Here is a 72,089-nt window from a genome sequence, read left to right on the forward strand (position 1 = left end):
AATGGCTATATTAAATGTAAATGCTATTAATTGATAGCTGGGGCTGTTAAGAAGGGAGGGATATAGGTTTATTTATTAAATGGGAATACTAGTATTTTAATGTTGGGGCTGGAGGGAAGCCTATTTATTAAATGTGGGTGCTATTGATTTAACACTGGAACTCGTTGGAGTTTTCTAAATTTCATGTACTCATTTTTTTCCAAACAGGGCTCCCAGCATTCCAGGATCCAGACAAGCGGCAACTGATCAAGAGACACCAGCAGCCACAGGTGGGGAAAACAACAAGAACAGGTAGGAGAGAGCAGGACAGTCTGCCAACTGTATTTTTCTATGTTGGGAGTTCCTCTGCACCTTGTTATTAAATAAACACGAATATGTATATTGTGATGACATTTTCTGTTACTGGGTTGCTACTGCTAAATTTAGTTGCTCATTTTATCCTACGTTCTGTGCATTAGTGTACCCATCACTTGTACACAGACAGTGGCGCACCCTGGGGGGGGGGTTGTGGGTCTCCAGAAACCCCCCCTCCACTAAAAAGTGCCCTAGATATTGGCACTGTAGTATACAGCAGCCGCGGCGCTGTCTAAGAAGCGTCCGCGGCGGTGCTGTATTCTATACAGCACCGCCACGGACGCTTCTTTGACAGCGCCGCGGCTGCTGTATACTACAGCGAAGCCGAAACGGAGCTGCCGTGCATGCGCGGCAGGTCTCTAGGATTTTTTTTTTCGGGGGTGGAGGAAACCCCCCCTGAAAAATCCTCTGTGCGCCCCTGACAGAGGAGGCAGTCATTATGTGGGTGAACCAATTATCATACCTCCCAAATGTCCGAATTTCAGCGGGACAGTTCCGATTTAGAGCTCTGACCCATGAGTGGGAATGTTGGTGATATGTAATAGGCAGTCTAACCCTTTACAGCCCTCTGGTGGCATAGTCAACTTTGTATTAATCCCGCCTCCTTTTGTGTTTGCCCTTCCTACAGTTGATTTGGTCCTGCCCACATGAGGCCATTTCCAGAATTTTATCCAGGGCCACTTTGTTCCCAAGCCGCCCCTCTCTGGAGCTGTGTTTGGTGTGATAGTGGGTGGCTGTGGCGTCCCCTCAGACTTGCACCCTAGGCAGCCACACTGTCTTCATTACGGCCCTCCATCTAGGTCATTTGTTGCTCATATTCGGAATTCATACATCTTATTTATAATACTTATAGCATTTTCAAGGAAAGTGTTTAGGTTTTAGTTAATCATTACATTGGAGCTGGGGTGCGTTGCATTTTTAACTGCAAGCAGTTTATTGTGCTGAAAAGAAATGATGAAGTGACCAAGGGCATTTTAGAACTTTACTTTTATCCCTTTATTGTTTTGGAACTCTCTGTCTAATATGTTTCCAGATAACATATCCCATACCTGTAAAAGCTTTGTCTCCTCTGAAATCCAGGGTTAGTTATTTTTGTCCAGCCCTATTCCAGCCTCTCCCAGTTACATATTGCTCAGGCAGAGGAGGGCAGAGCCTGGGAGGCGCAGACAGGGGGACAACCAGGTAACACCAAGCTATGTACATAGTGCAGCTCGCCTCCTGCGCCTGATTCACCACTCAGCCCTATACATTATATTCACCACTCAGCCCTATAAAATCGGGATTCTTGTGCCCATTGCATCTGCAGCTCTCAGCACTCATCCACCGCTTTATATTATTCCGGGATACCAACAGTTTCCCAATAGTCTTGTTTTATTTATCAACCAAGACACGTGTTCAGGAGCTCAGCCGCGTATGACACCTATCAGTAAAACTGTTATACACCCATAAATAATTCGCTCACATCGCAGTGTTCCTCCTAAAGGCAAGGACACCCCCTATGCCCCAGTACAAGTGTGTGTGTGTGTACACTGCGGGGAGTCTGCTGTGTGGACATTGAAGCATCTCATCCTCCCCCATCATATGTACATAGCTGGAGAATCCATATATATAATCAGCCATAACATAAACAATCTGCAGAGAGAATAAAAGGCAAACGAGCAGGCGGGATATAAACAAAGACAAAGAGCTGTTGTATTGTTATCTGTAACCAACTTGTTTAATCTGAGAGAGAATGGAAGTGTTACAATTACAAGTAACACAATAACACAGTGAGATTGCTCCAGTTGTAACTTTCTAGACACGATACTTGGCTCCCTGCCACATCCTACAGAGACATCACATGGACACATGTGTCTAGTATACCTCAATTATTCAATGTCATCACCAGACACATAAACACATCTGTTCTTACATATGGCTCCCCCCATCACCCAGCCACACGGAACAATACATTGGGGTGCGCTCACCAGCTCACTTTAGGACATGTTTTGTAATTAGTACTTTAAACTATTATAATTCTAAATGGATTTATACATCACTTATTTTCTAAACTGTGCTTGTCGGTTAATATCGTTTTTCCTATGTGCTAGGGATGTTTACAGTAAAGATAGATATGTTAGATGCTCGAGCCACAACTCTGTTAGATGCCCACAAGGTAGATAGCAATAAGTATACAGCTATCACAGCTTTGTTGCAGCCTGTGTGTTTGTGGTGGTGTGAACACTCTCATACGTTGGTGTAAAGACAAAACTATATTATATCATTTATGCAATGAAATAAATGCTGCACTATTAAAAAAAATAGTGGATCCATGCGGGATTTCCGGGGTTTGCATATCTAATGCACTATACTATAATAATAATAATAATAATAATAATAATAAAAAATGTATATGATATATTATGAATGAACAGGCAGGAGTCCACTGACAGCAACCAATTGAAAGTTAGATTACAATGTCCAATCAGTGTCTAATGAGAATAAACCAATAGGAGCGCCGTTTGTATAAACCATATGGAAAGTGGCAGAATAAGATGTAAAAGAACCTTTTTAATAGGTGTGTGATGTCCTTTCTTCCTGCTGTGTGTGGCTGTCAGCCCTCCCTCCCTTGTGCTGGAGGCAGCAGGAGGAGGGCACAGCAGTAGTAGTACAGTAACAATAGCAGCAGCGTCTAGTGAGTCTCTTCCCGTCTTCCAGGGCTGCACAGAGACAAAGACAGCGCCAAATACCCCTGTTTCCTAATAAACCCTGCTGCAGAGCGGAAGACTGCTGTTAAATCACTATATGATACTGTGTCACTATAGATGGTCAATGTCAGTGTTTGTAAATGGAGCAGTAGCTGCGTCATTCTCCCAGTTCTATAGAGATATGTAATATGAGGCAGATGATCTCTACAGATGAGAGCTCAGGTACTATTGTATCTCAGTATGCTGATAACGGCAGGTCCACAGCAGGTATGATACTGCATGGTAATCCTACTCCATCATGTCTATATATAAAGTAATTAGGGTGCATGGAAAAGTAACTCACTTACATATGTTTGTTGACGTATGGCTTCACTAGCAATGGATTTTCACACTGTTTTAGGCTTATCTGGAGAATACTTTACTTTTGCTAAATGTTTAAATCTATGTATTATAATAGCTGTAATTCAGATATTCATTGTAAAGTACTACTAATCCTGCAATACAAGTTGGTGTGTGTAGATGTGTGTGTGTGTATATATATATATATATATATATATATATACACACTAATAACATTGACATTATAAATGTAAGTTTTGGGGAGTTTGTCAGAGCTGAATATATTTTAACTCATCTTGTGATGGAGAGATAACTTCCTTTTAACATCAGAGCTCCTTTCAGTAATCCCATTCCAGGGCACCATGGTCAGCCTCCCCTCAGTATGAAATGGCTGTCAAGATATTGTGACTTTGACATAGGTCTATGAATACATAAACAGTAAGTTATGACAGTGGCATAAATCTTGACTTGTGCCACTATTGTAGCTCACTGTTTGACTAGCACTTATCCGTATTTGAGAGTTGTACTACTGACGTTTGGACTATCTTTAGATTTTCAGCTGCTTGTTCATTGATCTAGCTCCAAATAGATTTTAGTAGGTCACCTATGCGCAATTTGAGTTATAGGACTAGAGCTTTTTGTAAAGAAACAAAGAATACATTTAAAGTGAAAAGGTGTCTAATGGAAAGATAGAATGGTTTTGAAGGATATTTCTGAGCACACAGTAAAGTTTGTTACATATCCCTTCCTTCAACTAACAGAACTCATGTTCTTATGCCAGGGAGGTCCACATTTCTCGGGTACTCCTATCTACTGGCATTTGCCATTGACAATGGGGAAGATTTTGGAAACAAAACACGCAATGCTAGTTTCACTAGAAATTACCATATTGCTGTTTGCACATCTCTTTCCCTTTGTCAACTCAAATAGAAGATAAGTTGCAGTGTTGGCATGTATTTGTGGCCACCAAGTCTGCCAGTCAGAGAACAGGGCCTGGTGACTAAAAGCTAAATGTGTGGGTGTAAATATCCTTTATCCTATGCATGTATGTAAATTGTAATAGAGCAAACTTCACTTTCTTACCGTTCATTGGTTGTTGGTAGTCTATTTGTTAGTTGCTCACTAGATGCTGCCATGTTTTTGAAAGCATTGAACACACCCAAAATAATGCACTGGGTCTAGCAGCAATCTGCTCAACTCCGCATGGAAAATGTAAGCAATACAAGCCATCCATAGTTATTCATCAGAAATGTATGGATCAATTGAGTTCTCTAGTGCTGTGTGCTTGCACTCTGCTTCAGATAATAGGTTTTATACAGTGGGGCTTGTTATATTAAATTGGACACAAAAATTGCAATATTGTGGGCTATTTGTGGCAATTGACCTATTATCGCTGCTGGTGTCGGCCCAAAACCACTACACTGACAGATAATGATACTATTATACTAATATTACCGGGCATATTAAAAAATAAGGTCAGAAGTTAACCATTGTGAGGCTACAATAAGAGGCCCTAATGCTTTTTGGAAAAGAGTTAAATTGGCAGATCTCATGAGATTTAGCTACCCACACATGTAGCCAAATTTGACAGGGACCTTGGTTAAAAGCACTGCCATTGAGCGTCAGGATCAGTCAGTGTGCTGCCAGCTTTACATATTGACCATCATCATCATTAACATTTATTTATATAGCGCCAGCAGATTCCGTAGCTCGTTACAATTGGGAACAAACAGTAATAAGACAATACTGGGTAATACATACAGACAGAGAGGTAAGAGAACCCTGCTCACTAGCTTACAATCTATGGGACAATGATTTGATACATAAGGGTAAGTGCTACATCATATTGAATATTTGTCCAGCTAGAATGCAAAGGTTACAAAGTATTTAGTGGGCTGTGTGCTCAGTCACACAACTATGTTGGTCAGAGGGTTGTTGTCTTGTGTTAGCTGTGTAGAGGGTGGTAATAGGGTAACCTAGGGAGATTAAGAGGGTGGTAGAGGAATATCATAAGCTTGTCTGAAGAGGTGGGTTTTCAGAGAACGCTTGAAGTTTTGAAGACTAGAGTAAAGTCTTGTGGTGCGAGAGAGTGAATGCCATAAAGGGGGTGCAGCCCGAAAAAAGTCCTGTAACTGAGAATGGGAGGAAGTGATGAGTAGAAGGCGCAGAACAGAGGTGTCGAGTTGGGAGATATTTTGAGAAAAGTGAGGAGATGTATGTCGGTGCAATTTTGTTGATGGCCTTGTATGTTCATAGAAGAATTTTATATTGGATTTGTTGAAAAACAGGCAACCAATGTAGAGATTGAGAGGAGTGACTCAGCAGACTAAAAACAATTTGCAAGGAAAATTAATCTAGCTGCTGCGTGCAAAATAGATTGTAGAGGCTCGAGGCTGATTTTGGGAAGACCAGTAAGGAGGGAATTGCAATAGTCGATGCGGGAGATGATGAGTGCATGAATTAAAGTTTTTGCAGTGTCTTGTGTGAGATATGTGCGTATTCTGGAAATGTTTTTTAGATATATGCAGCATGATGTATATACAGTGTTGATGTGGGGAACAAAGGATAGTTGCGAGTCAAGGATTACACCAAGGCAGCGAGATTGCTCGGTGGGATTTATGGTCATGTTGTCAATAGAAATGTCAGGCAGGAAGCTTCTATTGTTGGTTGGGAATATTATTCTGTTTTTGAAAGATTAAGTTTGAGTTGGCGAGAAGACATCCAATACGTATATTCAAAGTAGATCTTAGTAAGGCGCTTCACTCAGGTGTGCAGCCGTATAAATACCCCAGAGTCTCCACCAAAAACTCCACAATTATACACAATAATACACAAAATGGTACATACAATGGCGCTTCCGTCTTTGAATCACAGAGAATCTCTGAATAAGAGAAATGTGTCCCTCAATCTTCTCATCATATGCAGTACATGATATAAACAGAAGAAAAGAGAAGAACAAACATGGCATAATAACATTAAACACCAAATAAAGTCCACCACCACTATGGGGCATGTGTTGATCCTCAAAAATTAGTGATGGTGAAAACTTCCAATAAAGCACCCGTGATCCTTCCTTCAATCTTTCTCCCCCTTAGGGTATATGCTTACATTCAGGAAATTCAATATACGCCTGTAGGGTATTTCTCTGTTCCCTTAACAGTACTCCAGTATATCAGATTCCTCACTCCACTTCCAATGCATGGACATACAAAGAAAAAAAGGCAAGGCAACCGCAATGGTGCATTATCCCACAATATATTTATTTCTGATAAAAACAAACTAAAAACAGAGTCAAATATGTGTGGTCCCGTACGAGAATGTCTTTCATAAAAGCGCATGTGTACAGTCACATTGCTGCAGCTCAGATATAATGTAAACAGCACTGTCACCTGGGCACTCGGTAAACGGGACACCCGCCAACGCGTTTCAACCCACGATCCTGGGTCTTTCTCAAGGCATGACTCTTCTGCTCCAAATCCAAGTTTAAATGGTCAGAGATTCTCTGTGATTCAAAGACGGAAGCGCCATTGTATGTACCATTTTGTGTATTATTGAGAAGACATCCAAGATGAAATGGCAGAAAGACAGTCAGTAACGCGAGACAACACAGATGGTGAGAGATCAGGAGAGGATAGATAGATTTGTGTATCATCCGCATGGAGATGATACTGAAATCCAAAGGAGCTTATTAGTTTTCCAAGAGAAGTGGTGTAGATAGAGAATAGCAGGGGGCCTAGGACTGGGCCTTGTGGTACGTCAACTGATAAACGAAGCGGAGTGGAGTTTGTTCCATAGAAATTAACACTGAAAGAGTGATTAAATAAGAGATGCTCAGGCTCGTTTCCCCGAGAACCGAACACACCCGAACTTAGCAGATCCCAGTACCGTGCCAAGCCGGCTTGGTACTTTCAAGCGGCCTCTGAATTGAAAATGAGGCAAAACATCATCGTTACATCATCGGATCTTGCGAGTTTTGGATTCTATAAGTACCGCCCTCCACGGCGATCCAGCTCCATTTCACAGAGGGACACAGAAGGGGTAGCACAGTTCTTGGCAGTCTGTAGAGCAGTTGGGCAGTGTCATATGTAGAAAAGAAAGAGGAGGGGTTGCAGTGTTCTTCAAACTCTACAGTGACATTCAGGAGAGCTCCATTGCTAATTGTCATTGCTGAAATAAAATTAATAGGTCTGGCAGGCTTGGTCTTCTAAATCTGCAGTCTTGGTTTGAAAGTGTATGAAAATAATATTGTGACATGTGAGGTGGTCAAAATTAACTGCAAATGACTTTAAATTAGTGTTATTGAGATTAATAATAATGTAGGGGAAAAGAAAATCAAAGATATGTGATTTTATAAAAAAAAATAGGGATTTTAGAAAAAAATCGAGAACCAAAACATGCAAGGGTGGTTTTGCCAAAACCAAAACACGAAGTTAATCCAGATCCAAAACCAAAACGAGAACACGGGAGTCGGTGAACATCTCTAGATTAAATAGGTAGGATGAGAGGAGATTGTAGGCAATTCTCTCAAGAAGTTTGGAGGGACATGAGAGCTGAGAGATGGGGCGGTAATTTGAGAGAGAGTGTGGGTCAGAATTTTGTTTTTTTAGAATAGGAGTAATCACTGCATGCTTGAATAGTGATGGAAAGATACCAGTAGAGAGAGATTACATATTTTAGTTAGAGGTGGAATGAGCACACGAGACAAGAACCTACCAATTTGTGACATATGGGATCAAGAGGACAGGAGGTAGAGTACGAAGATAAAGAGAGAGTAGAAACTTCCTCTTCCTTTGTGGGATCAAATGAAGAAAGGGTGTCAGAGGATGCGAGAAGGAATTGAGCTGATTTCTAGTCGAGGGAGATGTTACCATCTCAAGTCTGATCTTATCAATCTTGTCCTTGATAAATAGGAAGCAAGATCCTGGGCACTGATGATAGTTGGAGGGCTTGGGGTAGGAGGATTGAGAAGAGTTTCAAACGTGTTAAAAAGGTGTTTTGGGTTAGAAGCCTGAGCATAGATGAGAGATTGGAAGTATGCTTGTTTAGCAGTGTCCAGAGCACTTATGTTAAATTGCTGTACAGAGCCGTTTTGCTTCCATGATAGACTTCAGTCAACAGAGTGTAATTCATTAGTTGTAGTGTGAATGGAGACATAGTTGACAGACAGACACACTATTAAAACCTATTACAGTTATACAGTATCACTTTTTGCTGATGGAGAGCTGCCATATTGACCCTGCACAAAATGTGCAATTATATGCTGTAAATACCAATAGAAAAGAAATGTCTTTTATGATATACATGTCCTATTTTTTAATGTGTTTTCAGACCAGATCCTTGTTACTTGAGACATGGGATTGACTTTCACTTCTGAAATGATTTTCTGAGAACTCGACAAAGGCAGCACAGTTCACCCTCCATACAAAACAGAACTTTTGTTTGTTTGTTTTGTTTAGTTTAGAGCTTATTCCATCTTTGTGCCTTACCTGAAGTATGACTTCATGCATTGCATTAACAATGCAAATAAAGTGTAAGTGACCATTAAGGCCTCAATGTCAACACTACACAGGCTGTTCCCCTTAAAAGTAGGTTAAATAGAAATGCATCCAAATAGGACATTTATATTACCATGCAGATGTCACCTTATAGAGTATTGGATTAACTAAGAGCGACCTTATTTATTTTTCATTTGGTTTCTAAATAGACACATGTATATTAGTTGAGAGATGGCATCATGTCTGCTTCCAGCCACTAAAGGTGGAGATTGCATAAAAGTGTGAGTATTTGTTATCAATGTCTCGCTTCAAATATTTGAGAAAACACCAGTTTGCAGGAATCTATAACCTGCAAACTGGATTTGTTCTAGGGAAAAGGATTGTCACCTAGCAACAGCAGGTGGGCAGACTAGCACATACCTGGTGATTGCTCTGAGAAACTGGATCTTTTGTAGATCAGTTGGTCTCCAATAATGCTTAGCAAAGGTACGAGCTGACGACCATCTTAGCTGCTAGCATAATTTTCTGCAATGATATGCCTTTAGCTGCCGCTTTTGTAGCTACTGCCCCCTGTAGTGAGTGGTTTCTGAATTAGTTTGTATCCATCCTGCCACTTTCATGGTCGCCACAATTCGTCCTCTGATAGTAGAGTATCTTGCCGGGCGAAAAAAGTTTTCTATAAGTAAGGAAAAGCTGGGAGATATTGTCTCTCATGGGAGCTGTCATAGCTAATTAGGAGGATAGGCACACAAAGATTAGGCTCTGAAGAGTCATATATAACCTCAATTTCAACTATGGGATTCATGAAATAGGAAGTCTTAGTGTGACCTTTTAGAATGAAGTGATACCCCATAAGAGTTTGTGATAACCATAGGTCTGAGGTGTGTGTGAGGGTCAGTTCAGCTCCTCTAGCTACTATGGCTAGAGCCAACAAAGATGCCAACTTACGGGATAAATAGCCAATGTTGGCGTCTGCCGCCCATAAAGCTAGGAAGGAGAGAAAACCCTTGATATCCCAAGTCAGAGTATTTTGGTAAGATTGGTCTTGAAAAGTATATATAGTGCATCCGAAAAGTATTCACAGCGCTTCACTTTTTCCACATTTTGTTATGTTACAGCCTTATTCCAAAAAGGAATAAATTCCTTTTTCCCTCAAAATTCCACACACAATAAATACCCCATAATGACCATGTGAAAAAAGTTTCTTTTTGAGATTTTTGCAAATTTATTAAAAAAAACAAACTAAGAAATCACATGTACATACGTATTCACAGCCTTTGCTCAATACTTTGTTAATGCACCTTTGGCAGCAATTACAGCCTCAAGCCCTTTTGAATATGATGCCACAAGCTTGGCACACCTATCTTTGGGCAGTTTCGCCCATTCCTCTTTGCAGCAACCTCTCAAGCTCCATCAGGTTGGATGGGAAGTGTCGGAGCACAGCCATTTTCAAATCTCTCTAGAGATGTTCAGTCGGATTCAAGTCTGGGCTCTGGGACATTCACAGAGTTGTCCTGAAGCCACTCCTTTCATATCTTGGCTGTGTGCTTAGGGTCGTTGTCCTGCTGAAAGATGAACCGTCGCCCCATTCTGAGGTCAAGAGCGCTCTGGAGCAGGTTTTCATCCAGGATGTCCCTTTACATTGCTGCATTCATCTTTCCCTCTATCCTGACTAGTCTCCCAGTTCCTGCCGCTGATAAATATCCCCACAGCATGATGCTGCCACCACCATGCCTCACTGTAGGGATGGTATTGGCCCGGTGATGAGCGGTGCTTGGTTCCCTCCAAACATGAAACCTGGCAGTTCAATCTTTGTCTCATCAGACCAGAGAATTTTGTTTCTCATGATCTGAGAGTTCTCAGACCATGAGACCTTCTCCCTGGGCATAAGTTTTGTACTGAAATGCAAATGCATTCCAGCTTAGAAGCTTTCCTTATTGTGGCAGCTTTATATGTCTCCTCCACAGAGTGATTTTACAAAGGGAGGACTGAGTTATAGGAGGAGGACATCCTAGAAACTGCAGCTAGCACTGGACATATGAAGGGCACAAATCAAACAAATATGCATCTAACGGTAACTGAAATCTTATTGGAACCCCAACTGAGCTGCCACTTCTTGTGTAATATTATTATACACACTTCTTAAAAATGGAATGAAGGGATATTTTGAGTTTGCTCTATTTAAAAAACAAATAATTTCTTGTGATTTTTTTTTTTCAATGTAAAGTGACAGGCAACACACTTTATGATGTAATTAAATATGTCTTATTTCCTAGGTTTGTGACCGTACAGAATGCTGAAGTGCAGAGTTTGGCATGAATGCATACCATGGCACCAGCAGAAGCTCTGGGTCAAGATATTCCATTGTTTAACCTTTCTACATTCTGGGCTAAATTCCTAATTGGATTGCTATCACTTGTGTGCTTTGCGAATAGCTATAATGGCAACTTTGTGTTTGATGACTCTGAAGCGATCATTAATAATAAGGTGTGTTAATACGTTTCCCATGAATGCAGCATGTGATTAGGTTGTCTGCCATAGGTTACTTGCATACATTATACACTGCTTATATAAGGTCTTATTTATTACATATTATGTTAACCCTTTGTGTTATTGTATATGCCAATAGCTATTCTCCCTCAGTAACACCTTTGATCACTCTGCTGAGACCAAGCATTTCAAGGGTCTCCACATTCTTCCTCCAGGCTGCTTGTATATACTGGCAGTGGCACCATGTTAATGGGTTATGTAACCTCCTGACAAATTTGATAAAAATTATACTGTACCAATGATTAAAAATGGAGGGTCAATCTCATAAGGGGACAGAGGAAAGCTAGCTGACACCGTAATCTCAAATATTATTTGTACCACATAAGCAGAGCCCATGCTCTGCTTATGGACCTCAATCAACAATGTAACCAGGTGCCTCTCTAGCCTCCAGCTCTCAGCAGTAAGGCCACCACCTGCTCCTTTACACACTCTTCAGTTTATTACAATAATATTTAAAGGAAATGCTCTGAACATTACAGGGAGGTATTCACCCACCTGGAAAATCATATCAGTCACCTGCAGTAAAATGAGTGGTTTTGCACAAGCTAATAACGAGAGGATGGTTGTCAGTTTTAATTTGGAAGATATTGTTTTTCTGCAATCTTTCCAGATACACATGCAACTATGGGGTAAATGTATCAAGCTGAGAGTTTTCCGGCGGGTTTGAAAAGTGGAGATGTTTCCTATAGCAACCAATCAGATTCTAGCTGTCATTTTGTATAATGTACTAAATAAATGATAGCTAGAATCTGATTGGCTTTTCAAACCCGCCGGAAAACTCTCAGCTTGATACATTTACCCCTATGTCTGCTTTTGCACTGCTAAAAACATAGCAATTCCAAATCAATTAATTCAGAGAAAAACAATATTATAGATACAAGTGTGTTTCACCACAGATAAACAATGTCAGGTAGCACAGGAAGAATTGAGAAAGGGTCTTGAAATCCTCAAGGTGTGATGTCAGAGAAAACGCAGGCCACATAATAGGAGCGCCAACACATTCGCCATCTAGCAGTGGTCACCACCTTCATGGAGAACATGTAACTATTGTTACAAACATTAAATGCAAATACCGCTGAACTATGAAGTATAGTAACACGCTTAATACTTGTCACTCTGAAACTTGGAAGCTTCAGAATCTTCAACACTTACTCTGTTAAACTATGAGGGCTTTTGATGCTGCAGTATGTAACCTATTAGTATTGTTGGAATCTTAAAGACTTGTACTTATCTGTGATGATTCAGATTTCTCATGTTTTGATAGTATATATAATTGTATATAATCCCCTATTTGTCATCTGGATAGTGTTGTTTCCATATTGTAATGGTTATTTAGTAATTGAATCCAATACTTTTGAATCTTCATGAATTACTGATGTTTATCCAAGTTACGCAAACCAGCTGGAACATGTTTGACACATCCCTTGGATTGTAGTTTAAACCTACCAAAAAGTCCCCTTTGTTATCCAAGCACTATTATTAAAATATAGAAATCTTCATATGTTTTTTACATGTATTTCTTTCAGAAAAATAACCAGCAATATATTTATTTATTTATTTTTAAAGTTTAAAAAAAATGTCATTTGACTGTTTTGTAGGTTGAAATGTTACTGCTAACTTTATAACATTTTACACAATAAATCACTGCACTTAATAGATTTAATATCCAATGTTTACCTCATTGGTTTAAATATTTTACAATTCAAATGAGTGCTCATATAAACTCCAGAGATTATTGTAGATTAAGTTCAGTAATTATGTATAATATGTAGAGTGTATATTTATGTAGAGTATCGTCAGTTATTGATTAGACATTTTATTAGTTATTACCTACCCCGATTTCCATAATGTATCATCACAAGCCACACTGTGCTCCGTTTGTTCAGTTATTTCTGAATGATTGATTGCTTTGTATACCAGGATTATTTTTTGTACACGCAGTAGTAACCCTTTTATATAAATCTGTCCTGCTTGTTATCTGTTCTGTCCTTTTTAGAGAAAGCCATCAGTGTACAGGATGTGGTACTTCTCTATCTTGTATTATTCTTGCGCAGTAGAAAGGCAGCACTTGTCTGACTGATTTGGCTTCCAATTTACTAGGTAACGACAGATCTCTGTACAAATTGTAGATTGATAGATTTTTATAGAGGGGCATTGTCAGCGATTTTGCTTCAAGCATATCTGACATGCTGTGCTATGCCATTTGAGCTTTTTTTTTTTTCTTATACCAGCAACACTTTATACTCAGAGCTGTGTAGTGGCTAAAGCTGTTTTTGTCATAAGACAATTAACCATTAATATTTAAGAAAACTGCAGTAGAAAGTCATGATAACACGGAATAATGTATTTTACCTTTGTTTTATCTAGTTGTTCTCCAAGGACAGTGGGGATGAATGAGTGCACTTGAAAACGTTTAAGCTATAAACTATATATGTTTTTTATAAATATGACTTTAAGCCCTTCCTGTTCTTATTTTTAGGACCTCAGAGAAGAGACTTCAATTGGTGATCTGTGGATGCATGATTTCTGGGGTACTAAACTCAGCACTAATGCTAGTCACAAATCCTACAGACCTCTCACAGTCTTAACATTCAGGTGAGATAATGAGTTGTTTACTTGGCTTTGACAGTGCATAAGTAAATTGCATGATGTATGCCTGTGTTACTATCCTCTCAACTACAGTGTAGCCATGTATATTACAGTTGTCTCCGATTTAAAACAGTGGATCTAGCAACCTTAGTGTAGTGGCAGTAAGGCACTTGGTAGACCTGTATGTGTCTGTCTCATGGAAGCCTGACTTTTACCTGCTTCATTAGCCTGGTTGTATAAACATTGAGCTCCTGTCACAATCAATGTTGATATCCCATAGATTATAAGGTTGCGAGCAGGACCACCTTACCTCTTTGTCTGTAGTACCCAGTATTGTTTATTACTGTGTTAGTCAACAATTGTAAAGCGCTATGGAATTTACTTGCACTATATATATAAATAAATGATGATGATGATATCCGTGTATACTGCCTGCAGCATTCATACAGGTTATTAAAGTAATTCTATCGTTTTAAAATAAGCATTGCCCAATCAATTGTATGTGTTTCCAAAGCACATGGTGGTTTATTTTAGCAGATGTAAATAATCAACAATTCAATACATTATTATATTGTGATAAAGTACAGTACAGCACAGCCAATACCAAAAGTTACATACATACATACCGCTGCAATCGCTGCGCTTCCATGGGTCCCAATGGAACAGTGTATCTGTTAGATAACTGTGGTCAGAGTTGACTGATCCTGATGGGGGATGCAGCTAATATATACAGTCAGTGTTTCATTGTGAACAATAGAGATGACGTAGCTTGCTTCCATAGGTCCAGGCACAGGGTGGCTTCAGGGTAAACAGTTCATAGGCTGATTCAATCTAAGGAATCCAAAGGAGGGGGTCGTCTCTCCAGGGGGTCTGCTCCTTTCATAGCCAGCATCATACAAAGGTTTATTCCCTAATATCAATAACTAAAGTACGCAATGTGCGATCTCTTCGCCGACTGCACCGGACAGCTGCTGATGATTAGGGCTTCAATATGATATAACATATATGACACCTTTCTTATAACCTAAACCTTTAATAACAGTAAAATGTACATATAATCATATTATATAAACTAATAATAAACCAAATGCTATCTGCTCATAAATTATAGTGTAACGAAACCATTATGAATTGTATAAATAACTAAAGGTTGTAATGCGAGTGTGTGCGTGCGTATTTTACCGTGCAATTGCATCACGCCACGTGTTACGTGGCGTACGCTTCGCAACACGCACGGCAAACCAATATTAAACCAATATACTTTCGTTCATCCAATTATACGACTTCAACAAGGTTATTAGCTCCTATGCAGGAATAATACCCACAGCATTAGTAGCATGTTTGTCACTTGTGTAACAGGAACTTACGCTGCCTCCTAGGGGTGGGAAAATACACTGTACTCAAAGCACCTATCTATAAATAGCCCCAACTAATTCCTTTCACATGGTATGCTTGTTTGTGCAAGCCTTTTATTGCATGTTGTTTCTGAATTTCTCTGCTTAAATTCCAGTTATGTTTAGCACTTTTAAATTATAATACCTAAATAGAAAAGATACAGATCACTTAAAGGGCATCTCTGCATGAATCACAGATTGTCTGATTCCTGTTTAATCAGCAGCTTGACTCAAAAAAAATTTCAAAAGGATGTGTGGACTTTCATCAGAGTTTGGAATATGTCATGTCATTAGTTGGCCACAGCTCACTGGCTAGCCAAAGCCACAGTTCAATGATGTACTGCATTCCACAGTATTAAAACCCCCAAACTCTACCCACTAGCAATTTTAAAACCTCATTTAGAAAAAACAATCTTGATTAGAAACGTTTTGCTAAATCATGCACCAGCTTGATGGAATGAAAATCGAACTGTGCAGCCACTTCCACAAACTATTCTCTTCTAGAAGAAAAAGGCTAGGACTCTGGAGATAATGGGATCCATTTAGCTTTAGCATGTGTCTCAGCATTGGCAACCTTGAGATCTGTGCCTCACTTGCCATCTGCTGCAGTTCTATTGTTAGTCAAAATGAAGGTAGTTCTGGAGCTGTGTTGTCAATTACAAGATCAGTATACTCCCCAGAAAGTTTTGCCAGCCAGGTGGCATTAAGAAGCAGCCGGGTGGGGGCTGTGTAATACTTTGCAATAATATTGAAAAATGTTGGAGGTTATTTTCCACACCTGCCAGGACTGGTCAGACTGGTGGTCATTGGTCTAACACACACTGCTGGCAGTTGTGCTTACATAGTGTCTGTTCTAAGAGGAGAAACAATGGTTTATTATTTTATAATAGGACCCTGTTGGGCACCAAGAGCCGAGTGGCAGCCAGGTGGAGCACACGGAAGATAGGTGCTGGGGACAACACTGAAGATGCTGATACTTATTTTCCACTCCTAAGTGAACGGGCTCATGTTTTTCATGAGAAATCGAGAACCAAATTGAATGTTGCCGTATCCAATGGTTAGATGTCCCCAATTGTAAAGCAATATGGAATTTGCTGGAGCTATATAAATAAATTATGATAATGTCTTCTGAGATTAGTAAGTCCTCTACTGGTTTATTTCCCTGTTGGCCCTATCATTTACATGCCAAAAATTCATAAGAGGATGGACAATCCACTTGGACTTCCAATTGTTTCTGTAAGAACATTATTGTGTAACCAGTAGCTACATTTTTGGATTTGCATTTACATCCATATGTACAATAAATTAAATCTTGTACCAGCAAACATAATTTTGTCTGGTTTCACAGATAAATAATTAGCCTACCAAAAACTTGTCCTGATACATTATTTTTGAACATGGGTCATATGATACCCTTTTTGAAGTAAAATATAGTTGACCATATGACACAGCTGATATGTGTTGGGGATCAGCAGGGCTGGCGCTACCACTAGTCGAACCTAAGCCACTGAATGAGTGACATAATGTCACTCTTTCAATGTCTTTATTGTCACATGCAGCTCTGCTCGCACTCTACACAATGTGAAAAGTGGGAGTAGGGCAGTGCCTGATGGTCTGTGAGCAGGTCACTAACTTCTTTAGCTTGACTCCAGCAGCCTGAATTCTTTGTGGCATGGATTCAACAAGGTGCTGGAAACATTCCTTAGAGATTCTGGTCCATATTGGCATGATAGCATCACACAGTTGCTGCTGATCTATCAGCTGCACATTCCTGCTATGAATCTCCTGTTCCACCATGTCCCAAACATGCTCTATTGGATAGAGATCTAGTTATTGTGGAGGTACAGTAAAGTACATTAAAGTACAATGAACTCTTGACATATGGTGCATTATCCTGCTGGATGTAACCATTAGAAGATGGGTAGCTTGTGACCATAAAGGGATGCACATGATCAGCAACAACACTCTGGTAGACTGTGGCATTTAAACAATGCTTAGTTGGTATTAACGGACCCAATGTGTGCCAAGAAAACATTCCCCATACCATTTCTCCACCAGCTTGCACTGTTTACTAAAGGCAGGATGGATCCATGCATTCATGGTTATGCCAAATTCTCACTGCGTTCGGAGATGCTCTTCTGCATACCACTGCTGTAATGCATAGTTATTTGAGTTACTGACACCTTTCTGCCAACTTGAACCAGTCTGACCATTCTCCTCTGACCAGTTAATCAAAGTTGGTTTTCTGCATGTAGCATACCCACTGAAATGAATGGGCTATTGATAAGTGGAGCAGAACATTTATCAATGTAGTTTGTATGTTCTCCCCGTGTTTACGTGGGTTTCTTCCGGGTGCTCCGGTTTCCCCCAACACTCCAAAAAAACATACTAGTAGGTTAATTAACTGCTATCAAATTGAACCTAGTCTGTGTTTCTGTCTAAGTGTGTTAGGGAATTTAGACTGTAAGCTCCAATAGGGCAGGGACTGATGTGAGTGACAAATATTCTCTGTACAGCGCTGTGGAATTAGTGGCGCTATATAAATAAATGATGATGATGTGCTAGATGTGTGTGTATGCATATGGGAATGTGTCTAGATCCCATCAACTGCTGTTCTGCAACGCTAGTGAGTATGGGTACGTAAATGGGCTATTAATGGAGGTTAATGTTTATACACTTTTATGTACCATGATAATAGTTACCTTCCGTTACTGAAATATATAAGGATTAAAGTTTTACATTTGAAGTCCAGAGAGTGCTTGGCCCCACCATCCTGATCGGTGGGAAAGCTGAGGGAGATTCTGTCCACTGCTGCTCTGCATGGGAGAGCATTGTTGATCGGATGTGGTGTAAGGCAATGGAAGGGTTTTGGAGGGGAGGAGAGAATGGGGCAGCCTAACAATGCACACCCTCCCAGGCTGTGGTCATTCCCCTGTTGACGGAGAGACCGACGAGGGAGGTATGAAGTATAGAGCAAACAAATACAACACGCATAGAGGTGGCTTTCTGTACCATGATTTTTGTCTTCATCTTCTGGGAGTAACATCAGACGACAGCCAAAGACACAACTCCCAGACCTAGTGAGCAGTTCTCGCATCAACCAAACCAAGTCTCTGTACCTGAATGATTTTACTGCTGAGATTACAGCCTCCCAAACGAAGATTTGTTTCTTAAAATGTCATTTTCCACTTTGGATACATGCCTATATGTCTCTGAAGTACCAAGTGATTGTTTTCCACCCAGAGAACATTCTCCAGATAATCTATGTACTGATCTATGCACTGATTATACAAAATGTTATATCATATCGTATATATATATATAGTATTCCTCAGCTGCACACTGTTGTAATTAAAAAAGGTATAATTTTTTTACTTTATTGCAGAATCAATTACAGTCTTGCTGGAGGTTTGCACCCAATCGGATTTCATGTAGGCAATATAATCTTGCATTGTGTAGTGTCTGTTCTGATGTTTGATGTCTTTTCATTATTGTTCGGTGGAACAAGCGACAAAGGAAAGAAAATAATCTATGCTCCCAAAGCAGCATTGCTAAGTGCCTTGTTGTTTGCGGTGCATCCAGTACATACAGAATGTGTAAGTATGTTCTCTATTTCCTCTCAAGAGCCATTGATATGATTGCGTCAGTGTAAAATAAGACACACAGCAGTTTGAACACATTTGTTCCATATCAATAAAACAGATCGAAAAACATTAACTGAAAATTCATTATTTTTATTACTATTAAATATTAACAAACCGTGCCCTATATCTAAAAGCATAGAAAGTAGGTTTGGGATTTTTTCACTTCCACAGATTATGGAGCACCAGCAGTGGCCAAACAGTCTCTAAGCATCTGTTGTGCATTATACTTTCATAAAGAAAGAGAACTACATAGACACTCAAATTATATTATCATTCTGTGTAATGTGTGGATCCCTGATATCTGTCTGCCACTTCTTCTAATCTACAAACAGGAAGAGGGACGGTATTTAACAGTGGACTTTCCGATACCTTGGGAAGCCATTTCTCTGGCAGGGCTTCTCTATAAAGCCCTGCACTAAGGAGGGGCCAAGGACAGGAGTAAATAGTTTGTAGTAGGGGATTTAATGCCTCAATTCCACATAGTTTTTTGTTTTTTTTGTTGCTAAACAAGTTTTGAACCAATTTAGCATGAAGCTGATAGTCTAGGATGTTTTATAACTTAATCTTCCATGTGCAAAATCGATTTGTGGGGAAGCTGTTATGAACTACAGCAAGACACAATATCCCACTGGGGGTTAAAGGCGCACACTGGAGAGAGATGAGGAAAAAATGATAAAAAATAGTCATAAAAAAATATAAATATACAGAGACACACTCAATAAACAAGGTTCTCAGCTGCTGCAAACCCATGGTTAATTGCATGAAAACCACCTTCAACACTAGGTTGAAAAAGAGAAAAAAGAGGGGGGAGGGTTGCGCTGCAGAGAAACCTATTCTGATAATAGAAGTAATAAAAAATGTGTATAAAATAAAAAATATCTCACTGGAGTATTACCCAAAAGAACAAGAAGAGATATATGATAAGAAAAGGCAAATTAACATTTATTATAAAACAATATAATCAATAAAAAAACGTATAAACAAAATACATAAATCTCCTATTCAATATCCAATCAACATGTGTATCATGTGTAATATATCGGATAAACCTTCAATACTGAGGTAGTTCAACCACACTCGCGTGATTGCTTAATTAATCACTACTCATGTGAAAAAATATTTTGTGGCCACTTACAAGGAAATTCCGTTCAAGGTATACACTATTCAGTCCACATAGCGTCTCGTAAAATAGTTTTCGACTTGTTAAAAGTCAAGCATGCACTCCACATTGTCTGAAGGTGGGAGCTTACCGATTGGAAGGTCTGAATCCATCCAGTGCTGATTAGCATATTGCTCCTGGCGTCAGGTTATGGAGTGGGTACCCCCTATTTGCTAAATGATTGGGGGCAGGTCAAGGTGGGTGGGTTGCCCAAATGTGGGGGTCATTTAAGAAATCTCAACACTTGTAAATTACAAGACAAAATACACATTATACACTTATTTAAAAATTGCACCAGCTTACAGAACATACAACACTCAGAACAAGAAAAGGGGCACTGTGCAATGTGAAAAAGTAATGACATTGTCAAGGGCAAATGTTCAATACCTGTATCTGTCCTTGGAAGTTATGAACTGTTGGCAGCTACTGTAAATTTATGAGCACACTTACAGTGAGTACATTTTCAGAATTAAGCAATTTTCTATTTTTCATGGACCTTCTTATCTTGTTTTCTTTATAGGTCGCAGGAATTGTTGGCAGGGCAGATCTGCTTTGTGCATTTTTTGTTGTTTTATCCTTTCTTGGATACTGTAAAGCCCTACCAGGAAGTAAGTATTCCTATTTTATTCTAAATTAGAGTTACAGTATTAATAATAGTAATATACTATATGTGTTTGTTTGTGTATGTATATATAATATATTAAAAATAGATTTCCATTTATTGTATGTTAATATAGTGCACAGCTGGGAAAAGGACATTTCCTTCTGGATCCTTTCTTTCATCTTGTAAAATTGTAATAGTCCCATTAAAGAGCTTTTGAGTTTTGAAGCCTCATTGACGGAATTCACCATAATGCAGCACTTTAACAATTGTACATTTTTGGGTTTATGCTACTTGTCAGGACACACTTGATTGAATTGGCCACAGCATTCCCCAATTCTTTTTATTCTTTTTATTATTCTTTTTTTATCTGCACAAACTCTGTTCAGTTTCACCATTCTCCAAGCCCTGTTGCCTGTGAGACTTTGGAGATTTGTAATTGAGCAATAGCGTGGGTCCTAAGAAAGGTTTGTAATTGAGCAATAGCGTGGGTCCAAAGAAAGGTTTGTAATTGAGCAATAGCGTGGGTCCTAAGAAAGGTTTGTAATTGAGCAATAGCGTGGGTCCTAAGCAGGGCTGGATTAAGGGAATGGAGGCCCCTGGGCTAAGGGCGCCTCCATTCCCCCGTGAGGGCCCCAATGTGAGCCACCCGCCGTACCCCGTGAGGGCCCCCCCCCCAAGTGCTTACCTGTCACTGTAGTCCTCCGTCCCTGGCGCGCTGTAAGCTCCTTACTGAGGAGATCTCGCGAGAGTTCACTAGCGAGATCTCCTCAGTAAGCAGATTACTGAGTGCCGGGGACGGAGGACTACACTGACAGTGCTCAGCAGCATTGATCGGGCTGGGGGCGCCCCCGCCCCCGGACCGATCAATAATGCTGCCGAGGACTTTGAAGGGCCCCCTGGATGCCCGAGGCCCCTGGGCTATAGCCCAGTTAGACCTCGGGTTAATCCGGCCCTGGTCCTAAGAAAGGTTTTCATTTGGCAAAGAGAGAGATTTCCCAGTTATCATTTTAAATGATTATTTTATTATAATTATTAGTATTATTATTATTATACTTTATTTGTATAGCACCACCATATTACTCGGCGCACAGATAATATTTAATCATTTATATCAGTCCCTATCCCATTTGAGTTTACAGCTTAAATTATTTACCACATAAACACACACGCACACACTAGGGTACATTCTGTCAGAAATCAGTTAATTTGGGAGGAAACCCATGCAAAGATAGGAAGAACATCCAAACACCACTTAGATAGTGCCTTGGTTAGAATCAAGCCCATAGCCCCAGCATTGTGCGACAGCATTGCTAAATACTGTGCACAGTGGCTCCTGGTAATTATTAGTTACCAGAAATGAGCATCACTCCCGACTTCAGCTGTTTCTTTTTTTCATCTGTGTAGTATGTAGATTGACATTCTACATTTAGAAATCACACAGTGCCATTTAAAAGTTTTTTAGCAAAAGACTTATGTACCTACCTCATACAATAATACTTCAAACTTGATCTGCCGCCCTTCACTTTCATTACCAGACCAAAAACAGAGTTCTACACAAGATGGTTTAAGTGCACAATAGCTACATTTTATGCAGAGAAATAGCATCATCCTGACCTTTTTAAATTTCATAAAGAAATTCCTGCTGTTAGAGGAGAACAAAAGATTAATGACCACCTCTGATAAAAGCACTAATACATCCATAAATATATGCTGTTAAATTCTGTAGAGGAAGCCTGATGTGACAATTCATCTGTTTTTTGATGAGCAACTGTGTTCCAGCTTAATATTCTAAACTGAGTATTTTGTTATTTCCCTGCTGGAAAAGTAATATGTAAACTTTTGGCAAGTTATTAAGTACCATAAATTACATTTTTAGAGACCAGATTTGATCACTGATTTATGATTAGTATTTAAAGTGCATGTCACGTCTTTCTTAGTAATGAGATTATATATCCGGAGAATATGGGCTAAGAAGCTGCAAATTCATACTTTCCAAACTGAATTTAAATTGAACTAATCTGTACTGATTATTATTATTATTGTTGTTGTAGATTTGTAAGGTGCCACAGCGCTCCGCAGTGCCGTACAATAGGGAAAACAGGACATACATAAAACAGGGACATCAGTGGCGCACGCAGGGGGGGTTTCTGGTTCTCCAGAAACCCCTCCTCTCCGGGAACCAACGATACTGTACAGCAGCCGCGGCGCTGTCAAAGAAGTGCCCGCGGCAGTGCTGTATTTTAGTATAATACAGCACTGCCGCGGATGCTTCTTGACAGCGCCGCGGCTGCTGTAGAATTCAGCCTCGCTGAAATGGAGCTGCTGCGCATGCGCAGCAGCGGAAACCCCCCCTTCTAAACCCTGCGTTCGCCCCTGAACATACAAGGTAGACAAAATAAATGCAGACATGAAAACAAAGGTTATGAAGGACCCTGCTCATTAGAGAGCTTACATTCTATGTGGAAGAGGGCGCAGCTGAAACAAGGGGAACAAGTGTGGCTTAGAGTGGAGATTGGGACAGTTGTGAGGATGTATTAGTGTGAATTGTATATTCAGGCATAAAATAAGCTTTAAAACAAAGAGATGGGTTTTTACAGAACATTTAAAGATTTGAAGGCTGTGGGAAATCCTGATTGGGGCGTGGTAGGGAATTCCATTAGTGGGGAGCAGCACGGGAGAAGTATTGTAGGCGGGAGTGGGAGGTGGTTACCAGAGACGAGACAAGGCGCGGGTCAGAGGTAGACCTAAGAGGGCGAGAGCAGGAGGTGGCAACCTCTTACATGTAGGGGCTATTGACTGCATACCCAGGTGTTGAGCAGTTGTGCCGAACGATGGGATCACAACTTGTGGCCAGTTTGTTTTTTTAAAAAACTTTTTATTAGAAGCATCTTTTTCCAGTAGAAAAGGCATTACAGAATCTCGAGAGGTTAATCAGTGACAGATAACACGTGTTTACATACAACATAACACTTAAACACTCTCATGGTACCCTCGTATTCAGGAGATAATTGCGTATTTATCTAGTACTGTAAAGATGTTGTTTTAGCATTTCAGGGTTATAGGATATAGAGGGGGAAGGGGGTAATGAATTAAGGGTGGACATGTAGGGACCAGAGGAAGGGATGGGGGGTTAAGGGTTCACGTATCAAGTAAGCGAAAAAATAAACTTGTTTAGAAATATCATTCCATGCTCAGATTACACTAAAACTGGAGTGGAGGTTGGTTATGATATAAGGCCCATGAGGACCAGACTTTGTAGAAGGAGACGGAGGAGCCCCTCAGCACACTGGTAATGTGCTCCATTTGGTAAGTATGCCAGATCCGACTGCAGACCATCTGAAGTGTTGGTGGTGTGGAGCTTTTCCAAGAGGCCTCTATTTGACATGTGGCAGCACTGATGATGTGTCTGAAGAATTTATGCTCTGTGGCCAGTTTTAAGACAGTGGTTAATACCCACATATGAGAGTTTAAAGTGATGCTAATGACCAGGGCATGTGAGCTAAAGGAACATATACATCCTGCCATTTTTTGCTACCCTGAGCGAACGTGACTTTTATGGACATTCAGACCAGAGGATAGTACCAATAGATATGTTTGGTAATATGTGGAATTATTGAAACCTAAACTTTCAGGAGCTTGGTGCAGTTTCCTCAGTATGCAATCCTGTCATTCCACTGCTTTTTTTTTTTTTATTTATAATGGATGTCATTTAACTTGTATGAATACCATTATATGGATTTACTAAAGGGTAACGAAATTGTGTTAGAGGTTTTTCTGGCATCTAAAAGACTGTATCTGGTTTGCTGACAGTCCCATACTTTTGAAAGAGCATTAAAACTAAAAGTACTATTGATATTCTGGGATTGTTAAAGATGATGCATCTGAATTTGGCCAATGTTGTGTTGTACTCACTGAAAACCGGAAACATTCATGGTGACAAATATTCTGGAATTAATTGTTTAATAATAAAAAGTGGGGTGTAAAAGTATACACACTTTGATGCTAGTAGAGCAGCCTATTTAGTTCTCGGAGTCCGTGACGAGGGATAAACTTTCTCCACAATATGTCAGGATCCAGTGAGGAACTTATATTAATTATAAATATATAAATTAGTTTTAACGATATTTGGACACCTAAGGAATGGTAATACTATATAGTTTATCCTCCAATGCAACATTCCAAAACTACTTAGGTGTATTACAGTTGTTGTTTTTTTAACTAACTGCACGCAGCCGCTCTATAATTTGTTATTGATTATTTGAAATAAAATACAGATATACTGGAATTAACACTTTATTAATCCACTTGTAAAGTATTTTGCAGTGGGGACCATTTCCAGCACCCATTGTTGAGGACTGGATGCATAGTTGTCCCTTACTTTTTGTGCCATCTCCTTTGAGTCAATTTATTGATTTGTTATTGTATGAAGCAATCTAATTATCTGCATTTGTGTTTAGGATATATGCCAAATTATCTCGCTTAATAACAATGTCTTCCCCAATTTTTAAGTGATTTATTCTTGATGCAGAAACATATGAAATATATATGTAGTCAAATGCAGTGGTGGAACTTCCATTGGTGCACCTGGGCCCATGGAGTTTATGGGGCCCGCTGCAGGGGAGCTAGGGAGCTGTGGGCTCTGGTTCCTTCCTCCCCACTTCTCTGCACCTGGGCCCACAGCTCGCTAGTTCTGCCTCTGGTCATACGTACTCTACATCATCTTTCTGCGCACACATAAGTGTGGCTCTGGTTCCTTCCTCCCCGCTTCTCTGCACTTGGGCTCACAGCTCACTAGTTCTGCCTCTGGTCACAGGTATTCTACATCATCTTGGTGCGCACACATAAGTGTGGCTCTGGTGGGGCCTATGATGTAAAACTTGAAAGAGCTATAGCAACATTTTAGCAGCTAGTTTTTATTTGGAAGAAGCAAAAACAAAAAATGATAGACTATTAATACATTTTAGTATTTAATAATAACTGCTTACATTGTTAGTTGCTTGCAATGAGGGACAGGAGTTATGACTTTTTCTTTTCTTTTTTTCTCCCACAGTCAATAAAGAAGAATGTACGTCTGTATTTTGGGTACTGTTTAGTGTCTTTCTTGGTGCAATTGCCATGTTGTGCAAAGAGCAAGGCATAACTGTCTTGGTAAGAAAAATAATGTACCACTTAGTAACTGTATATTATATATTTGTGCAAGATAAGAGGGTGTAGAAATCGGCCATTTAGGTTTTGTTGAACTATTCTTCTTTTTGGAGATTTCTAACTTCTAAATCCATGCTCGCGATACATGAACTGTTATCGAAGGGATTTTTTTTCCAAGCATCCATCTTTATTACACCCAAAAAAAAAGGGTTTGATTTATTAATGTGGAATTTAAATATTTTACATTCCCCCACCCCCGCATTCAAGTTAATGGTCCTTGGAAATGACAAAAGATTATTGTCTTTTCTAGGGTTTGAATGCTGTATTTGATGTCTTTGTAATCTGCAAGTTAAACTTGCTGGAATGTATCCAGAAGGTACTGCACAGGGACAGAACCCCAGAGGTGAGTGTATTCAGTTTCACATTTCCTATTCAGAACAGATTCTGGGCTCCTCAGTTACCGCACAGTGTGATCTCATGTCTGTCGCTCAGTTGCATTCTTGAAAGAAGTCTTTTTATTAAAGGAAAAAAATCTCTTCTGCCCTTTGATTTTCATGTTGCTGTGGGAATACATAGCCAAACACATTTTGCTATCAAGTCGCCAAATCCATATTTTGCAAGGTGTGTTTAGGAAGTTACTTGGAATAAAATAGATTCTTATTTGAACATAGCACAGAAATGGTCACAATCTCCTATGAGATGTACACAAATATTGTTTGCATTTAAAAGTATTTCTGCAGAAGTAAACACAAGTATGTGAAAAACTAGCTACTAGCAATCATTATGTTGTGTCCCAGGTATCCTTTGTTGAAAGAACTGAAGCAAACTAGAGATTGGATCTTTTGCTAAATGTGCTGTGTGTTACCTTATTCACTACATAGGATGTGAGTCCATAGGAAGACGCTCTTGTTTAGGTGTTTGTAAAATTCTGACATCATGAACATACTTTGATTGTTTTTAATTTTATATTTTTTTTTAACAGAATTTATCATTTTTAAAAAAAGGATTGTTTTCAAGGATAAGCATTTTGGCCGCTGGGGGGATATGTATGCTTTATGTACGCTGGCGTATAATGGGCACAGGACCACCAGCATTTACTGATGTTGACAACCCAGCATCTTTTGCTGGTAACCCACTTGTGAGAGTGAGTACTTTGTTCATCTCTATTTTCTCCAGTTGTTGTGCTAGCAGCCCAGTGCTATAGTATTATTATCACTTATTTAAAAGACTCCTCAAGGGGTCCGCAGTGCTCCGCTGTAGGTTTATCACTGCTACAATGACAGCACATAAAATCCACTTTTGTTACTGCAGACTATTTTTACATTGGTCACTAATTTCATTTTGCTGTAAAGTAGCAAAACCTATACTTGCAAGTTGTGATTAGGAAGTTGGAATTAAATGCATTCTTATTTGAACAGAGAACAGAAATAATTCATGTGAGGTTTACACATAAAGTAGATAATGGTTATAAGCTCCAGATCAGAGAGCGGCCACACTCATCCCAGTATAAGGGGTGACTGAGAAGCTTTGTTCCTATAGAATAAAACTTTATTGGTGATGTCAAATGGTAAAGATTAGGCAAGGTCAGTGGGTCAGGTGGTTGCCTTCCTAGTGCAACACCTTACATAACCAATTTATGTCCTAAGCTAGTCTTGCATATTTGCCAACTTTTTATGCTGTAAGCTCTCACAAATAGGGCTCTGTTCCATTTGTGCAGTAGTACATTTTTTTTTGTATATCACGATTTGTAATCTCCCCATTTCTGACACTTTATGTATTAATTGTGTGTGTGTTTGAGAAAAGGGTTGCTGGGAGTAAAACATAAAGCATTTAGCACTGTTTTTGTTTGCATTGTGTTCAGCTGCCCTTATTACATCATTTTTTGAGAATACTCTGGTATTACATGTCCAACTGTAATTATTACATTTAATACTGATCTCTCTTGTATCCTAGAGTAATTGTCCCACATTTAATACCATTCCCCAGTATACAACATCTACACTTAGGAAAGTAATACTGCAGAATAGTTATTACCTTTCCCTTTCATTAAAAGAGCATGATTTAAATACATAGGGCCTGATTCATTAAGGTACTTAATTTAAGAGGTTTCTTATTTAAGGCTCCTGGACAAACCATGTTACAATGCAAGGGGTGAAAATTAGTGTTCTGTTTTGTACATAAGTTAAATACTGACTGATTTTTTTCATGTAGCATACAAATACTTGATAGCTTATTTGTACACTGAAATTTAAAGTTGATATTTGTGTGCTACATGAAAAAACAGTCAGTATTTAACATATGTGCAAAACAGAATACTAATTTGCACACCTTGCATTGTAACATGGTTTTGTCCAGGAGACTTAAATAAGAAACTTCTTAATTTAAGTTCCTTAATGAATCAGGCCCATATAGTGTACATATTTAAAGATTACTTTACATGTAACAATTTAGCTCTATGTGAAGTCTATATTCATGTAGCAGTATTTAAATACTAGATTATTTAAACCCAAATATACAATGAACACTGATGGAACGAGAAATGTACAATTTGTCAGATTTTGTGATCTAGAAAAATGGGTTGCAGACGTTTTTTTTGACCTGTGTACAATGCACATGTACAGGGAAGTGCACCTGTATTGATAATTCTGTTAACATTTAATATGAGACATTGAATTCTTTTTCTCTTAATGACAGGTAATAAACTATAATTACTATTATTCCTTAAATGGCTGGCTGCTGCTGTGCCCATGGTGGCTGTGCTTTGATTGGTCAATGGGCTGCATACCTCTTATTAAATCTCTCAGTGATTCTCGGATAATGGCACCGGCAGCACTTTGGTTCTGCTTGTTTGGCTTAATGTACCAGGCTTTATTCTCCAGTAATGGCCAAACGAGAAGGTGAGTTTTTTTGTGTATTTCCATTAATGGAAGCTTGGCTTTTTTTGATCAGTAGGGAGCCAGAAACTCATGAAACCTACATTTCTAGACATTGCTAATAAACAGTGTCCTAGTTATATTGCTTTATTTTATTATACTTACTGTTGTCTGCTCATCCAGTGCTGGGCATGTGAATAGTATACCATGTTCGTAACAGTGGTTCTTTTACTATTTAATGCAGTGCTGTGATGTTCTTTAAATCCTCCCATTCCATGCTTCTACAAAGATCTACACACAAAATAGTGTTGCCCTACACATGCTTTTATAGGCATTCATTCATTATTGTAACAAAGGAAGCATATATTGGAGGGATAAAAATGGATCAATAGGCATAAGTTATCTCAATAGCTTGGTTAAAATCCTGGTTTCAACTTGTGCCTAACTAAAATTTCCAGATAAAATACATTTTAAAACCAAGCTTGTTCACCAGTTACAAGATACTACAGTAACACAGAGTACAGGTGTAGCTTAAGCCTTAATATAGGGCTTATTATTGATTGATTTACTTGTCAGTGACAAGGACGTTTTCTCCATATCTAAGTACACACAGAGAGTACACACACTATCCATACTGAAGCTGTAATACCCTTTTCTATTTCAGAATAAATCGACTTACCACTTTGTACTAGTATACCTCATTTTGTCATGGTTGTCCACTCTTCCAGTTCTTCCGTCATTTACCCCCACCCCCTCACTCCTTTACAAATACACATATTTGTATTTATTACATAATAAGAAGCCGTGTCTGGATCACGCCTCATAGGGACCCCCCTTTCCTTCTCAACAAGACAATCAGATAGGTATATGTAAACGCTGTCTGTAACCAGTTATCACAAGATTTACAACTGGCCTGAAACAGAAATTTGACATTTCACTGCATTGTGGAGACAGTTTCATGTATTCCGACCTGAATACGTCTAACAAAATCCATTAAACACGCTGACACCTAGCTATGGCTAGTCAAACAGTTATACCCATTGATTTAAGCTGAATAGTTAGTTACTGTGTATTGATTCATTGATTCAAACAATTTTATTTAGCTTTACAGTTGTTATCCAATTTTACAGCTAACCAATTCTGATCTTTGAGTGCAGATGTCTCAGCCGATGCAGGCGTGCACAATCATGCTTCCCGGGTATCCTGCATGTCTGATAAACTTTATCAGGTGCTTCTCCGCAGCTTTGACCTCCCTCATTGTACTAGGCTTTTTTTTTGTAACACAAAAAGCTTTTTATTAGATTTTCCAAAGAAAAAGAATAAAAACAACACATGTGACATATGACAGAGTAAATATACCTATGTATGAACAATCAAAGGTTAAGTGGCATTTAAAAGCATCAGGTATTGTTAACACATACTAAAACATATCATACCACAAGAACAGAGACAAGGGTATAGTACAAGATAAAGGATATGAGTGGGAAAGGTATGGGGGAAGGGGGTATAAGGGATGGAGACAACTCCTGGAGCTGCTATAAGTAGGTAGCCAGATGGTGTACGCAATAGACCCCTATGGAAGGGGGGTCAAGAAAAGATAGTTCTATCCTATTTGGACCCAGAAGGCGAGAGTGTAGTCCTATGGGTAGCATAGTAATCAGACCAAGTGAACCACTTCCATCAGGGGGGAAGAGGGTGAAGTGGAATATTTGAAGCCTATAGTTTCCAGCACATAGCTGTGCTGAGTTTTTTTTCTTTAATTTTGGACACAGGCTGGAGAGCAGGGCTCTTCCAGTCTTGAGCGATGTCCACTCTAGCAGCAATTAATATGTGTCCCGTGACATAACGGTGGTGAGCCGGGAAGATTGGTGGGTAGAGTTGGAGAAGGACCAATCTTAAAGGAAGCAGAATTATTCATTAGTATTTTGTTTATTAACCTTTGGAAGCCTTGGTTGTGCATTTGGTCCTGTCTTACGTATTCTCCCTTGTGAAAGAAAAGTGTTGACAGTACATGCCTGCTTGTCTCTTTTATCCAGGGGAAATTACAGTGTATGTATTCCACATAATCCCCTTTTTGTTTCTGTCTGGAAAATGTGGTGCATTTTAAAACGTAAGTTCCAGCTAAACCCATACAAGTCCATTCATTTACTCTTTGTAGAAAACTCAGAATTCCAAAATGGCAACTCATCCATTAAGTATGTGGGAGGTCTTTATGGTCAGTCGGCCAATTACTAGATAAAACATCTAAAAAACCACTTTGGTACACTTGGGCAACTGAGTTGTTTCAAGTCATAGGCCCCTTCGGCTTAGCTTTTATCCAGGCCCAACGTTTTCCCAAAAGTATTACATTGCTCTTTTCTGAGATATATTGGGATAATCCCTTAGATAGCCTTTTAACATCTAAACCCCCTCAGAAGAGTGCGATCTCCTTACATTGCAATTTTCTGAGAGACCTTTTACACCATACTACAAGCAAGACTGGCTTTAGTCAGTGGTTGTCATACTTCCCTGAACTAAACATTGACATACTACTCAAAACCCTTAGCACATCCATTAAACTGCTCTCCGCTTCCACATATGTCAAAATGTTTCTTAACATTTTTCACAGAGGCTATGAATCTCCTCATCGTAGATATATCAAAGGTCTCTTCAGAGAGACCTATGATATATCTACGATGAGCCCTAAATGCGACGAGCCTCAGTCTGATTTATTTAATTGCTTCTACCCCAAGGGCTTCTGGATCCATGTGTAGAGATTCGCTATGGTGAAATTGGTAAATTATCTACCCTTTTAAACCTGAATGGGCTATCTTGGGAATCTAACCTCAAAGTGTGAAGGAGCAAAAAAATGATAGTTGCGCTTTCAGCAGCAGCCAAAAAGTGCGTTCTCCACATGTGGATCCAGAGTTCTCCCTCACACTTGAACTTTATAAGGAGGCAATGTTTTTCATTATGTGGATTGACTGGTTGGAGGCATCCCTTCACAAAGAAATACATATTTAAAAATTCTTTGACTCCTGGGAAAGCTTCATTAACACGCTGTCAACTGCCTCAAGGGAATACATTTTCCAGAGCTCTCCCATTTCTCTATGAATGATACGTTCCCTTTCCCCATTCTAGTCTTCCTGTGTCTCAAGGAGGAACATGCAAGCTCATAGAAACTGTTTTATTAGCTTCTAATGCGAATTGTTATCCTGATGTGAATTGTTATGTATATATATATATATATATATATATATATATATATATATATATATATATATATATATACACATACATATAGGATAAATATATATAGAGATCTATATATATATATATGTTTTTTTCATTAAGAAGTGCGCCCAATCCAGACCACATCCCTGTACTTTCACCTTTATAGTATTTAAAGAAGTTTACAATGATTTCAGTGGGGCATCATAAAAGGTAAGTTTGGTCTTATCTATACTGCACATACATAATGTATAATGCCTAAAGCAATTTCTGTGCTCTGGTTCCTAAGATATATATTTTTCATTTTCTAAACAGAATCCTCACCATGGGATTAGGATTTCTCACAATCCCTTATCTTCCTGCAAGTAACTTGTTCTTCCGAGTTGGCTTTGTTATTGCTGAGAGGGTCCTGTACCTACCTAGTGTAGGTTACTGCATGTTACTGACTTATGGCTACAGTAAAATCTGTAGACAATTCAGGAAAAAGGTAAGAATCTTAAATTTATTACATACCAAAGAAAAGTTTCCATATGAGCAGCCACAATGAACCATTTTGCCATTGATGCTGGATCTCTGTGGGAAACTTTATGCACATGATCTGTCCTCTCCACTGTGACAATAGCCAGGGAAACAGATTGTACCAGAATTTCAGTCTGCAAATGTCCCTTCATCTTTTCCTGAATGACTACCCAACGAAGATAGACCTCTGTTGATGGACTAAGGAACAGGGAAGCTAAATACCTTGATGCGTGTAGGAACACATGCAAAGATAAACTAACTAAACAAGTGTTTGTTAAGACTGCAAGTGATGCACCATCAATGTTACAAAATATTCACTAAACTCAAACTGGCTTCAAAACACTCACACACACACCCTCTAGCTGCAACAACTCTACACACACACACCCTCTAGCTGCGACAACTCCACACACACACACACCCTCTAGCTGCGACAACTCCACACACGCACACACCCTCTAGCTGCGACAACTCCACACTTGTCTGCTACCACATATCAGTTATTTCCCTGCTTTTGTTGGGATCACTCTGGCAAGTGAGACCTTGAACAGACACCACCTGTGTTCCTGCAAAATATACACTATAAGAAAATCTGCTTGGTCCAGCGAGAACCCAAATCCCAGCTAGGACTGAACAGGACTTCCCCAGGCTTTTAGGGTTCTTGTACCTCTTGGGATTTCCACAATATGGTTCTCTGGGTACCAGACTCCGCTTGCCCTGGACAGACTTCCTATTGATTCACCTTATTGGGAGTGGATTGGCTCTTGGTTTATGCTTATCACCTTGTTCTCCCCCTAGGGTTCCATGCTGACCTGGCTTTAACTTGGCTGTACTGTCTGAGCACACTTAGCCTAGTGAAGAATAGAGGGGGCAATGGCCAGATTAGACCTGTGAAGGAGTTGGCCCAGTAACTTTAACACTTGAGTGGAAATGCCACTTTTCTTCCCCCCGGTCACAGGAAGTTCCCTGCTAAACATGCATCATTTATACCAACTACGGAGGCCTTACAAACACAAAATAGGCATTTTAAATACACAAAATGAAACGTAAACAGAGTTTTACAATGCTGACTTGACGATTAAAAACCCATTGAGGCCATTTCCCTTTATTATTATCTGGGTGAAAGGAGGTGATGTATGGGTTTAACCTTCATTTACAACAAAGACTCACCACATCTACACACGGTAGATAGCTGATCCATCTTACTCCAATTTCTACATACTTACTTGTCATTGTCTTTTATCTTCACCTTAAGCTTTGACTTTTTCATTGGGAAAGAGGATCTGCCTAGGTAGAAGTATTGTCTCTTATTATGACTAACACAATGTCGATGGTTTCCATGCTTTATCTATTAACTTACGTTCCATGGTAATCTGACATTTAGGACACATGGTGTGAGCACCATACTACTACTAATGCTTTAGGTCAGTGGTTCAGTAAGATTCGTTTGTCAAATGATGAGCAGTAAACATTTATTTAAAGGCAATAAAATATAGCGGAGTTACAAACATCCACAGATTATTCATACTTGGCAGTAGTAACAATTTGGTGTGTCTGGTCAGCCATTAGTCAAAACATTATAATGATCAGAACTATTTGTCTTTTCCTACAAGCCAAATGAATATATTCTTGTTATCTAACTACTGTATGTACAACATTGTGTTCTGTGTTCTGTGCCAGTTGAAGCTGTGAGTGGTTTCCAGAAACATTTCAACATATGTGTGCATGTAATATGTTTGTGTTGTTTGGTGCTGTATTTGCTAACATGCCACTTCTACATTGAGTTAATTACTATTTTTTGTAATTGCTGTTTATTTATTTTAAGAAACTTGGGACTGCAGCTGTACTGGGGCTGCTGAGCATCAACGTAGTGCGCTGTGTCTATCGCAGTAACCAGTGGAAGTCTGAGGAACTTCTCTTCCAGAGTGCACTCTTTGTGTGTCCTCTGAACGCTAAAGTAAGTCAGTACATTATATAATAACTTGGTGCTGATCCTTCCAGTTGTCACTTGACAATGTGTTTCTTCAGGTCATTGGGTCCATAAATCTTTTAAATTACAATTATTTTTTCTATAAAATCATCCACTGTTTCTAACATTTTAATAGCTAAATATTATAAGACATTAACTCCTTGTAATCGCAAGTAGAATTCAAAACTGCTTTTTAGTCTATACTTGTTTATAACAATTGTTGCACTATGCAAATAATCACTATGTGCTAGGTTCCAACGATAGAATATTTTAATTTCCGCTGCTGTTATGCGGAATGGCGTTCCAGGCTGCATTTGTATATTCACATTTTTACAGAATTTATAGTATATGAGTGGAGCTAAAGAACCATTGTCATTGTATTCTGTTGTGTAGTATGGCCACATGCAGAGTGGGGTGAATATATCTCCACTGTGACATAGTAACAATGCACACATGTGATGAAGGTAGCATGTCTATGTTTGTATTATATCTGCTAAATAAATGTGATGTTCTCTCTCAAAAACCTCTCAGTGTTTTAAGGTACAAATGTGGAAATATTTATTTTTTTATACACTTCAAAATACTCTGCTGCATAATGTCAACATTTAAAGTACAGTGTTGCCTAGCATTTACCAGGAAAACACTTAGCTTTTCATTAGGCTTTTCCGTAGCACTAGGAGAGCAGAGCTACAATCAATGATGTTGACAAACCTGCCCTTACATTAGTGGGATCTGTGCTTTATTTTTTTATACACTTGCATTTATACTAAGATCTTAACCTTTTCTCTAAAACTGCAGACATATGACAGGCTTGGTTTGTATCCTGAGTGCAGATTTTTATTTTCCAACTTGGTGACCCACATTTGAGATTTACGGGGACCTATCAGTGCGTCCATCTGGTAATGGCACACTGGCAGAACAGTAGTCAGCAACCAGATCTTTAGACAGTTGTGATTCAGGTCTGATCTTTCTTTTATATGAAGTGTCTGAAAATGTTTCTTTTCTTTTTTGCAAATTGGAGTCAGTATATATGTGTATTTATGCATGTATATATGTATGTGTATGTATATATATATATATATATATATATATATATATAGTCTGTGTGTAACATATTTCTTATAATTTACAGGTGCACTACAATGTGGGTAAAAATTTAGCAGATCAAGGCCTTCAAACAGATGCCATTAAATACTACAGAGAGGCTGTAAGGTAATGTTAGATGGATTCTCTGTGATGGCATGTGTATACTCCATTACTTCATTTTTTATTTATTTATTTTCACATCTGTTCCTTCTAGAACATAACGTTATGTGTGTTGGTACAGTTAATGTAAAACAGTCTGAGATCCTGAGCAGAATTGATCAGTCTTTTTTTTTTTTTTTTTTTTTTACATTGATCATGTCAGGGCTTTGTCACAGCAAATTTCAATTTTACTGCTCACTCTAAGATTAAGTGACACCAGTAAGCAACTCCACTATGTTTACAAGAATCGCACAGTGGGAGATAACTGTAACAGAAAAGTGAGGAGCACATTCTATAAACCACTTATTAGCGAAGATGTCCATTTAACAATCCATACATCTAGATAGTTCTGTATACTGTGAGCCAGGTCTTATTGTTTATAGCCACATTTCTTACGTAATATTTGAAATTTCCAGGTTAAATCCAAAATATGTTCATGCAATGAACAATCTTGGCAATATACTGAAGGAGAAGGATGAACTCCATGAAGCAGAGCAACTCTTATCACGAGCTGTGGCAATCCAGTAAGTGAATAGGAAAAGATGGATGGTAAATACATATGTTCCTTCTGGTACTGTATATTCGGGTGACTGTCCCTTATTTGATCTTTGTATTTTATATTCCAACTATAGACCTGATTTTTCTGCTGCGTGGATGAACTTGGGTATTGTGCAGAACAGCCTTAAACGGTTTGAAGAAGCTGAAAAAAGCTACTTAACGGCAATCAAATACAGAAAGAAATATCCAGACTGTTACTACAACCTGGGACGGCTGGTGAGTGTCCTCTTGTTCCGAATAAAATTGCTATTTCTATTTTTAGGCATGCTCTGTCTCTGAAAGGTGAAATGTTACTGTTGCATTCACTTGATGTGTGTGGGTGTACAGAACAGTCCACATCCACCAGCATCACACAGAAGATTTTGCTGCTTGCGTTTCTCACAAGAATAGAATTGATTGATTCCTATACTTTATGTGACCAGTAAGCAAAGGCGAGCGACTCTTCTCTATCAAAATACAGCACCTCTCAAAATTCCACAGGGGTTATCTGAACCCTGGCAAGTCACGCCCACAATGTGACCATAACCCAGTTTTATGTTCCATGTCCTGTTATCTACTGAAAAATCAGGACTGTCCCACCACGAAAACGAGACAGTTGGTGGTGTGTGGTGCTTTCTGTTAAGGATAAAGAAGCAGGGTCACCCGGAATTGTGCGGGTCCGATTTATAATGTGTCGCAGTTTTAATATATTAACAAATTATTTGGTAAATAGACCAAAAATGCTATTTAAAAAATTGTTGTCGTGTTATGGCGAGGTTTCCTCCAGCAGTCTAACAATTGTTTACAATCCAAAATTTATGTTTTTAATATTTGTTGCATTGTTGCGTTGTCACCATGTGGTCTTATAGCTTACTTTTTCGATACTAAATAACTATGTAAGATTTGGCAGTCTGTTGTGTATAAGCCTTTTGTATCATTCATAAATATCAACAGTGGCAGGAGCTGGGGGGTTTTTAATACTAGAATATGTCTTCTCACTTTTCATTTTCCACAAAATAGAGTACAAATAAGCATTTATAGAATAAATATATTACATAATATTCTATTTATCAATAGTCTTTTGGGATGTTATTTTGTGATAGATGGAAAAAATGAAAAAATGATGCAATACACACTATAGGGTTTCACCGACGAGAATGAAGGTATCTATCACATCCTTACTACACTATCATGCACTTGATTGGCATGGACAATAAACAACCAGTCATCATCATCAATATAGAGGCGCCACCAACGTATTTGCGCTGTGTATATGAGTGTGGTACATGTGACTGGATCCAGTAGTGTGCGCACAATGTGCCTTTTCAGATAACAGTGCTCCATCTGTATCTTGGGCCAAAGGAAAGCTTTCAATGGTCCTAACTGGCCTGCGGACATTTAGCTTATTAGTAATAAACAAGGACTAAACAAGGAATTTTATTTCCTTGAGCACTATCCAATCTGCCATTCCTTCCCCTTTATGTCTGGAATCATGTACATGTTATAGTAATATGAAATACATATTGCTGGACTATTCGATCCATCCCAACCCCCTCATGGATTTCTCAATTCAACCCTGGTTGTGTAGGAAACAACTATTCCTAGTTCCTTCAATTTCCCCTTTTTATAGTTGAAAAGGTATTTTAAGATTGTTGTTCCTGTTGATTTTTAGAAAGTCACCATAGTAATATATATTCACCATATATATGTGTTACTATACGGATGGCTAAAATAAAAGCACATTTCTTGAACCATACATGCCAGTAATAATCACTGCACAATGCCCTGCTCGTTGGCTGGTATAGAAAAATCTCTCCTTTGTATAGTAATGAAATCCAGAGCTTATTCTTCTGAGCTTTAGTTAGCACTTACCTAATGAAGAAAGGTGTTACAGTTGGAAGAGGAAGTTTAGATGGAAAAGGATTAATTCTTCCAATTAAGACATTCCAGTAGCTTGTTAATTTTTATACAGGGCAGTTGAACACTTGATATTCTGCCCATCTCACTTCAATGTCTAGTACGCAAGTTTACCAGTTAATCGCATTAACATCCATTAGTTACAGAAATACTGCAAGCTCAGGACTTTATATACAGAATAGTGGTTATTACAGATCAAAGTACAGTGCTCTCCAAATCATTATTTGTACATTCCTATTAAAGCAGTAGGTTTTATAACTGTGAGTTAATTGTTTATCCTTTGTGAGCAGCCTGGAACACTTTCCTTCAGCTGCTGTTGGTTCACAGAAACCTACTGATATACAACCTACAAATAAAGTGTGCTTTGCAAACACATTGAACATCTCATTTCCAATCCTTTTCTTTCTAGTTTTATTTAGTATTCACAAGTGGAGCAGCATTTTGAAGGGCAAGTAGAGCAGTTTCTCAAGTGCATTGTTTCACTGAAAGGACTAGCATGGGCCTTTAGTGCTAACAGGTGTCCTCAGGCAGAATAAGGTAAAAGAGATGAAGTGACACCTAGAATATTGCATCAACCTAAACCCACCTACTAAAACTCATAACCATATTTGTAGGAGCAAACTAAATAGGCTCATACAACAAATTTAAATTACAAGATCAGAATTTGTCTAGTTGGCTGTGTTTAAAACCAAACATAGATATTTGTTTTGTGGAAATGGAATCCTGTACAGAAATTAAATCTAGAAATAAATAGTGGGCTTGGTAAATAGAGTCAGGACTCTAGTGACCAAGCCCAAATGTAACACAAGGTCATGTGCCGCCTGTGTAATGTGACTGTGATTTGCCTCTCTGCTAGCATAATTAATATGGGGTCTCTTTAGTAGAGGTTTAATGAAGAGAACTGGAGGGATTGAGTTCTCCCAGTGAATTGAGCTGTGGCATGATCCATTGCCCTTACATATAAGGGGTTTCCAAAAATGGACAGTTCCTTTTTAAATGAACTTAAAACATTTTATATGCTATGTAACTACTGTTGTATGGGTGAGGTCATTTTAAAGATGGCACATAATGCAATAAATGCTAAGCTGATCACAGGCCTATTAAGCCTATTCGGCACTCTAGGGAGCCAGAGTGTGAAGTAGAATAGACTGGATAAACTGGTAACATGTCCCTGTTTTTCATTTCAGAATCATGGTAGCCATATGTCAAAGTTATCCCTGATCCAACCCTGTCTCTAAACTCATGCAATACAGTCAGAATCTCAACACACCTACTTCTATACTTTTTAGAAATAGGGATGACTTGAACCTCATCCATTCTCTTCACTAGGACAAGAGCTCCTCAAATATTAGCCCATCCCCCAGAAACCACACCAATCACCTGATAGATGCTGGAGGGAAACCTCAGGCTGTTAAAAATGCATTGGTAGATCACTAAGATTGAAATTAAAAGAGGGATGTTTTGCAAAATCATTTATATAAAGTTGTATTTCAACTGGAGTGGCCACTTATTACATTATATGCTTATCTATAATTTTGTTTTGTTTATATGTTTGTCATATTTAATAAATTATATTTTAATAATTACTGGACAGCTCATTGAATTATCACATTTAATTTGGATGTCAGTTATTTTACGAACATGTAGAAAAAATAGGAATCACATTATTTCACTGCTTCTAATACATATATACATTATATACTAGTACATACTATATATATTGAATGTAAAATATCTATACAGTATACTGCACAATTTGCCAAATTGCAGTGAATCACTTTTTACAATATTGTGAAAACGTAAATGAATTGTCCACTTTTATCTTCATCTCTTGAGCTAGTGCCATCCTCCTCTCATACCTCCATGCTGGGATCTCTCCTGAAACCTTGTATAGGACCTACTAGATTGCAGTTCTCCATCCATCCTACGTGTAAAGGTTCTGTGCTGGTGTGAAAATCAAGTCTTTTGCTGGGTGGACCTATCTGTCATTTCAGTTATGTTGATATTCAAAATGAAATCGAATTTTAACATTGCTGCACAAAACTAGGAACACTGGTCCACTACAGCTCCTTCCATCAGCCGGTGCAACTTCTGCTCAGCAAACCATGCCATATTACTGCACAATGCCTGTACTGCGCTTTGTGAATAAGGCCCACCGATTGTAAACTCATTCTGATCCCCCAGTTCCAAATAGGTCATATTTATGGCTTTTCCTACTGAAGGACAAGCCACTTGTTTTCATTTAAAGTGCTACCTATAATCTGGTTAATTTATGTAACAGATTTTAGGCTAAAAGCATGAAGTTCTAAGAAAGAAAACAAATAGATGGAACTGAAAGTTGTATAATTGGATTTTTCAATACTAGACAAAAAATGTACGCTGTATTTTACATTGTACAGCAATTCTAATAAAGGTGTTTTACCTGTCAAAAAGCCTTACAATACCTGGTCATATAGTTTAACACCATTTGGTTGCAGTATGCAGATTTAAATCGACATATGGATGCACTGAATGCCTGGAGAAATGCCACCTTTCTGAAGCCAGAACACAGTTTAGCTTGGAATAACATGATCATACTGCTTGATAATACAGGTAAGCAAGTATCTAGGTGGTAAAACAAAGCAATAGATGTCTCTGTGCAGGAATATAGTTTTGAATGCTGATCACATGGGTCGAGGCTCAGCTCAAGCAACATAATTGTTTTCAAGTCAGACTACACAGATTGGACAATATGCAGCCAGTTAGTGTGGTTGTAAGATGACTGTACATGCAGACCAATGGATATAATCTCCCAACCACATGTCCACACAGGTCCGATAATAATCTGACCAATTTCAAATTATTAACATACAATGTGCTCATTTTAGGTTTATAAATGCGTGATATTGGGCCAAATGGCCAATATCACCAGCAATTTCCCAGGTCGTGGGGTCAGCTTTTGTCTAGGGGGGCTTACATTGGGGTTGTTAGCCTGCTATGGTCTACTTTCATTCTCTTGTGCCTAGTGTAATGGCATTGACCACCCTGTGAATAATTATGAACCTAGGTGTGTATTTGTATGAATTTGATGTGCGATATAGCACGCACACACAACGTTTATTTGCCCAGTCTTCTAGGAGCAGATCATTTATATCTATGGCTCTTGTAGGCACTCTATGCCCCATCTCTTCTCTACATCCCACATATGCAGCACAAACAATATTAGGTCCATAAGACTGTTTTATTGTATATCTTGGGCTCTTGTCTTGTATTATGTGTGTACACACAGTTTTCATGTCTAATATGTGCTTATTTCTTAGGGAATTTGGCTCAGGCTGAAGCTATTGGAAGGGAAGCCTTAAAACTGTTACCACATGACCACTCCATCACATTTTCTTTAGCCAATGTGCTGGGAAAGGCTCAGAAATACAAGGTTTGTCTGAGTTGATCATCCGCTCTGAATGTCCATGAGTACTGACCTGTGGCTGTAAGCTGATCTGTGCCGTTGGTCTCTAACCTGCAGGTTATAAACTGTAGGCGTTGTAGTCTTGAAATACGTTTAGACAACAAAATGGACAGAAATAATACTATGATGTGGATTAGAAGAAGAAAATAATGTGGGGTCTGTTTGTCGCAATTAGATAAATTCATGGGCAAAGCATTCGTAGTAAACTAAACAATACAAATCTACTCCCTTGTTCAGCTGTTGATTTTTAATGTATATATTTCAATATTTGTGATTTGCTTTGTCCATACATCTTATAACCATTTCACCTTCACTTTTCTTTCTGCCGTTTTGGCCACATGGTGGCATTGTTCTTTTGTTGTCTTGTGGCTATTTCATTGTTACTTGGCACCCATTGATTAATACATGCCAATATACAGATACAGACCCTTATTTCTTTGCAGATTGCATTCACCCCTTATGTTGTAATGAACCTTTATCAGAAGACAAAGCAAAAATGCATGCAGTATGGATATAATTCAGTTAAGAACTTGAACTATTTTGAGACTTGTCTATTATACACATTTTTCTGACAAATTGTACATTAGCCTTCCAAGAATGTACAGATTTTCTATTGTTTTATTTCAGGAGTCTGAAGGCTTGTTCCTGAAAGCCATTAAAGCAAACCCCTCGTCTGCGAGTTATCACGGCAATTTGGGTAAGAGCCATTTAAATTCTTAAAGCGAATAAACTGTCACACTGTAGATACGTACACTGTGAGATATTTTCCTATTGATGGAGTGGAAAATTAATTATCAAACAATGTCAAGAACGAAACGTCAGAAAGCATATGTTTAACAGTCCATTCTCACTGTGTAGTAATTGAAAAGGGTAAAATCAATTTCAATCAAAAATAAGTGTGTACAAAAGGCCTACCTATTGGAGTGAAGCATTTCCATTATGAGGTGATGACTGTTAGTACTGTAAATGCCGCCATGTGCAGACCCTTTGTTTAGGAACAGCATGAATAGGATAAAAAAAAAATGTAAGCGCTCTTTTGAGGCCTGCTCTTTCTTCCAGCAGAAGTCAGTCAAAGTTTTCAGGGCACGCTGAGTTAAAACATTTATGAAAGGCAGCAGTACTGTGTAAGAAGTGGACGTGACAAATCCCTGATGCTGTTTGGGTCAAATTATATTTTTTGAGTTGTTGATGATATGATTAGCATTATATTTCGATCAGGTTTTATATTATATATTTAGATATAATGTGTGAATGTGTGTGTGTATATATATATATATATATATATATGTGTGTGTGTGTGTTTATTTATGTATAATTTTCTTTGTGATTGGAATCTATGGATGCTATGTAAACCATGTTAAAGGAATATACATTGTAAAACGATAACACTAAACCATGATGTGAGTGTATCTGCCTCCTCTATATGCAACTTGCAATTTTGAAATTAATTGATTTGGCATTTTACTATGGAAGACTAACATCCTTAAATACAAAAGTGTCAACTATTAAGTCTGTATATTGCAGAATTATGTTATTTCCGTTCTGTCTTTTCTAAGGCATTGCCTGATGAAACTAAACATCACCGGGTAGAGGGATATAGAACGTCTGTTAAGAGCTTAGGGGATGTGCTTTGTAGGAGGAAGGGAAGAGCAAAACAGGCTAGAGGTTACCACAGTTATATTTGATTTGCAGTGTTAATCATACTTTGCCACTCTCCCGAATTCCAAGTAGGACTCCCGGGAGAACAGCCAAGCCTCCGCATTCCTGCCAGACTGGAGGCAAAATTACGCCATTCGTGTCATTTTGGCTCCACCCCCACTCCAAAATCATCATTTTGTCGCTGGAGGCGGGGCCAGTGTATCAAATATGCACAAATACAAACAGCAGAGAGAAGGTTGAATAGTAAACGCCAATGACTTTAACCTTTTTTATTATTTAGGAAATAAATAAAAATTCAGCTTTTACACAAAAATATATATTGCATTTTTCATATTTAAAGTATGGTTTTAAAATGTGGTGTTGAATATCACTGTTTTTGTTAAAAAGCAGTGTAATGGAGTATATCCTACTACCTTAGCAGGATAAGAGATGGCCCATAGCTTTTAACTAATGCCAAACAATTGCAAAGTTGGTCAGAAAGATTGTAAAGACATTTGGATGGATAAATATGTTTCCTTAGATCTAAATATGAAATTCAATCTGTCAGACCTATAAACATTACTCTAATAGTGCAAAGGGGGAAAGAAAAGAAAATGGAAAAATACCACACCAGTCTAATTCAAAGTTTTGTATAGCCCCAAAATCATATAGATGTATCTTCCCTACTATAAGAGTAATGTTACATTTGTATTCATCATATAATTTTTACCTAAGGGAAGGTGCCTATCCTCATGAATATTTTTTTTTATTCTCATAAAAGGAAAAAAGTGGAAAGAAAGTCATTTAAATGGAAAGCACTATCTATAATATATAGACCTAAAATATAGGATTTTTTAATAAAGGCTTAAAAATACCCATTCATGACCAAAACAAAGTTTGACTAGTGGAGTAAGTGAGAGAAACAGCCTCTCATTGATTGATCCCAGATGAGAAGTTTTGCATGGAAAGTTCTGATTGGCTGTCTGTGATAGGATAGATAAAAGAGATTCTGACACTCCTCAGATGTCTGTCTTGAAAAACAATTGAACTAAATGTACGTCGCACGTTTGGTGTGTGAGAGGGTCTGAAGTGATTCTTGGTAAATAAAAATAATGTGACTTTATAATCTCTAACGGTGCAATTGAGGAGAAATAATAACAGACAAAATATGATTGTTACAACTCAGCCACAGAACTAGTTTTAATCATTTATTTCTATAACTTTATAATCAACAATACTGCTTTACTATCTTTTATATTTCGCTGTTTTGAAACTGTGTTCTGGTCATGAATGGGTATTTTTAATCATTTATTTAAAAAAGCTATATTTTAGGTCTATATATTATAGATAGTGCTTTCCATTTAAATGACTTTCTTTCCCCTTTTTGAGAACTATAAAGATGTAAGAATACACTTGCCCCTAACTGTACTCCACAACCTAGTGGGATGGAAGCTTAAGAATGGGAGGGATTGACGTTTTATGTACATTGTATGCTCTCTTTTTATATTCACAAAAGTTATTGTTGACTGAGCAAACGTGCTGAGACTTGTTTCTGTTTCAGCTGTACTTTACCATCGCTGGGGACATCTGGACATGGCCAAAAAACACTATGAGATTTCCATGAAGCTTGACCCCTCTGCCCCTGGAACAAGGGAGAACTACAGTCTGCTGAAACGAAAGTTGGAACAGCAGCAAATGAGAGGTCACATGTAGCAATCCCACATGATGTAGGAGCAGTGTATGAGGATTAGGAGTAACATTGCTGCCATTCTTACAAGAAATGGACATGTGGTCTTGATGAATATGGTACATTTTTCTAAAGAGCATAATGGGTGTCTGTTTACCCATCACTACGGTACATAATTTTTACTACTCATTAAGTGCAGACTAGGAGTTAAGCAAAATATTAACTTCTTGTGCAACCACACTTTATATGAAATGTGCACAGCATTATTATCCCTGAGAAAATGTTTACTACAGGTTTTTTTTCCCTTTAATCTGTACTTTTTATTGCACTTGCTACATTGTGGGAGCTAAGAAACTGATAGAACAAATTTGATGTTACGTAATTTATTTCCTATTTAATGTATACTGCATGTGCCACTTTGGCATCTTTTGAATATTTACAGAAACTTTTTTGGGAGGATTTGCGGGCGGGTTCGCACTTGAGAACAAAACTTGGCTTTAATTTCTACTAAATGTTGAAAATACAACATGAATCCAAACTACTAATGTGCAATGTTTGTAATTGCTTTTTCAGCCTACAAAGTAGATAAAGGCTAGTCTTCTCTTTAGGTAGTTAGGTCTTTCCTTGCCTTACGAGTATTTTTAGGTACTGACTTCTTTACTTTCTGTAAGAATTGGACAAAGAACCTTACAACCCTGTACTGTTGTACATATCTACTTGTCTTGCATGGAAGCATTTTTAAATACTGTGTGTTAACCTGTGATCTGTCATTTCGTCATTGATGTCTGTTATATTGTTTGTTACATTATTGTTACATTATTCATGTATTGTTACAGTCATACATCACAATTAAAATATGTAATTGTTTTTTTTCTTTCCTACCATAACATAGTGTTTGTGGTTTATTAATGATGAATCTCAATACCCCTTGTAAGACAGAGACCTATCAGATATTACAGGGAGATATTTTTTCTTTTTTTAAAACAAACATACTTTCTGTGCTGATTTTTTTAAGGGGAGATGCACGCCTATGATAAGCTGTGCTCCAGCTGCAGTCATCGTAGCTTGCATGTTGTGACACTAGATGTTATTAATCTGTATAAGTAAAGAGTTGTCAGCACAAACTGTCAATTCCTTGAATACAAACTAATGCAATAAGCAATGTTCATTGAATTGTCGGTGTGTGCTGACATAGAGATTGACCATGTCTATTTTCACATTCAAGCTGCCATAACCACAGCTTAAACTGAATGTACTCTATGCTGACCACAAAAGAAGTATTTCTCTTCCCTGCCATTGGGGGGCACTGCGATACATTGGGGTATAGTAGTGGGCTCAGGAGTCTTGTCACTTTAACTGCTAAGTCTTTGAACTCCTCCCCTACTTAACCCCTCCTCTCCAGAGAGATCCTCAGTTTTTTGTAAGTGACTGGAGAGTCAAGGTCACTAGAGCATAGGCTCCTGCCTATACTCTGTTAGTCTTTAGGGTTACATGTTTTTATTTTTATTCCCTTTAGGTGCAGCGCAGGATCCCAGACAAGACCCAGCAGAGTGAGTAGGACTTAGCTCTGCTCACTCTGGATCCTAGCGCAGGTAAATGAAGCTTCACGCTCACGTTACCAGCACAACTGCCGGCATTAGTTTTAGACCAATAGGTTAGGAAATCACTGCTTAGATGCACTAGTCAAGTAGCGACAGCGGAGGATGCTGTATCAGCCTCTCCTCCCTTGCCGCGGACAGCTTGCCGGCAGGTCCCCGCTCTCCCCGCAGATAACGAGCATGTTGGGGGACAGTTAAGCAGCGCTCACACTCGAGGTGAGTTGGCTGCAGGAACATCGCGTGCTGTGCTGGGCACTTCTGACAGCGTGCGCCATGGCACTCCTAGGCGGCCATTCGTGGATGGGGCCAGCGAGTTTGGAGGAAGCAGAGCGGGCAGCGCCAGGAAGGGGAGGAGTATGAACAGCTTCCTGCCTCTGGTCTTCCCGCGCGCTGAACGGTGAGAGTCACTGCTGAAAGTGTGCAGCGCTGTCCTGGATCCCTCTGCTCTGCCTCTCCTCCGGTGATATCCACATCTGCCTGAAAATCTAACAGGCTTGTATGATTATAGCAGTATTGTGGAGGTGTTATATGTGAATATTCTGGTCTTGTGAGTTATTTCATGTAATAGGAATTTTCACAGACAGTACTATACGGTCTTTTTAATATTTGGGGTGGTGCTCTTCGTAGAGACTTCCCAGCACAGGAGCCTTCTATTCTGTAGCCTTAATTTGTCTGTCTTTCTTTTAATAATTATTTTAAGAAGCAGGACAATGGCGGAGAAGGGGACAGCTAAAAGCAAGGGTCACTCTGTGCCTTCTGCAATGTATTTTACCTGTGAAAAATGTAACACAAAACTTTCTGTTGGCCACACAGACCGAAATGCCCTGTGCGCAGCTTGTACTACGGACGCTCAGAGGCAACACAGCTCAGCCCAGGAGGGGTCTTCTGCAATGGTAGAACTGCCCTGGATGCAGTCCTTTTCCTCAACTATGGAAAAACTGACGACCGTGATGATGCGGGTAATAGAGGTACGTGAGAACACTACCCCACTTACACTTGCAGGCAGCCAGTCTGATGACAATGCTTCCACATCACAGGCAGGGTCTACCCACAGGGAAGATAGGCTAGTATCTATTTCCCAGAAGGGTAAGAGAGCCATTACGGATGAAGGTCTGGACGTAGATCAGCTCTCTGATCTTTCCTCAGCTGAGGAAGGTGAGACAGATATAGACCCGGAAGGGGAGACCCTTTATGATTCTGACTCTGGCTCCACGAGTGTGGATAGTCTTGTTTGGGGAATCAGGCATGCCTTAGGGTTGGCTGATCCGGAGCCCGCAGCACCTAAGGGTATCTCTCTATTTAAAAGACCAAAGGCACAGTTAACGATATTCCCGCATTCTCCAGAAATGTTGGAGATTATCTCTGAAGCTTGGCAGAAGCCAAATAAGCAGTTTATGATACCGGGAAGGTTAAAGTCCCTTTATCCTCTGCCTCCTGAGGACACAGTAAAATGGGAGACGTTGCCTAAGGTGGACACTCCGGTAGCCCGCTTAGCATCAACTTCGGCTATCCTGGTCCAGGAGAGGATAACCCTTAGGGATTACACTGATAAGAAGTGTGATCTGGCCCTTCTATCAGCTTATACAGCTGTGGGAAGTTTGTTTAGACCCAATATGGCTGTAGCCTGGGCCAACAAGGCGGTGCAGTTACGGATGGAAGCTTTGATTAAGGGCCTTAGAGATAACACTCCGCGTACAGAGCTTGTAAACCTAGCAGAGCATGTACTAGAAACTTCGGAGTATGTAGCAAACGCTGCCATGGATGCAGTTCTGTAAATGCTAAGGCCTCGGCTCTTATTGTAGCTGCTCGTCGTAACCTATGGTTACGGACTTGGTCAGTGGACGCAGACTCTAAGAGAGCTTTAGAGAATTTACCCTTTGACGGACTAACTCTATTCGGGGCAGAGCTCAAAAGGGTTATTCAGGAGACCACGGGAGGAAAGAGTACTGCTCTACCCACGGTTTCTAACAGACCCCGTCAGGGTAGATTTTGTTCCTTTCGGAGTTTTTCCCGAGGGGGAGGTGCCTTTAATAGAGGGCATTCCTCAGCGTCTAGATCATCAGCTAATAAAGGCAGAGGAGGTAGAGGTACAGCAAGGAGAGGTTCTGCTCGTCCAGCAGACAAACCCTCCGCGTGACATAGTTCTTCAGGGGGAGCATCAGGTGGGGGCACGACTTCAATTCAGGGATCGGTGGTGGAATTCCACGACGGATCTCTGGGTTTGAGGAGTTGTGTCCCGGGGCTATGTCATAGATCTAGCCCACTCCCCTCCTCACAGGTTCTTCGTCACTCCTCTCCCCTCTTGTCCCCTCAGACGTGTAGCACTTCAGGAGGCCATGCAAAAGCTCCTTACTGCACGAGTAATAGTTCAGGTGCCTCCTCTAGAAAGGGGGCGGGGTTTTTACTCAAACCTCTTCCTGGTGCCAAAACCAGACGCATCCTTCCGACCCATCCTGAATCTTCGGTGTCTAAACAAGCAGCTGAAGATTCAAAAATTTCGCATGGAATCCCTACGCTCTGTGATAGCAGGGATAGAGAAAGGAGAGTTTTTGGCATCATTAGACATCAAGGATGCTTACCTACATGTACCGATCTGGGAAGGACACCAGAGTCTCCTTCGGTTTGCAGTAGGAAAGGCGCATTTTCAGTTCAGGGCACTCCCCTTTGGCCTGGCTACTGCTCCCAGAGTCTTTACCAAGATCATGGCAGTCATGGCCAGTCTATTGCGCCAGAAGGGCATAACAATTATCCCTTACCTAGACGACCTTCTGCTGAAGGCACCGTCTGCGGTTCTTCTACCCCAACAGATCCAGACTGTTATGCAGTTTCTTCAAAGTCACGGTTGGGTGTTGAATTTACCTAAGTCATCGCTGGTACCAACTCAGCAGATGCGCTTCTTGGATCTGCTTTTCGATACTCAGTCTCTGAGAGTTTATCTTCCAGCAGAAAAAGTATTAGCTTTGCAGACAAAGACCAGAGCCATTCTGAGGAAAAGGAGTGTCTCGGTTCTCAGCTGCATTAAGCTCCTGGGGACGATGGTCTCGGTGTTCGAGGCAGTTCCTTTTGCTCAGTTTCACTCCCGTCCACTTCAGGTAGAGATCCTGCGGAAGTGGTCAGGGTCTCAGATGAATTTGGACAAACAGATGGTTTGTCTGTCCACAGCCACAAGGCTATCTCTGGTCTGGTGGACGTCCCGATCCAACTTGGAGAGAGGCCAATCCTTACAGGTATGGTCTTGGACTCTAATCCCAACAGACGCCAGTCTGTTGGGATGGGGGGGAGTAACAGGAGCCCTGAGGCTTCAGGGTCTCTGGTCCCCTCGGGAGTCACATCTTCTAATAAACATTCTGGAGCTCAGAGCAGTGTACAACACTCTGATAGGAGCACAGGATTTTCTCAGAGGAAAACCTCTTCAGATTCAGTCCGACAGCGCCACCACGGTAGCGTACATGGATCATCAGGGGGGCACTCACAGCGCGGCTGCTATGCGAGAGGCCAGACGCATACTAGCGTGGGCAGAACATCAGGTCCCCAGGATTTCAGCCATTCACATTCCGGGGGTGAAGAATTGGGAAGCAGACTTCCTCAGCAGACACACCCTTCATCCCAGGGAATGGGCTCTAAACAGTCAGGTATTCTCCCTACTGGTGGAGCATTAGGGCCGTCCGGAGATAGACATGATGGCGTCCAGTCTGAACCATCAGGTGCCGCACTACGGCGCAAGAGCTCGAGACCCAGCGGCAGAAATAGTAGATGCCATGTCGGCCCCTTGGCAGTACCGGATGGTGTACATTTTTCCGCCCATTCCAATGATTGCACGGGTGCTAAAGAAGGTGAAGAGGGAGAGGGTTCCCGCTATCCTAATAGCTCCATTTTGGCCACGCAGAGCGTGGTTCTCAGATCTGCTGTTATTAGCAGGAGCTCCTCCATTCCGGCTTCCCATGCAAGCAGATCTTCTGGTTCAGGGTCCATTCCTTTACCAAGGTTTGGGTCAGCTGGCTTTGACGGCCTGGCTATTGAAACCCTAATACTTAAAGCTAAGGGTTTCTCTCTAGAGGTCATAAACACCATGATTAAGGCCAGAAAGCCTGCATCATCTTCCATTTATTACAAAGTGTGGAAGACGTATATTTTGTGGTGTGAGTCTAGGAGATTTCATTCTTCTAGATTTAAGATTTCCCGTGTCCTGCTTTTTCTTCAGGAAGGTATTTAGAAGGGTGTGCGGCTTGGTTCCCTCAAGGGGCAGATATCCGCCCTTTCTGTCTATTTTCAGAAAAAGATTGCTGAATATGCGGATAGCAAGACATTTTTGCAAGGAGTTTTGCACATACAACCTCCTTTTTGTCATCCTGTCGAGCCCTGGGACCTCAATTTGGTTCTTTGTGCTTTTTCTGTTTGAGCCTTTACAGTCTGTTGACTTGAGGTATCTTACGTGGAAGGCAGTATTTTTTGTTGGCTATAGCTTCAGCACGAAGAGTGTCTGAGCTTGGGGCACTTCGCTGTGACCCTCCTTTTCTTATATTTCACGCAGACAGGCAGTCCTTCGGACCAAGCCGTCTTTTGTTCCTAAAGTGGTTTCAAGATTCCACCTAAATCAGGAAATTGTTGTCTCTGCTTTTAAAGCAAACGGACTCTTCAGAAGGGTCTATGCAGTACTTGGATGGGGTGCAAGCTCTACAGAGTTATGTAGATCTTAATGCGCAGGTCAGAAAGAGCAGAGATCTGTTTGTTTTATATGACGCCAATAAAAGAGGCTGGCCTGCTTCAAAGCAGTCAATTGCTCGGTGGATTACGTCCACGATTCGTGAGGCTTACGTTTCAGCTTCTCCGGCCGTTCTGCAGACTTTAAGGGCACATTCTACTAGGGCAGTAGGTGCCTCCTGGGCGGCTAGGCACGGCGCGTCGGCAGTGCAGTTGTGTAGAGCGGCGACTTGGTCTTCCGTCCACACATTCACTAAATTTTATAGACTTTAAGGCTGTGCATCGGCTGATGCAAGCTTTGGTCGCAGGATTATGCGTGCAGCTGGTCCAGAGCATTCCCACCCTTGGGAAAGCTTTGGTATATCCCCAATGTATCGCAGTGCCCCCCAATGGCAGGGAAGAGAAAATAAGATTTTTACTCACCGTAAAATCCATTTCTCTGACTCCATTGGGGGGCACTGCGCACCCTCCCTTGCTCTGTATATAGTTCTGTGTGTGAAAACTTTGGTTATGGTTCTTTATAATTTAAGACCTGTCCAGGTTATGTTACCTCCTTTACGTTCACTCTTGGTTATTCAAAACTGAGGATCTCTCTGGAGAGGAGGGGTTAAGTAGGGGAGGAGTTCAAAGACTTAGCAGTTAAAGTGACAAGACTCCTGAGCCCACTACTATACCCCAATGTATCGCAGTGCCCCCCAATGGAGTCAGAGAAATGGATGTTACGGTGAGTAAAAATCTTATTTTGTGTAAATTTTGTTTTTTACTCCTTTTGATGTATTTGTACCCCTTAGCTAGATTCCCAATATAGCCCGTTTCAGGGTCAGAGTCAGGTAGTTTACTATATAATCACCTGTAAATCTCCTAATCTTCAAACCAGAATTGTTTGACCACAAACAATGGATGAGATCACCATGGGAGAGCCACATTTCAAACATGACAAGTCATCTGTCAATCGTATTTTGTAGCAGCGATTTCGAGACAAACCGGTCCTATGAGAAATACTTCTATGTATTTCACCTTTAGGAAAATGAATTGATTTTGCCAAGGAGCAGAGAAAGGAGTCAATTGACAGTGCTGGAAAGTGCTCCAACAATTGTGCCATTCTGTTATTCATAGTCAAATTGTTCATTTTAAAAAAACAGATAATGACTTTATATTACCAGGTGCTTTGGTAGTGGGTTAGATAGTAACAGGTGAAGAGGGTTGCCTCAGTTGCTGTAAGAGCACACTTGCAACACCACTAGCATGGTCTTGGACCTGTACAAATGCTAGACCAAACAATGAAATCACTTCGTATTTCTCTTGTGTGAATGTCAAAGATTCTTTAATAGTACTGTTCAGGAATTGCCCATTTGCTTTAATTCCTGCATTACCCCAAAGGGTAAAGGGATAGGTCTATATGATAGCTTGAAAATCTGGGCCCCATAATAAAAGTAGATGGACTGAGATATAAGGGTTGTACTTATAGCAATGTCTCAACATATACCACAATGGTTTTGTGAATATTAGAAGAGGTTTATTAAAGCTTTAGCTGTTTCATGATCATGTAGATCAGGGGTGTCCAACCTTTTAGCTTCCCTGGGCCACATTGGAAGACGACGAGTTGGTTTGGGCCGCACATAAAATACACTAGCACTAACGATAGCTGATCATCCAAAAAACCATAGAAAACATAGTTAACATATTAAACTTACTTGGAAATGAAGTTAGTAAGAGTTAGGAAACCTGTTGCAGAATCATGATTAAAGCAGTAGTCCCATTACCAGATACAATTTAGCTTACCTGCATCTGTCCCTTAGTGGGGTTTGGGGAATTAAATGCCAAAAACTTTTTTTTTCCTCTCTTTCTGCACCCATGAATCATTTTTTTTATTGACCAGTTTGAAATGGTCACCGATATAGGTATCATCAGGAGGACTAATAGAAATCTACAGAGATTTAAAGATAGGGTGGCTGGAAAAATGGCTCATGGAGCAGCCTTCGATGAGGGTAACAGTGGGTGATATTTTCACCCTACTCAGCACTACACATTTAAAATGGTTTAAAATATTAAAAATACAATCATCTCTGAATATTTATATTAGATACATACAGAGAACACAGCTAGTTCATAATTGCATGGTGCAGAAAGTCCAAATTCAGAGTAACAACAATAAGATACTGGATAATCTTTCACTGCTGCTGAGAGTTCGCGCGGGTGACTCCTCTGTGCTGCACTACGCAATGGATGTCGGGTGTGATGACGTCACCCCCGACATTCACTGCGAGCGCCGCACGGAGGAGGAGACCAGGGAGGGAGCCGGAGAGCCAGCTGACGTGACCGCAAGGTAAGTATTTTCTTTCTTTTTTTAAAACTCCCGCTGGGCCACATTTACAGGCGTGCTGGACAACCCTGATGTAGATGAAGGAATGCTAGCAAACTTGTATATCAGGCAGTAGGCCTTGTTCCAAAGATGTATTATATCTCTAGGATATGTCAAAAGCACTGTCTGATTATACAACACAACACAATATTGGACAGTAAAAAACAAATGGCAATTATAACCTCAAGCACTGAGTATTATAAGCAATACAATAAAACATACAAACTCCTCACAGATAAGATCATGGCCGGTAATTGAACTCATTACCTCGGTGCTGTGAGGCAGAAGTGCTAACCACTAAGCCACAGTGCTGCCCACTATTAAGGTGCATCTGCTTTCTTAAATTTCGGTTAAGATGGTCCGGTGGTAGTCATTAAAACGATGACTATCTCGCCGATACCATACATGCCGACAGGAATACCCCGAAGGTGTATTCCACGGTGCACTGGTAATACTGACAGCTTTAAACAGTGACCGGAAACCATGGCGATTAATGAAGAAGGCGTCGGGTAAGGATGACGTCACTTTCATGCCGCACATTATGTTTTTAACCTGGTATTTTAAGGAGGCGCCACCTGTACAATGTATTAGGCTTTCTAAATAACAATGTACAGGCAGTGGCTCCTTAACATACCAGCTTAAAAACAGCAAACATAATGTGGCTAACCTACCCCTTCAGCTGGATGATTGGTGCATGAGAAGCTGATCCCAAAGTTGAGGCCTCTCTCATTCCAGCGAGCAAACAATGACTTCTGCAAAAAGATACCAGGGTGGTTCCCAAAACATCTTTACTCACATGTTTTACAAATAAAATTTCAGTTCACTGGTATCGACCAGCACTTAAAATACAGAATTATTAGATAAAGATGCTTCAGAATGAACTCTAGAATTCCATCTACATTTACTATAAACCCTTTGAATAGCAACAACCCTATGTTAATGCTATCTCCTGTACTAGAATCATACTGTGGAAAGGTGGGACAGGGGGAACCTTGTTTTCCAGAATTTTGTTTTTGCTTTCCCATTCTAGCTAACTGAGGCTTTGCCGTAGACATACAAATTTGTCCATAACCTAATGAAATTAAACACTGTGAAATTATGCAAGGCCCTTCTGCTCCACGGGAGGTTTCTGTCCTCCCTGAGCTCGCCTTAGGACACCTGCGTTACGGTTTGACAGGTGTACTGCCCCAGTCAAACTCCCCACCTGCCACTGTCCTTTCAAAATAGATCAATGCATTAGGTAAAAAAGTTCCATTACAAACTCCGCCCACTTAGCCTAGGGTGCTACATAGTATTCAGAAGAAGTGTAACGATTGTCACTGAATGAGTGCAAAAGATGTCTAACACTGCTTACACTTCACTGTGTGTCAAAGCCCTCAAACATACTGATAGAAAAGGGATTTATGCAGATAGTGTTCAAGTATGTGTATAATGATACAAGAGTGAGGGAAATCCCCCAATGCTTATGGATCTAATATGGGATAGTTGGTTCAATGACATATATGCAAGGCAATGTAGTATGTTGTCTGCTCTAAATCCTGACCTGAATGTTTGTTTGGTGATAATCTTATCTATTGCTTTTATGGTTATAAAGGACATTATTTTTCTATAATATTATGTGACAACACACCACTGAGTGTGTTATGATACAGTATATTATGCCCAATTAATCCTTACAGAATCTAATTAGACTTGATATATAGTGCAGCAATGCAATACTGAAAGAATAGATTGCCATAACCTATTTAGTATTTATCAGTGTACGATGATTACATTTACCACTGTAAACTATGGACTACTGTAATAGTTTATCTACAGAGAAGACTTTCTACACCATCATAGGAGGAATGAGTCTCAAGATTTATCATATCTGCTCCAAAGTATTACTTGTAATTTAGGTGTTAGTGTATCTTTAAATTTGCATGTGGTGACACCTAGTGTCTAATGCACGCATTTCAATTAACATTTGTACTGGTCTCTAAATCAAATGGAAGAACAATACACTGAATTGAGAAAATAGATTAGTAGTATATGTGGCAATGACAAAATTAATTGCACAAGGTTATAAGCTGGTGTCAGTACCCTGTTGGCAATTACTGTAGACTGTAAATGATGTTAGGTTTTTATACAGTCTTATGCAATGTGGGTGTGACCCTACCATTAAGGTACTTTTACAAACACTGGGTGAAGATACACACAGGTTTTGCACTCTGAGCAGTGAGGAGACACAGTAACTTACTGGAGTCACCTGAGGTCTATGACTGGTAAGTTTTCATCTCTGCCTGTGAATGGAGTCCTCACAAAACAGTGTTTGGACATGAGTAATTACCTTACAAACTATAGCTTGGTCTTCTGGTTTATCATTCTCAATGTGTACATATGCTGATCACAGATTTATCACTTTGCTGCAGATGTGTATTGCATTAGACTTAATACTGTTCTTTTTAATGCATTAAGGGTCAGATAGACAAGCGTTTATAATGTGATCTGCTTGGAGATGTATGGCAGTCCTGTTTTTCATATTAAATAAATGTCACAGTGATTTTTCTACAGAGGGAATGGCTGGATTTGTGGACTCTGCACTTACTGGTCAGAGATTGTATTAGTAACTGATTAAACTATCTTGTTTGCGTATCTTTGTTGATGTTCATATGTCACTTATAAAAGTGTTGCATATTAATAAATCTGATTGATCAATGCCAATCACAAAGATTAGGATAATATAACAAGATGATTGTTATAACAAAATGTGTTGTACCTATTAATAATGAGCATTGTTTCTCTCAAGCTCTGTCTCAGGAGTAATGGTTGGCAAGAAAATACTGCTTCTCTCACCTGTGCATACAATTATAGCCTACATCAGACAATGCTGCACAGCTGAATGTGTTTGTGTATAACCTCTAATCTAAAGGGGCACTCCCAATTTCTACTCTCCCCTAGGTCATGCCCCAGACCATTACTTTTATAAATTGCTGATAAAAATATATATATAAAAACAGGGATATTCTGCACTCTCCAAACACATGATTAATGTTGTGCTAATTAATTTTCTATATTAAAAACAGGGAATGTTAGTTCCACATATTGCAATATATGTTAAGCTGACCAACTCCCGTCAAAGTCTTCCCATTCTGGTCAGTCCTAACATGATCAAATGTTTTGCTTTTTTATCTGGGTTAAAGGCTTACCTGCACACAGATTTTAAAGGCAAGTCTTTCCCAAGCACTAGCAGCCATGGGAGACCTGGGACTCACCTGACACAAGTTGGAATTAATGTAAAGAATGGGGTGCAAGAGTCATGGGACTTACATTGTATAAACAAAAACAAACATAGATCCTTTGCACTCTCCATGTACAGACTGGGGTGCAAGAGGGGGTTGCCCACATTTATTAGACAAAAACATGGATGCTCTGCACTATACACATAATGTTGTATTAACTATTTTTCTATATTAAAAACAGGGAATGTTCCACATTTTGCAGACTCCTTCACCCCAGTCCCATGGCTGCTAGTGCTTGGGAAATACTTGCCTTTCAAAGCTGTGTGCAGGGAAGCCCTTAGCCCAGATAAAATAGCATAGCATTTGTTCATGTTAGGACTGACCAGAATGGGAAGACTTTCGTGAGTTGGTCAGCTTAACATATATTGCAATATGTAGAACTAACATTCCCTGTTTTTAATATAGAAAAGTAGTTAGTATAGCATTGATTATGTGTTTGGAGAGTGCAGAGTATCCCTGATTTCTGTCTATACAATGTGGGCAATCCCCTCTTGCACCCAGTCTGTACATGGAGAGAGTTAGGATGTCTAAATTAAACTAGGGGGTAAATGTATCAAGCTGAGAGTTTTCCGGCGGGTTTGAAAAACCAATCAGATTGTAGCTATCATTTATTTAGTACAGTCTACAAAATGACATCTAGAATCTGATTGGTTGCTATAGGCAACATCTCCACTTTTCAAACCCGCCGGAAAACTCTCAGCTTGATACATTTGCCCCCAGGCGTTACTGTGTAAGGACAGCTGATTGAAGGTGTGCTGTTTGGTAAACATTGCTTAGGCCGGCGGTTCCCAAAGTGTGCGCCACGGCTCCCAGGTGTGCCGCGGCGCTGTCACTGGGGTGCCGCGGGCCAGCCCTAGAAAAAAGAAAGAAAACCGAAACTTACCAATCCGCCTGGCGCCGGGACCCAGCAGCCTCCTCTCTCCCGCAGCTGTCACTGAATGACGTCAGTAACAGCTGCGGGAGAGAGGAGGCTGCTGGGTCCCGGCGCCACGATGATTGGTAAGTTTCTGTTTTCTTTCTTTTTTCTATGGCTGGCGCCTGGCGCGGGGCAGAGTGAGAGGGATCGTAGCAGAGGAGGGGGGCAGAGGAGGGGGACAGGGGGCAGAGGAGGGGCACAGGGGGCAGAGGAGGGGGACAGAGGGCAGAGGAGGGGGGACAGAGGGCAAAGGAGAAGGGCAGAGGAGGGGGACAGAGAGCAGAGTAGGGGGGCAGAGGAGGGCGGCAGAGGAGGGGGACAGAGGGCAGAGGAGGGGGACAGAGGGCAAAGGAGGAAGACAGAGGGCAGAGGAGGGGGGCAGAGGAGGAGGACAGAGGGCAAAGGAGGAGTACAGAGGGCAAAGGAGGGGGACAGAGAGCAGAGGAGGGGGGCAGAGGAGGGGGACAGAGGGCAAAGGAGGAGGACAGAGGCAGAGGAGGGGGACAGAGAGCAAAGGAGGGGGGACAGATGGCAGAGGAGGAGGGGGACAGAGGGCAGAGGAGGGGACAGCGTGACAGAGGGCAGAGGGGGCAACGTGAGAGAGGGTAGTGTGCCTGGTTGCAGAGGGGGCAGTGTGCCTGGTTGCAGAGGGGGCAGTGTGCCTGGATGCAGAGGGGGCAGAGTGTCTGGATGCAGACGGGCATTTTTGCATACAACTAAATAAGTATTTCTGTCGTGACCTAAATACTTATTACAATTTTTTGACCCAACTACTTCTAAAACAGGACTGCTCAGTAATTATTTTGGAGGGGTGCCTTGAAAAATTTTGGAGACTCTAAGGGTGCCGCGAACTGCAAAAGTTTGGGAACCACTGGCTTAGGCTAAGAAGCATCAGCATAAGCTTCTCTTAAAAGGTGAGAGTTCAGCAACTACGTTAGAGAAATTCTACATTTACATGGGAGGAGGCAATAACTGATAAGAACAGGTCTTACGGTGATTGGTTGCTATAAGCAACATCTCCACTTTTTCAGACCCGCAGTTTAGTAAATCTGCGCCCTAGTCTCAGTGGTGAGTGAGCACCACTGAGACTGATGCTGTTTCCCATTTAAGGAATGGGGGCAAGTTTTACAAATTCTGGTAAGAGAGGAATTTATTCCATTGGGAAAGTAAACCACTTTGAAGTAAGTTAATATTTGGAAATCTGAGGAAGCAGCACTAGGGCTACCCTAAAACTCTATAATTAATATAGTCTCTAACTTGCAGATATTAAAAATAATAATCAAAACATCCTGTCTAGGAAGGTGGAATGACTAGCATTGATAAATAAATATCGCTTGGTGACCTCAAATAGCTTAATTGGGAGATGCCAGCCTGGACCAGTTCATGTTTTGAAATGCGAGAAGCAAACACCTCTCCTGGAAGAGAAACCCATGGGAATGAGTAAATGGGTGCAGCAGAGTACATATGTCCCACACTTTATGATGCAGTCTACAACCATCTAGCACCATTACACTGAAGAACACTAAAGGACTTTGCACAAGGTTTTTGTTACTGGGCGAACTATGGATTTGAAGAGGTTGGAAATAATTTGATATCCTGTAGGGAACATCCTCAGAAGAGTAATATCCGGTGGCTTTGGTTTGGAATCAGTACATCCTAAGTAGGTCATCACAAGGAGTAGTGGATGGTAGATATATAGCTATTATCTATGAGTAATAGACAAAACAATAGTCAATAGAACTTGTAAACAGGGCCTGATCAGCCAATAAGCTGATCAGGCTGCAGCCTGGGGCGCTGGGTCTAGGGAGGTGCGCTGCTGGGCACATTAATATTTGTTTTTATATTTTTTTTCCCCAAATAACGGCGATCGGCGTCTTTCTCCAATCTCAAGGCCGCCCTTGGTCCTGAATGTCAGTGGATCCAATTAGGTTCAGGCAGGCAGTTAACAGCAAATCCGATGCTGTTAGCTGCCCTGCCAGTGCGGGTCCTGTATGCTGCTTAGTGTGGTCACATGAGATTACAACATCTCACATGACCACACTAAGCAGTGAGGGCACGCCAGCACTGATAGGGCAGCTAACAGCATCGGATTTGCTGTTAGCTGCCTGTCAAGAAGATAGAAGTTCCAATGTCTGAAGAGAGAAGGAACAGAAGACAACTAGGTAAGTTTTGTCTTTGAATATAAAGGAGGAGGAGGTGATACATTGACTGCGGAGGTGGGGGAGATTACTGGTATGGGAAGGGGGTTAACAAAATAATAAATCTGCAGCAAAGGGTTTGAAGAATTAGCTAGGGGGGTTGGGTAATGAGTTGCCTGCGAAGGGTTGATGATTTTGTGGCTGGGGGGTGGGGGTTAATGTATTTGCTGCAACAGGTTGATGAATTTTCCTAAGGGGGTTTACTGAATTGCCTGCAACCGTTGATTAATTAGCTAGAGGGGGGTGGGGTGGTGTTAATGAATTGGTTACGGTGAGGTGATTAAATGGCTGGGGGGGTGAGCAAATGAGTGGTTGGGTGATGATATGGATGGGTTGTTAAACTTTCTGGTGAGGGTTTACAAAAATGGCTGGGGGTAGATGATGAAATAGCTTGTGGGGGGGCATAATCTCTGTATTGTGTGGTGGTGTCGTGGATGCTCTCTGTGGTCTCAGCGGTTACTAGAATGCTAAATGCTAGACAGACTGTACTAGTAGATGGTAGTATAAAATTATAAATAATTTTCATATATTTTATCATTTATATACGGCTGTACTAGGGGGTTTTAATATTTGGTCATAATGGAGTGTTGTGTTTGTATCATTCAGGATATATATATATATATATATATATATATATATATATATATATATATATATAATATAATATAATTATGTGTGTGTCAATATACATAGACACACACAGTGGTGGAAGTGGGCTGTTGGACGGTTGTATGCTATACCGCTATACTACTACTGTCATTCTGAATTTCCACTATTTATACATTGGTGGTGGGGGGGATGGCCACTGTTGTATTAGCCTAGGGCCGTTGAGACCCTTAATTATGCCCTGCTTGCAAAACGGATCTCTTGTACATAAGAGCTAAGTCACCAGTAAGGATAGTTTCAGTGAGCCCCCTAATTTGGTTATTATTGGTGGAATAGTTCTCCAGATAAACTAATTTGTCTTGGGCAGCTGTTATTAAAGCCCATAATACTCATGAAACTGCCATAAGTTGTTTATGTGAAGACACAAAGTTGCTGTATTTAGATGCTAGGTGGCCTGCTCTGACACCAAGTTCTGTAATTCTCTAATTTACTTTAATATGGATCGGATGAATGTGTTAATATTCTCCCTCAGAGGAGAGTCAGCATTATTTGCCGAGTGAGAGGACTATCTTGTGTGGATGCAGGGTCATATTGGATAAGGGAATGGAGTGAGGAAGGGGTGAGGAGTCCCTTTCAGTTAGTGCAGTAGAGGTGCCAGTGCCATCATGGGTCTTGAATTCTGGGTGAAAGAACTGCTCCACCAATTGTACATGGTCCTAAAACCCCACCCACATGCTGCTCACACCTCCCCACTGTCACTTACTGTTGCAGCTATTCTCCTAGCTTTTGCTCTAACTCCTACCTACCACCTTGTCTGTGCAGGGACATATGACTTCCAATAAAGGTAATGTGTAAAGATTGACAGACTATATACAACATTCAGCTTTATACTGACCACAGTCACTGCAATGTTGTCCCAATTTCATTGTGTGTGTTCCCAAAATGGCTTTGTCTAATAATGATCCTATCGGAAGCAACTGCATCATTATCATGCAACTTTCTAAATACGTTCAGAAAATGACAATAGTAACCGCCCAGTGAAGTATTAAAAGCAACAATTTCTAGATAAATACATATTCATTAGAGAGAGTGCTATTCCTCTTATGATGGACTTCATGTAGCACTAGCTTTATTGTGAAGGTCGGTCATTAAAAAAAAATCAAAAAAAAAAAATCAACATTGCTATCACACATATTCTGTGTGTATAGTTTAGTCTTCTGTTGATAAAAACAATCATTGTAATAGGAGTGCAGGGATCAGTGTTTCTAGCATGTGATTTCTTATTCAGCTAAAAAGGGTGAAATACTAATTGCATCAATATGGCTGCTGTTAGGACAATTGGTGCCAACTAAGGAAACATTTCACTTTTCTTAACATCCATTTCTGACTGCCCCTAATTCTTCCTTGCTCCACATATATGGCTCTTGTAGTAAGAGGCTAATGGTAAAGGGAGCTGTTGCCTCCAGCAAATCAGCATTTTGATGCGTAAATTACGTTACAGAATCAAACTATGCAAATCAACCATGTTATGTTGTACTGGCTCATGCAATCAAAAACATATTTTAAGGTCTTCAGCAGAGAAAATGTGTGCTGGTAAAAGCTAGCCAGTCTACGTATTATTCAGCTATCCACTGAAGATAAAGTAAATGTACATGTAGTTTAGACAGTGGTGTCTGATTGGAAGCCATGCCATTACGGTATTGCAATTTTGGGTGTTGTTTTGGGATGGAGCCAATCTTTGTGGAGTTGAGTCCCATTAGTGCCCTTCAAACTTCTGATATAGCACTGTCATATGTAGTTACCCCTCTGCAACAAAATTGTTTTGTTGGAGTCTGTGCTCACCAGAACAGATTGTACATGCTTGGCACCTACGCCTGCCAAATTGTAAGTTGTGCCCATTGCCTGCAGCGTAGAATGTCCTTATGCCATCTGGCCCAATTGTAACTAGTGATCTGGAGTCCTCCTGGGTTACATGATCTTATCAAGATATCTTTCCCCATGTATGATAATGGCATCACTGGTTGTCACCACCAGTGTTTTCACATGAGACATGATGTTACTGTTCTACTTGCTTGGGTAGGGTAAAAAAATAAAGTAAAAATATTCTTTGCAAAGCCAAAGCTGTGTAAAGTAAAAATGACATAGCTATGTGAGGTGCATATTTCTGGAATATTAATTAAATAATCCTATATTTAAAAGCCTAAAAACATCTTGGCATATTTTATCAATCTTGACCACATGATACGTGACCAAGCTGCCCTGGTTACCAGTCGTGCATGTTTATCTCCAGACTTGATAGAACCACAATTTTAGATAAGAGTACATACAATACAAATATATACTTCCAATGCAGTGTCAGTGCATTAGGCAAATGGGTTGGATTTCCAGGTGATAGAATGGTCATAATTACCAGTTTAAAAAACTGTGTATCCAACACCATATGAGAGCTATGCTCTACATTAAACAAGAGCAATGTGTCCTTTTAATGATAATTTTCTTTTAAGTGCTTCCTGTGGTGCACTGTGCAATTGTTGAACAACTTCCATTTCATGGTTTTAAGGAGACCTTTTTTTTTTTTTTTTTTTTAAAGGGATTACACTTTTTCGAAAACTCTTTTCATTTATGTGTTAAAAATACCATCAAAAGAGTAATTTTTTAGAAGCCCACGAGCAATTTACTCTGTGATGCTCTTGTTTGTTTTTACAGACTAGAGTTCATAGTTTCTGAGTTGAGCCACTGCTGAGAAGGGACCATAACCCTTCAATTTCAAAGCAAGACCTCATTCCTTGGCTGCAACTAGGAAAGGTGGCTTGCCATTAACTTTTCAGAGACCCGGTAAGGTTTCATAAGGGTCATTTAAAGCAGGAAACTCTTGTCTGTGACATAAAAAAAAAGTACATGGCAAAATGAAAGCTTTAAAGAACCAACAGGATGCAATTCCATGAGTGCGTTTTTGCACGTTGGCTCGTATTAACCCTTTCCTCTTGGGTTGTCTGGTTGTACACTACACTACATTGCAATGCAGGAAATCTGTGTAGGAACTATATGGTTAACTGTTAGTACAAGGGAACTGTGGCCCTAGAAATAACTTCATTCAAACAGGCAGGGACTCAAGTTTAAAGTTCAGTGTTTTTGTTTTTTCACCTGCTTCCTTGTAAGAAACTTCAAAGAATGAATATGGAACTATAGTACATGTGGTCACTGACTCATAACAAAACATTTTTTTCACAAGAGAAAATTCAAATGTTGTAAAGGAGAGAAAGAAACTTTTTTCTTTAGTATAAAATGTTAATTTACTGCTTGACGGTGTAGTGACAGAGTAAATGGGTACAAACGTCTGATGATAAACATGCAATGACAGAGGTGAGAGAAATATGTGACTAAACCGTTGAGATGTACGTTTATACCAAATTTAGGAGTAAAGCTGGGTACACACTACAGGGTTTTTGTCCAATAATCGGCTGAACCAGCCAACATAAGACCGCTCGTTCTAAAGTCTGGTCAGTGTGTGTAGTGATACGATGGTCGAAAGTCTGCCCAAATGGACGATTGTCGCCTCATTTGGTTGGTCGTACCGTTCAATATTTTCGTTCCAATCTCCTTTCTGTTGTGTAGTGTGTATAAATTTCCGACCGATCCTTGACAATCCTCCGACCAGGGGGACGTGTGTATGTAAATTTGTGATGCCTGTACCAGTCACAGGGGTGGGGGTCGGCCCAAAAAAGACTATTTTGGGCCGGTCCCTCCCTTGTCTCTATTGGTGGCTGGCCCCTCCTCCGGGACCAGCCACCTTCTCCCGTTGGCCGCGTTCCGTCCCCCTCCCTCCTTTCCACTATGTGTGGCTGCCTCCTCTTGCTGTCAAATGGGACGCACACCACGTGACAGGTACCGTCCCATGTGTGAAGACTACACAGCACGCAGTGCGGATGGAACCAGGTAAGTGCACTGTGGTATATTGTGTGTGCGTGCGGCAGTATAGTGTGCATCAGTAAAGTGTGTGGCAGTACAGTGTGTGTGTGGCAGTACTTTTGTGAGGGGGCCAGCATATTGTGTGCTTCTGGGTCAGTACTTTGTGAGAGGGCCAGCATATTGTGTGCCTGTGGGTCAGTACTTTGTGAGAGAGCCAGCATATTGTGTGCTTCTGGGTCAGTACTTTGTGAGAGGGCCAGCATATTGTGTGTTTGTGGGTCAGTACTTTGTGAGAGGGCCAGCATATTGTCTGTTTGTGGGTCAGTACTTTGTGAGAGGGCCAGCATATTGTGTGTTTGTGGGTCAGTACTTTGTGAGGGGGCCAGCATATTGTGTGTTTGTGGGTCAGTACATTGTGGGGGGGGGGCAGCATATTGTGTGTGTGTGTGTGTGTCAGTATAGTGTGTGTCTGTACAGTGTGTGTGTGGCAGTACTTTGTGAGAGGGCCAGCATATTGTGTGTTTGTGGGTCAGTACTTTGTGAGAGGGCCAGCATATTGTGTGTTTGTGGGTCAGTACTTTGTGAGGGGGCCAGCATATTGTGTGCTTGTGGGTCAGTACTTTGTGAGAGGGCCAGCATATTGTGTGTTTGTGGGTCAGTACTTTGTGAGGGGGCCAGCATATTGTGTGTTTGTGGGTCAGTACATTGTGGGGGGGGGCAGCATATTGTGTGTGTGTGTGTGTGTCAGTATAGTGTGTGTCTGTACAGTGTGTGTGTGGCAGTACTTTGTGAGAGGGCCAGCATATTGTGTGTTTGTGGGTCAGTACTTTGTGAGAGGGCCAGCATATTGTGTGTTTGTGGGTCAGTACTTTGTGAGAGGGCCAGCATATTGTGTGTTTGTGGGTCAGTACTTTGTGAGGGGGCCAGCATATTGTGTGCTTGTGGGTCAGTACTTTGTGAGAGGGCCAGCATATTGTGTGTTTGTGGGTCAGTACTTTGTGAGGGGGCCAGCATATTGTGTGTGTGTCCCCGTACAGTGTGTGTGTGGCAGTACTTTGTGAGGAGGCCAGCATATTGTGTGTTTGTGGGTCAGTACTTTGTGAGGGGGGCCAGCATATTGTGTGTGTGTCAGTATAGTGTGTGTCTGTACAGTGTGTGTGTGGCAGTACTTTGTGAGGGGGCCAGCATATTGTGTGTTTGTGGGTCAGTACTTTGTGAGGGGGGGCAGCATATTGTGTGTGTGTGTGTGTGTGTGTGTGTCAGTATAGTGTGTGTCTGTACAGTGTGTGTGTGGCAGTACTTTGTGAGGGGGCCAGCATATTGTGTGTTTGTGGGTCAGTACTTTGTGAGGGGGCCAGCATATTGTGTGTTTGTGGGTCAGTACTTTGTGAGGGGGCCAGCATATTGTGTGTGTGTGTGGGTCAGTACTTTGTGAGGGGGGCAGCATATTGTGTGTGTGTGAGTGGGGGGGGCAGTGTATTTTAATATATATGTGGGAAGGGGGTCTTAATATAATGTGGGAGGTAATTTATTAATTTAACAGTGTAGTGCAGGTAGGGGATAATTATTGAGTGCTATTTTATTTTTAGGGTGCGGGGGGCAATTTAATTTAATAGTGGGGCCTATGAATTTAAGATGGGGTGATTGGACCTTTAATCTAATGTTGGGGTGGTTTGGGAACAATTAATTGAACATGGGGCTGTTTGGGGAAAATTAGGTCTATTTACTATGTTAATTATTTAATGCCTGGGATGGTTGTGGGAAATGGTTATATTTATTAAACATAAATGCTATTTAATGTATTGCTGGGGCTGTTTGGAGGGAGGAAAATAGGTTTATTTATTAAATGTATATGCTATTAATTCAATGTCAGGCTAGTTGGAGGGAAAATATCTATTTATCAAATGTGAATACTATTATTGTAATTTTGTGGCTGGAGGGAGGCCTAATTATAAAAAGTGGGTGCTATATTGATTTAATGTCGGGGCTGGATGGAATTTTCTAAATTTTATCTACATTTTTTCCCAAATGGGGCCCCCAACATTCCAGGATTCAGACAAAGCTGCAACTGATCTAAAGAAAACAGGAGCCACAAGTGGTGAAAGTGACAAGAACAGGTAGAGAGCAGGACAGTCTGCCAACTGTCCTGAATCTGATGGGACAGTCCCGAATCTGGGTGACTGTTTCGCTCAGGACAGTTTTTTATGTCCAGTTTCAGTGTGTACTGCTCGTGAAGGCAGAACTGTGTGCACCTAACAGTAGTGTACACAGTATTGCCTGTGTATTTGTCTAAAATTATAACCATGTTACATCATAGTTGGTTACGCTGTCTAAAGTGCCCAGCGCCCCCCAGAGCCTTAATCCAGCTCTGGGCCTGGGCATAAATATATATATACATATATATATATATATATATGTACATATATATATATACATATATATATATATATATATATATATATATATATATATATATATATATATGTATTAAGCAACACCAAAATAGCCTCTTTTTATATAAATAAATATATATATATATATATATATACACACACCGCCCTTTAAGGATGGGCCACTGCTGTGTGCTCCTCTTCCCATAGGCAAACCAAGGGGGAGGGGGGTTCCTAGTGCCTGGAAACCCCCATCCAAGCCTGACGCACTGTATAATTGAGGTGGCTGGACCCTGCCCCCGCTTCACACGGCTCTGCTTGAAAAGGGAGAGCTGCGTCCACCTAACAGTAGTACATACAGCATTGCCCATGTATATTATAGAGATAGGAAGAGTTGGAGAGCAGCCAACAGTGCCCTAACTAGACATTTTAGTGCCCTGGGTGAGACAGGGCACTGGCGCCCCCCATCTAAGTGGGAGTGGCATTTGACAAGTGAGTGTGGCCAGCCTAATGTGGGGGTGTGGCTAGCACTTTATTGAAAGAATTCTGCTACACATATTTGCAAATACATGATTATATATATATATATATATATATATATATATATATATATATATATATATTAGTGGTGGGATTCAAATAAATTAAATGTATTGATGACTGTATGGAAGGGCAAACTGACCTTCATTGACAATCATTTTGTACCTTGTAAGAATGCTTGAAGAAAAATGTTCCTATGTATTCCATGTGCAACAGTGAAGATGAACAAATGCTTCTTATGGATAAGATGAAGTAATCTCAGGCTCTAGCTATGAAAAGTGTAAAAATGTTTACTATTTGATTTGCAAAGTATCTTAACAACTTATTTACATGGTACACCTTCCCCCTCATAGCCTTAAAGTCTCTATTAAACCGAACATCGAGTGCTAGAAAAATGACTTCTATTCAGTGAGGGCAAGAAGGATTTCAATAAGCAGCACACTTACTGAGCTGTGTGTGTGTGTGTGTGTATATATATATATATATACATATACATCCAAACACAGAGAGAGATGCAAATTATGGTGGCAGCCTGACAACTGGTTTTCTTAAGGCTAATTTATGGAAGTATACATCTTCGTGCAAATGCACCCCTTTCATGGTTAAGCATATGGATTTGGAGGCCAAGATGGCCATGTCTTCAGGGATGCAAAATATTAAATTTTCTGGTAGGAGGAGCAGGGCAAATTGGAATGTTCCTTTGCATAGTGCAAACCACAAGAATGAATGTGCCTACTTATGCACACATATTCAAAAACTGATTTTTAATTTACAGGAGTTTATTTAATGAAAAAGGGAGAATAAGGCATATTTTGTCATTCCATGTGTTGTGGTAGGGTACACATTACTACTCTGCCTTCAAATTGTCTTTGTTTTTTCACAGCCTCTATGGTGCTATAGATCAGGTCTCATTCTATATTCAACTGAGCTGTATTGTCTAACTTTTAATAGTATGGAAAAAAAAGGTTAGTTACTGATTGATTGAAGTGGTTCAGTGCAAAATTGCAACTTACATGTTAGTAAATGAACCTTAATGACTCATTTATTGGATAACCTCTAGACCTGGAGCTGCCACTCACTGTAGTACATTCATTACTTTTCCTCTTAAAGCGGTCACTCACTGTACCCCTTTACATCCTGCTGACACTCCCCATAGTGCACCCCCTCTACAAAATGGAAGGGTCACGTGACACTGCTGTCCGTTCCCCTTACCACCTACAACTTTCACTACCCAACCCTAACACCTCAATGCCTCCAGAGGAGGTTAGTCATAGAGCCAACTCCCCACCTGGAGATGTCACTAGAGTTCCCTCTCACCAGTGAGTCTCATGTACAGGGGTTGCTTAGCCCGGAAGTCCCGCAGCCGGGCGCCGGTGCAATTCCTCTGTTCACAAGTGGCCACACACTCCCAATATACGGGTTCCCGGTCCCTGCGGGAGGCAAGGGCCACCCCGGCCAGAAGCAATATAAGTAACGGGGCTATAACCGGAGAACCGGAACTTCCGCCTTTGAAACAACTTCCGAATTTAGTCCAGTTGTCAACATCGTCCCCTTGGAAACAGAGCTTAGCGCAAAGTTGCCGGGCAACACTCACAGTATTAATAATTCATTGTTATGTTCCAAATGCCAAACTTCCTGCGTTACACTAAAAGGAAGTTCGGTATTTGGAATGCAAGTTTGTGTTCCAAATGTTGAATTTCCTGTCAGTGGAACTTAAGGGACGAATGTACAGAGGCATGTAGTGGGCGGCTGCTGCGCCCCCTTGGCCTTGCGCCCTGGATGACGGCACTGCCCGCACCTGCCTCGTTACGGCTCTGGCTGCCAAGCACTGTTTAATATTATAGCCATGCCCCCATGCATGCTGCTCACGCCCACTGGTGACGTGGTGTGGAAACCCCCCTCTACAAATCCTGCGTTTGCCCCTGCTTTCCCCTGGGCTAAAAGGGGTTGGTTGGGAGGTATGCGATAGCAATAATTTAATTGACAGTGTCACAAGTTGTTGTTTTTTTTTTGTTGTTGTTTTTTTTATGTTATGACACAGCCAACATAGATGATGTTAAACCAGTGGTAAACATGAGTTAGGGACTATGGTCTGAGTTATTCCTAAAACTTAGTAATGCCCAATGCCTGCAATATATCGGTTTCCATGTGTAGCACAGTGAAATAACCTAATTAAAGTTTTTTCTGCTTAATGAATGTGTATTTCTCGTCTAGTAATACTGAGTAGAGTTTGTATGCAATTTGGCACGAATCTATACACGGTATATTATAATACTATCAGACTAATAACAGAATTCATTCATAAGAGGCCATCAGCACTTCTGCATGTATTTAGCTTATCCAAGGAAGTGAAACTTGCACCCCAAGCAGAGAGATCACGTGGTGGCAGCAGCAGCCTATCTGCAACGAGGATTGAAACTGCGAGATCCCAGTGTGCAGGGGGCGGACGGCTGCTGGTGAGATCACTCAGGTTTGCAGTACGATTAGGAGACTGTACATGAAGATTGATAACATGTACACAATGAACTGAGGACTTATTAACCAGTCTGCAGACACCTAGGGCACTGTAGTGATCAGAGCTAAAGACCCACACCTTGGGACGTAAGTAGCTGTAATTGATGATTTTAATCCATTATATTACTGTATGCAGCTACCGTGGTTATGTCCCCGCCCTCCTAACAGCTGGGTTGTTTAATGACACGTGGAAGTCCCGGGGTATGCTCCGTCCGTGGTACAAAACCTTATATGGCATCATGTGCCAGGAATGCTGCAGGAACCAGGCAGAGCAAGGGTTGAGGCTGTGTTACATGAGCGCCAATAGTCTATAAATTCCATCAGGAGCAATGGGACAGGAGCTGTATACCGTATGCTATGAGATACTACTTTAGAGAGGCACTCAGGGCCAGCTTAACAACATTATGGGCCCCGGGCAAAGCAGAGTGTGTGTGTGTGTGTGTTTGTGTGTGTGTGTGTGTGTATGTGTATATATATATATATATATATATATATATATATATATATATATATATATATATATATATATATATATATATAATTATACATACACATACATACATACAGGAGTCTCGCCTTGGGCCCCTGAGCCCCCGGGCACCTGCCCATCGTGCCCACTCCCCTGGAGGCACTCCTTTTAAATTAAATGTATAACCAAGTGAGTTAATTACTTGATGTCCTACGTAAATCCACTTATGCAGCTCATCCGGTAATTAAATCGCTTCATTATACATTTAATTTAGAAGGAGTGTCTCTCTTAAGTAGTATCTTTTTTTTCTCTTTAGCAACAAATGTACTCACTATACTCATAAGGGTGCACCCTATAGAACTACGTTCATGGATAGACACTCAACTGGAATGTTTACATCAGATGTTATATGTATTTAAGACCACTACTTATGGATAAGAGAGTATTATAACTTTTTAGTGCAGTCAGCAGAGTGCTATTTGTAAATAAGTTGCCCATAATATGCCTGCTTCCATTTTCAAAACTGAAATAGAAAATTTACAATATTTACACCAGTTTTCATAAACACCCATATGTCCCCAGATTATTTCTCCAAACAACTGCTTTTGTTTTGTCTATCACGGCTCCCAGGGTTGCCGTGGCCAGGAGGAGAAAAAAACCCAAAAAACTTTCCAATCTGGCGGCGCCCGGACCCAGCATCCTCCTCCCTTCTCGCTTCTCACTGAATGTCAGGAGTGACGTCATCAGGCCCGACATTCAGTGACAAGAGGCAGGAGAGAGGATGCTGGGTCCCAGACACCGCCGAATTGGTAAGACAGAAGAAATAGAAGAAAGAAGGTCAAGTATGGTAAGTAAAGAAACGGAGGGAGGGAAATTGTGAAAGGAATAGGCAATGGAGGGGGAAAAGAATTAAGGAGGGGCAGAGTGAGTGGATGCAGAGGGGGGCAGAGTGTGTGGAGATGAAGGAGGGCACAGTATGAGTTAGCTGTAAATTATTCTTTGACAGAAATATAATCAAAAAAAATATATAAAAATATTCTTTTCCCTTGGATTTATGTGTATTATATTTGCATACAACTAAATAAGTATTTCTGTCCAGACCTAAATACCTATTAAGTTTTTTTTTACCCAACTACTTATAAAACAGGACTGCGGGAAAGTGGTCTTGTGGAAAAAGTTCTTATTTTGAGGATAAACTGCTGCGTGAACAATCAGATTTGACGTGTTCTTGTTTCTGAGAACATCCTTTTATTATAATATATGTGCTATAATGCAGAATTTTTGTGAAACTTTTATAGAACCAAGTCCATAAGACTGATTAACATTTCTGCCACCCAGCTCTTGTGCTTTAGGTTCAATGCCAAACAGGGTTGCTACCTGTAGCTTATATGTTCTCCCATGGTTTACCTCTGGATGCAACAGTTTCTTCCCAGGCTCTAACTTTGGGTGAACTGGCTGCTGATTAAATTGGATCGGGTTTGTGTGATTGATACAGCAATCCCTACCTCAGTGGAAATTACTCTATATCGTGCTACAAAATATGATGCTGCTTTTAAACTTTATTATTGTTTATTTAGCTTTTGGCAGTGAATAAAGCTGGGTACA

At 40.3% G+C, this 72,089-nt stretch overlaps 2 protein-coding genes across 5 annotated transcripts in view; both read left to right on the forward strand.

Annotated features, from left to right (window-relative positions):
* The first annotated feature begins 1,487 nt into the window (after positions 1-1,487).
* On the forward strand, positions 1,488-45,887 carry TMTC4 (transmembrane O-mannosyltransferase targeting cadherins 4). Of its 3 annotated transcripts, none has more exons than XM_075199959.1 (18): positions 1,488-1,536; positions 11,152-11,362; positions 13,905-14,020; positions 18,794-19,004; positions 20,732-20,819; positions 25,866-25,963; positions 26,271-26,363; positions 26,943-27,104; positions 28,655-28,857; positions 32,359-32,530; positions 34,388-34,519; positions 35,664-35,743; positions 36,193-36,300; positions 36,409-36,550; positions 40,708-40,822; positions 41,530-41,642; positions 42,303-42,372; positions 44,875-45,887. In XM_075199959.1, exons 2-18 carry the CDS (start codon positions 11,195-11,197, stop codon positions 45,024-45,026), a joined length of 2,223 nt encoding a protein of 740 aa, XP_075056060.1. In that variant the 5' UTR covers positions 1,488-1,536; positions 11,152-11,194; the 3' UTR covers positions 45,027-45,887. The 3 variants fall into 3 exon arrangements, with proteins under 3 accessions (XP_075056060.1, XP_075056061.1, XP_075056059.1); XM_075199958.1 differs by lacking the exon at positions 1,488-1,536 and adding an exon at positions 2,956-3,308; XM_075199960.1 differs by lacking the exons at positions 1,488-1,536; positions 42,303-42,372; positions 44,875-45,887 and adding exons at positions 2,952-3,308; positions 42,119-42,293.
* Positions 45,888-55,828: 9,941 nt separating this feature from the next.
* Positions 55,829-72,089, forward strand: part of GGACT (gamma-glutamylamine cyclotransferase) — a 56,243-nt gene continuing 39,982 nt past the window's right edge. The window contains exon 1 of one of the 2 annotated variants that reach the window (XM_075199961.1): positions 55,829-55,925. In XM_075199961.1, coding sequence (XP_075056062.1) covers positions 55,919-55,925 — 7 coding nt within the window. In that variant the 5' untranslated portion in view covers positions 55,829-55,918. Of the gene's footprint in view, positions 55,926-69,931; positions 70,103-72,089 lie in introns of those variants that run through there. The other variant, XM_075199963.1, reaches the window with a different exon arrangement.

The sequence above is a fragment of the Mixophyes fleayi genome, chromosome 2 (assembly GCF_038048845.1).
Source record: "Mixophyes fleayi isolate aMixFle1 chromosome 2, aMixFle1.hap1, whole genome shotgun sequence".
NCBI lineage: Eukaryota > Metazoa > Chordata > Amphibia > Anura > Limnodynastidae > Mixophyes > Mixophyes fleayi.

Excerpts from the sequence above, each read along its gene's own strand:
- TMTC4 (XM_075199959.1), top strand. The coding sequence starts at position 11,195 with ATGCATACCATGGCACCAGCAGAAGCTCTGGGTCAAGATATTCCATTG. Across the intron at positions 27,105-28,654 it reads CTGGTAACCCACTTGTGAGA|GTAATAAACTATAATTACTA; the intron begins GTGAGTACTTTG and ends TCTTAATGACAG. Across the intron at positions 32,531-34,387 it reads GTAGACAATTCAGGAAAAAG|AAACTTGGGACTGCAGCTGT; the intron begins GTAAGAATCTTA and ends ATTTATTTTAAG.